This window comes from Folsomia candida, unplaced genomic scaffold (assembly GCF_002217175.1).
Source record: "Folsomia candida strain VU population unplaced genomic scaffold, ASM221717v1 Fcan01_Sc024, whole genome shotgun sequence".
NCBI lineage: Eukaryota > Metazoa > Arthropoda > Collembola > Entomobryomorpha > Isotomidae > Folsomia > Folsomia candida.
In genome coordinates, this window is record NW_019091216.1 from 1,693,684 (window position 1) to 1,765,772 (window position 72,089).

At 33.9% G+C, this 72,089-nt stretch overlaps 2 protein-coding genes, 2 long non-coding RNA genes and 1 other non-coding gene across 7 annotated transcripts; 3 read left to right on the forward strand and 2 right to left on the reverse strand.

Annotated features, from left to right (window-relative positions):
* Positions 1–8,650: 8,650 nt before the first annotated feature.
* LOC110859064 lies at positions 8,651–9,734 on the forward strand. Its single transcript, XR_004837002.1, has 3 exons — positions 8,651–8,867; positions 8,959–9,084; positions 9,463–9,734. It is a non-coding gene; the product is annotated as an uncharacterized LOC110859064 (transcript).
* Positions 9,735–17,273: 7,539 nt separating this feature from the next.
* LOC110859066 lies at positions 17,274–34,050 on the forward strand. Of its 2 annotated transcripts, XM_035859270.1 has the most exons (11): positions 17,274–18,893; positions 21,342–21,483; positions 28,874–29,090; positions 29,275–29,472; positions 30,706–30,792; positions 31,171–31,485; positions 31,915–32,179; positions 32,357–32,491; positions 32,591–32,740; positions 33,299–33,436; positions 33,913–34,050. In XM_035859270.1, exons 4-8 carry the CDS (start codon positions 29,326–29,328, stop codon positions 32,362–32,364), a joined length of 822 nt encoding a protein of 273 aa, XP_035715163.1. In that variant the 5' UTR covers positions 17,274–18,893; positions 21,342–21,483; positions 28,874–29,090; positions 29,275–29,325; the 3' UTR covers positions 32,365–32,491; positions 32,591–32,740; positions 33,299–33,436; positions 33,913–34,050. The 2 variants fall into 2 exon arrangements, with proteins under 2 accessions (XP_035715163.1, XP_035715162.1); XM_035859269.1 differs by having other exon boundaries at positions 31,915–32,491.
* A 174-nt stretch (positions 34,051–34,224) lies between these two features.
* Positions 34,225–36,910, forward strand: LOC118438687. The gene is made up of 4 exons (XR_004836995.1): positions 34,225–34,240; positions 34,821–34,939; positions 36,401–36,489; positions 36,568–36,910. It is a non-coding gene; the product is annotated as an uncharacterized LOC118438687 (long non-coding RNA).
* LOC118438686 lies at positions 35,061–36,487 on the reverse strand. 2 transcript variants are annotated; one of them, XR_004836994.1, is made up of 5 exons: positions 36,353–36,487; positions 35,966–36,275; positions 35,704–35,903; positions 35,278–35,639; positions 35,061–35,220 (listed from the first exon to the last, which is right to left on the reverse strand). It is a non-coding gene; the product is annotated as an uncharacterized LOC118438686 (long non-coding RNA). The 2 variants fall into 2 exon arrangements; XR_004836993.1 differs by having other exon boundaries at positions 35,061–35,639.
* A 210-nt stretch (positions 36,911–37,120) lies between the features above and the next one.
* On the reverse strand, positions 37,121–40,984 carry LOC110859067 (canalicular multispecific organic anion transporter 2). The gene is made up of 10 exons (XM_035859198.1): positions 40,955–40,984; positions 40,350–40,517; positions 40,017–40,201; positions 39,834–39,950; positions 39,543–39,754; positions 39,169–39,458; positions 38,813–39,063; positions 38,693–38,733; positions 38,277–38,362; positions 37,121–38,206 (listed from the first exon to the last, which is right to left on the reverse strand). The coding sequence occupies exons 1-10, from the start codon at positions 40,982–40,984 to the stop codon at positions 37,496–37,498; spliced, it is 2,091 nt and encodes a 696-aa protein (XP_035715091.1). The 3' UTR covers positions 37,121–37,495.
* Between the last annotated feature and the right edge of the window lie 31,105 nt (positions 40,985–72,089).

Sequence of the window (72,089 nt, forward strand, 5' to 3'; positions counted from 1 at the left end):
GTTTTAAATCCATGTTTCGAGTCTATTTAATATGTCACGCAAATATTTATATGAATGCAATATATTTGGAGGATAATATATTTACAAAATATTTGCTAATATAAATATTTACATATAAGATAACGATAAACCCCAAATGCATGATTAAGGCTAAAGGAGGTCCTTACAAGCTTTGAAAGCGCGAGTGGCTTTAGGCGCCTCTAAAATCTTGCCTAGGGCGCACCAGAGCTAGAACGGCGCCTGCGACAGAGTCATAATCGTCGGCCTAATTTTAAAACGACCTATCTACTAATGGAAATGTGGAAATTTTTAACACCGAAGGGATGCATTTTGTGCGTATTAAAAATTGCCATTGTCCCATTAGTAGATAGGTCTTTCTTTAAAATTAAGCCGAGGATATGCATAATTAGCTCGAGAAGAGGTAGATCACGAATCTTAAGTTTTTTACTAATAACTATTTGTAATAATTTTTATAACTGGCGACATAATATTTCAAATAAGAAAACCAGGTTCTGGAGTTTAATCAATTGCAATTTCTTGTTTTTCAATTCAAATTCAATCTTATGTAATTATCATTTTAAAGCATATGATTTCTTTTTGCTGTCAAGAATTAACACTTAAAATAGCCCACCGTGCCATTTAAATTGGACAATAGGATATTGAAATACTTATTTGCTAAAGTATTAAAAATTTTATTTTTACCATTCCAAGTTTTCTGTCTTAACCAATGAGCCACATAACGCAATCTGCATGGCATACTTTTTGGCACAAAATTACAAAACAATTTATAAAAGCTCCAAACATTCAATTATAATACCGGAATGGCACGGAAAATGTTAACGGGACTTTTATAAGTTTTATAAATTTTTAACTTTTATAAATTTTAATATACGTAGATAACGCATTTTTTCATCAAATGGTCGAGCAGCTAATTTTTTAAACCTCGCTGACATAGACAAGCTCATGTCTCCTCTCATCGTCGAAATTTTTGATCTTGGGATTTTTTTTATCCTAAAACTTTTCTTGTCAATACTTCTACACAAAATTTTTACATCTGCAATTAAATAAATTTATCTACTAAAATAAGCGTCATGAAAGGATCTGTTCACGTACCCAATAAATGCAAGATGTGCTCCAATATTTATTACGGCGTTCACCCTACATTACTCCGAAGTTTTGCGAATATTTCAAAATTAATTTTTAATGAAAAAGTTTACTTTTTTTGTCAGAAGGTTTGCTTCTAATGTAGCAATAAATTCATTTCTGATACTTCTGCAATATATGTTAGCTTGTGAAGATTCCGATAATAAAAATGTTTTATATTAAAACAAATACTCATTACGCAATACTTTTGTATTATACATAACTTGTGGCTAATTCTGTATAACAGGTTCTATATTTTATAGTATAACGAGCAAATTGTAAATGTTCATAAATTATGTTTGCTAATCCTTGTTACCGATATTGTGTATTCGATTTACAGACTCGTATACTTCACGATATTTTATTTTTAATTCATCAAGAAAGTGATATATCAGATTTTCAAATATTGTGTGCTGTGTAGAAATCAATTTTGCTTTTCAAAATAATGGCAATTAACATCAACAAAACTGTTTTGCACTACAAAACATATACTGGTATTTACATTAATATATCGTAATATATTACGATATTAGTAAATATATTTACTAAAATTACTGGAAGCAGTATTATTTTAGTTGGAAAATTCAATTAAAATCTTTATTTAACGTTTAACGATCAAAGTTATAAATTTAAATTCTAATTTGTATTAATTTCCTAAAATTTGAGTAATAATATATAGAAAAGATCACTTTTTTAATCAGATCGATCAAATTCAAAAATTTTGCGAATTCTTTTTTAAGGAATTATTCATCAAACTCTTCAGTACGCTATAAAGTAAATTATTTGTCGAATTAAATTATACGCATGAACGAAAAATCTCCATTTGTAAAGTAGTTGATTACTTTCGTACAATAATATTAATACCAAGCTTGCCCACATTAAAAAAATATTACTGCAGATAAGTTATTTTTTTGTAGAAATCAACCAGTGATTTGTTTTGACAAATTATGTCTGCTTGCAAGGAAATCGTGGATTATGGACATTTAGTATTTTTGAATCTTACGCGGCAATTTTATACGCAACGAGTTCTGTAAAATTTTAAACATTCAAAGATTCCTCTGCTTGACCTCTGCTTGACCCTAACGGATACTGACCCCAATCGTGGTATAGAGCGAATGGAAATAATACTAAATAGATTAGATAAGTGGTGCGCTGAGAACGGATTAACAATGAGTTACAGCAAGACAAAGCTAATGGTTATACGTAAAAAATGTAATTATTCTTCTATTGTTAAGACATTAATTTGTAATGGTCATGAGATTGAGAGAGTAACTACGTTTAAGTATTTAGGAGTATGGATAGATTAACTACTTTGACCTATTAGAAAAGTGTAATTTGTTAACCATGTCCGAACGCCTAGAGTATTACTCTTTGTGGAATTTATTCAAAATAAGAAAATTCGGTTCAAAAGTGGTAGCATTAAATCAACTTGTCTCTCCCCGTATTAATGATTGTAATATGCAAACACGTAATAGTAATAATTGTACTGTAATCACTCATAATAGTAAACTTTACGAAAATTCCAATCTTTATTACTCTTCCCTGCTTTGGAATTCCCTTCCCAGCAACATTATTAACTTAAATAATCCAAATCTGTGTTTTAGAGCAAGCCTAAACAAATGGTTATTAGAGAAGAGGAATGATGAATTTGTCACTGCCTAGAAATATGTACGAAAGTAGGTTATTAAACTAGGTTATTATTTTTAAATTATATTTTATTGTTTAAGGATTTTATATGTAGTTCTTGATAGATAAGGTATTGACGGTTTTGTTTGTTTTCGCGTCGTGTCTCCCCCGGGAGTCCAGTCTTAATTGTACTGTGGGTTCTTTGACACTTGAATAAACTGGATAACTAACTAACTAACTCCACAAATATATATCAAGTATACATGATTTCAAAAATGCCCAAATTTAGTTCCAACCACAATATTTATCCCTGTTTAAATTAGATTCTTAAATTAGATTCTGACAAAATAAGGTTGCTGAACTTCTAAGAATCAGGAATGGTATTTATACGAATTTATTACATAAAACTTATTCCACTAATTAAACAATTATGTATAAACAAGTATTAGGTGGTACATAAATCCTAATTCAAATTGTAGTTTTTTACAAGGGAATCGTGGATTATGGGGATCTAAGATTTTCTAATTTTACGCGGCTGGACTCCAAACCCTACTCCAAACCCACTGCTGAATTCTGATTGCCCAATTCAAATTTCAACAGCCAATCAGAATGCCGGAATGCAACTGAAAATTTTAACGGGACCAACTTTTATTAATTATAATATAAATCACATATTTTTCAATCAATTGATCGAACAACAAATTTTTTAAGCGTCGGTAATATAGACAACTTCATTTCTCATCTCACTGACGAAAATTTTTATCCTTCATGAATTTTTTATCGTAAACCTTTTCTTGTGCAAAACCTTTATATCAAATTTATCTACCAAAATAATCCGAAACAGGAAGACATAAAGAATCTGTTTACGTAACCAATAAATGCCAAATGCACTCAAATATTTTTTACAGCGTGAAGTCGATCCTACATAATTCTGAACTTTTGTGAATTAGTTTATTTTTTTCAGTAGGTTTGTTAATAATTTCGCAATAAATTACTTCCGATATTTGTGAAATATGTAAAAGCTTGTAAAGATGCCGTTAATAAAAATGTTTAATATTAAAACAAATACAAATGTGTACAATAATCCTGTATTATACATAACTTGTGGCTAATTCAGTATAATGGATGCTATTTTTTGTAAAGTATATCGAGCAAATTATGTCCATTAATCTTGTCTACAGTTCTGTCTACTTATCCTCATATACTTCACGATTTATTATTCATCAAGAAAGTGATGTATTCAGATTATTAATGGACTTTCTACTTAGAAATCAATTTTGCTTTTAAAAAATGATGACAATAAACAAATCAAGGTCAACACACACACAAGAAATATAGATCTCTATTTCAATTTTTTTATCAAACCATCGCGAACACTCATACTGGCGCTAAATTTTGCATTTTTTTAAAGCAGAAAATATTATTCCATTAATATATCGAAAAGTATACCTTTTTTTTAGTTCCTCACTTGGAAACTTTACACCTTGCAAATTTAATGAACTCCGCATCAATTTATCTTTGTAGGAAGGTTAGTAAATAATATTATTGCCAAACCAGTTCTGAAACATACGCAAAAAAATGAACGACGAACTTTCCTCAAACAATAGAGTCGGACAACGGTTTTACTTCTGCAAATTAAGCAATTTTAACGCAAAAGTATGCACAAAATGTGCACAAAAAATGACAATCGATCTATTCCCATACAATGGAGTTGGAAAATGCAGCGAAATATTTATTATGGAGTGAAATATATACTGTTTCTAACTTTTCCCGAATTATTTTGTTTAATTGTTTTTACTTTTTGAAAGCTTGTTCAACAAAACTGGTTGATAATTTCACTCTAAATTATGTCAGATAATTAATATAGCTTACAAGGACGACGGTAATATTTTAAAATTTGTATAATACTTTTTAATACGGTGTGCGAAGAGAGTCTTTGCGCATTGAATTGATAGACGTATGTATGATCTTCAACGGTAAGTAGGAAGGAAGTGATATTCACTTTTGGCTTTTTATAAACTGTTTGCAATTTCTTCTTTTCAACACACTAATGTTGGTCCGGATCTGCGTTTTAACTTCTTATACTGGATACATGTAGTGCCAAGAATTCGTCAAATCACCAAAACATTTTGGTGGCGGGAACAGATGGGCGCGAAGGGTTTAATTTAATTTCGTTTGGTTGAATTAATTAAACGTATTGTATAACTTTCATTAACATACAGTTTAACAAAATTCACAACATGGTTCAAAAATTAGCTGCTAAACAGCCTCATCAACAGTACGTATTCTGTTACCGAAGACTAACAAATATTATTAGAATGGTAATAAATTTAGTAATAGTCATATTCAACCTATTTACTACTTTGGCCATTGAGAAAAAAATGAAGCGACAATTATACCATTTAATTACTTTCATCGTAATTTAAACACATAATGAAAATTGTTAAACAAACAAGAGGAATCTAATCTAGGAGTTCAACAAGGAAAATCTTTAAAACAAATTTATTTCACAAAATTCCGTGAAATCCGTTTCGGCGTAAAAATTCTGAAATAAAAAAAAACTGTCGGTGATAATTTGGAAGAAAATGTTAATAGGAAATTGTTCTACAATTTGGTAACAAAAACCAAGTCAGAAATTTTAAAAAACTCCAGAGTAAAATTGTGATTCAAATTTTAACATTTTCTGAATGTAACTCTAGTATCCTGGCAAGTTTTATTATAAGGACGGGTTGAATAATTAGATAATTGGTTGAATAACTTCATATTACTTACAACTTAATTATCCAAACTATGCTAACACATATTACCCAATTTTTTTCATCTTTTTCATGCACTAATTAAACAATTATGAATAAACAAGTATCAGGTGGTAAAATCCTAATTCAAATTATAGTTGTTTACAAGGGAATCGTGGATTATGGGGATCTAAGATTTTCTAATTTTACTCGGTTGGACCCATATTCCAAAACCCATTGCTGAATCTTGCTTGGCCAATTCAAATGTCAACAGCCAATCAGAATGCCGGAATGTCACTAAAATTTTTAACGGGACCAATTTTTATTATATTTTTTATCATATTTTTCAATCAATTGATCAAACAGCAAATTTTTTAAACGCCAGTGCCATAGACAACTTCATGTCTCATCTCATTGACGAAAATTTTTATCTTTTATGAATATTTTATCGTGAATCTTTTCTTTTACAATATTTACATCTGTGCAAAATCTTTATATCAAATTTATCTACCACAATAATCCTAAATATGAAGACGCAAAGGATTTGTTCCTTATCTGTCAGATGTTACCAATAAATGCACAATGCCCTCAAATATTTATTATGGCGTCACAGTTGACGCCGTCAACCCTACATCATAAGGAAGTTTTGCTAATTAGTTTATTTTTTTGAGGAGGTTTTTTTAATAATCTCGCAATAAATTACTTCCGATACTTGCTAAATATTTATAAGCTGGTAAAGATGCCGTTAATAAAAATGTTTAAGATTAAAACAAATACGTTTGATACGATAATTGTTTATTACCATTAACTTGTGACTAATTCGGGATAATAGGTATTAATTTTTGTAAAGTATATATAACGAGCAAATTGTGTCGACTGGTCCATAGTTCTGTGTGCTAATCCTTCTTACCAATTTTGTGAATTCGATTGACAGAGTCGTGTATTTCATGATTTTTTATTCTTAAAGTGATATATTCAGATTTTCAAATATAGTGGACTTTCTTTTTAGAAATCAATTTTGCTTTTAAAAATCATGACAATAAACAAATTAATGTCAATACACAAGAAATATATAATTTCTTAATCTTAATTTAAAATTTTTTATCAAACAATTTATGCTAATCACACCGGCACGGCGCTAAACTTTCCAATTTTTAAATCAGAAAATATTATTCCATGAATATATCTAAAAGCATTTTTTTAATTCCTCACTTGGAAACTTTACACGTTGCAAATTTAATTTATCTTAGTTTGTTTAGTAAATTTTGAGAATTTTTACCTCGCAAAATTAAGCAATTTTAATGCAAAAGTAGTTATGAAATATGTATGTACAAACAAATGAAGGATCTTTTCAAATACAATTGAGTGGAACGGGACAGCAAAATATTTATTATGGAGTTAAACATATACTGTTCTGAATTTTTGCGAATCTTGCTGAATTATTTTGTTTAATTTTTTTTGAACCCTTATTGCTGTAAATGAGAGAGGGTACCCGCTTACTTACCATGTACTACCGGATGCCCTCGGCAACCCTAGCTTGTTGATAAGTTCATTCTAAATTACTTCAGATAATTAATATAGCTTGTAAGGACGATCGTAATATTTTAAGATATATAATTTGTATAATACTTTCCAATATATATATTAAAACGGACTTGTTGCACAAAATTGGCCACAAATTATGTCCCATACCTATGGGTCACAATGTCGGTATCAGGCGCCCACTATGCATAGTGGGCGCCTCATAACGTACGAAGACCTAATTAATGGTGTATCCAATAAGTCTGGCTAGAAATTTAGGAACATAAACCAGTTAATTCGTAGTCAAAAATTTATCTTTACAAAGCAAACAGTTTAAATGTTAACAAAATTGCGTGCAAATAAACCCAAAAAACTTGACACAGTTTACAACCATTTATAAATTTATAGCAATTTTCAATATAGTAATGAAAGTCATTTAATTTTGCTTCTAAGGCTGTAGCTTTTCGTGTAATTACATGATGTCGGAATAAGCAGTTTAAACAGTTGTAATAAAAATGAAACAATATTAGTTGGAAGTTTCAAGATTTATTAAAGAAAATTGAAAATTAACCAGTATAATAAAAAAATTGTAAACCATGAAAAATTATTGGGTTAGTTTATAATATTGTCTCAAAAGAAAAAGATCCCAGTTTCCTGGAGTACAAAATTAATTTCATTTAATTGGATCACCTTCTCCACTGACTTTCTAGTATCTCGTAAATATTTTGCCAATCCTCATTTTCAGCAGACATGCAGATTATCGGTTCAAAAACCATGTTATCTAAAAAAAATATGAAGTCAACTTAAAATTTTATACGTAACGAGTTCTGTAAAATTTTAAACATACAAAGATTCCGCAAATATATATGAAGTATATTTAATTTAGAAAATGCCCAAATTTAGTTCCAACTAAATATTTATCCTTCTTTTAATTAGTCTGTTACAAAAAGAAGGTTGTGGAAGCGCTGCTTGAATTCAGGAATTGTTTTTATGCGACCTTATTCCACGAATTAAGGGAATTTTAAATTTAAGGGAATCGTGGCGATCTAAGATTCTTTAATTTTACGCGGTTCGGGGGAAGGTGAGACATATATAATAAATTCTTATTCATACCATAATGCCTCAAGTCTACACAACCGCGTAAAATTAAAAAAATCCCAGATTACCAACTTGCAAATTTCTTAGCAAATGTTATTAATTATGCTGTTTTAACTTATTAACCATAGAAATATATAAATTTTGATTTCTTTACGACAAAATTTATTTATGCTTAACCATTTCGGTGTGTTAACTTGTTGTCGGGAAAATTATGTATAATAATTCAACCGAAAGATGTGTTTTTTAGCAAATGTAGTATCGTGGTTCAACATCATAATTATTCGCATGATAATGATCTCTAAATGCCTGCGTAGTTTATTAGTGTATTTTTCAAAATTTATATAAACTACAATAAATAAACCACAAATATTTACATAATTTTATTCAGCAAATACCTACAATGCACCCTGCGTCATTTCTTATCTTCCGTCATACAAACATTTATTTTTATGCATTTTGTGAAAAGCGCAATGTCGAGTCTGGCAATAAAATTTAACTGTATATTTCGTACGCAGTCACGTAGGCAACAAATTATAAAAGGCAGCATCCAGTCAAAGGTTATACAACAATGGAAATTTCATTTTTTATTTGTCTAACTGCCCGTCGTTATAACTTTAATTTTTGCCAAAACCCATTGTCTTCGTCTTTGACTGAATTGCATAAAACGGATTCCAAACACTTCAGAAATTCACTGGCTTCACACTTACCCTGAACCTCAACCGATACGTTTCGATCTTAATTAAAGTAAGTAATTAAAAAATAATAATTCCTACAAAAATAAAACCGTTTTTTTATCAAACTTCTACAACCCCATATTTCTAAATATTTCTGAAAGATTGGTTTCCCATGTCACCCCTTCCACAATGGACAGGGCTGTTCAGTCTCATCATTTTAATAATGATGGCATCGTCACCAACCCTGGTCTCCTCGTTATCTATTGGAAATGCTGAGTTTTCCTACGGTAATTAGTATAAATGCCAAAGGGGTGTGGCAATAAATTGTTATGGTTGATGTAAACAAAATTAGAGCTTGTTTTCCTTCTTTTTGACAAATATTAAAATTCTCACTGTGCCCTCAATTGTTGTCCGACTTCAAAAATTTAAACTGTTTTGGAAACCTGGGACAATTGAGTAAATCAGATATTCCCAGATTTTCTAAATTTCACCACACCCCCTGGAAATTAGAGTCAGAAAATGCTAAAAAAATTGATAAAAAGCTCTAATTTCTTTACAACGACTATACCTCCAAATTTTTTTGAACGTTCCGAAACGAGATTTCATTTTTTACAAGAAATATCTCAGCCCATACTTATCAAATATTATGGCCATTATTTAACTAGATCAAGGCAGCTCTTCTATGATTGACTCTGGAGCAAATCGGTATCGTCGAAATTTGGGAAATTTAGTAGGTGGTGGGACTGGGGGTGGATCTTCAGGAGGGGGATCCGGAAGTGGGGGTGGATCTTCCGGAGGTAGTTCCGGGGGTGGAGGAGGAAATTTGGGAAGTATGCTGGGTGGTGGTTGTTGAGCCGTTTAATAATGGGCAAATGGAGTAACTAATTAATTTTGGTTACAATACACAAACAATAAATCTTAACAGAATAAAATAAATAGCGAGAACAATAAATCATCTTTCACTTGTAGTCAAATGTTTCTAATTTATTCATTCCCTCGTAGAATTGTTTTTACGATTTAACGAGTATAATATATTTTTTGAATATATTTAGAGCATTTTTACATCTGCAAATTAAATAAAACTTTACTACCAAAATAACTCTGGAACATTGTAAGTCCATTGGAGATATGTTTGAAAATCCAGCATTATCTGTATATCGTGAAACCCACATTATTCTTACTTAATTTTTGCGAATATTTCCAAAATTCTTTATATTAATTTTTCTCTATATTTTCTGGAGGCTTTAAACGTATAATTTTGCAAAGCGGACAGTAATAAAAATACGTTTTAAGAAATTATAGGAAAAACAAGTATTATGCAGTACTTTTGTTATTTAAATCCTTCATTCATTCAAAATTTGTGACTAATTTAATATAATGAGACAATCCAATATTAGGTTTCTAAGAGCGTATTTCTGTTCAAACTGCAATTCCAAATTGCATGAAGAATTCAACTTTGCATAATATTTTAAAATAAATAGAGACAAGCATGACGTTATTCCTGCTTAAAAAATGTAAATAGTTTAACGCCATTGCTACATTTTGTGAAAGATTAAGTCTTGTAGATCGTCGCATCCATCGATGTAACGCTGGCATTTGGATTTAAAAAAATTTAAACCTCACTCCACACATATTGGAATCTAATTTTTGCTAGCTTTGTTTTTAATTAGATCCTTTTTTTTAATTCAAATTACTCGTGCTTGGTCTGTTTTTGAAGGAATTCTAAATTCTAAACCCTTCTGAAAACCTTGCACGACGGGGAAAATTCTGAAATACGACTATACCCGCAAGAAAATGTTTAATGAATTCTGAGAAAAAACCAACCGGTACAGGTATAACGTAAATATGTTGAGAAAAGTTGCCATGCATTGAGGTATGCACCGCTATTCCTACACGATTTAAGTTAAATTAAAATATTTGTGTTTTTATATTTGACACAAAAATCATACAATTTTAATTCTTTTTATTAATTTTTTGAAAATTTAAATTAAATTTGTGACAGATTTAAAAACATAATAATAATGCAAATTTACAGTTTCATAAATGCGTCACAAATTTAACTTAAATTTTCAAAAAATTGATAAAAATTATTAAAATTGTATAATTTTTGTGTCAAATATAAAAATACAAATATTTTATATTAACTTAAATCGTTTAGGAATAGCGGTGCATAACTCCTCCAACCACGACCATGGTGGCTGCGTTCAGTCTTCTATGTATAATACTATTTCTGTGGAAAAAACATTAAAAAGATAATTTAAAGAAAAAATCTGCCATAAGTAAATGTGCAACATCTCCTGATAATAGTATGTAAATTATTAAATTTAAAATGTTGCATGTAACGTAACCCCTTGTTTAAACACTTCTTCAGGTACTTAGAATTCATTCAAACACAAATTTATTTGTTAGTTGGATCGATTCCTGACAAGTAATCAAGTTGACACAGAAGTATTTAAAATTATGTATTTTCGCTTCGTATATAGTGTTCTTTTTTTATTTAGGGAATAAATTTCAACACGTGGAATTTTTGTTAAAAACGATTTGTGTAGACCTTCATGGTATGGTGAATTAAGCAGATATCAATTTTTAAAATTCTAGTCATGATAAAATTGAAGTTGTAAAAATTTCACACATCCAAGTCCTTTCAACTTTATTCATCAGGTTATTTAATATATAAAAATATCAAGGGTTGAATTGTGTAAATTTTTCTTAAAAATACAAACAAGGCATGACGGTGGTTTGAATGAAAATATCAAAAATTTCACATTTTCTTTAATTTTATAAAGCCAATCAATTCGAACTACAACCTTAGTCAAGATCCTACTATTAATATCCTACTATTAATTGTTCAAATGTAATGTACATTAAAGACCCTTCAGAAACGGCAATTATATATCTTCTTCCTTTAACATTTTAAGATATTTCTCCAAAAAATACTTTAAACAGAGGAAATATAATGTGAGAACATAATGCATTGCTTAATATCCAATCGAGATTTTAATCTATGAAAACATGCTTGTCATCATGACACTGACTAAGGATAAATTTCGTTATCTCCACGTATATAGTTTATAACAGACTCCAGAGAGAGTTAGTTTGTTTAAATAAGAAATGCAACGCTGTCCAATCCTTTCATCACTTAATGTGTGCAATCTTCCTTTCATTCTGGAAGGATTGGTCTACCCATGTACATACTTACACGTATTTAATCTCCTACCTGTACTTGTTTATCTAGAAAAGTCGTTGTGTTTTTTACCTGCATTTGTTATCATGAACCATCCATAAGAATGGGAAAGAATTCCCTATTCTGTTCTGCATGTAAATACCAAACATTGAGATAAAGAAAACAGAAACACCTTTACTCAACATTATTTCAGTCATCGCTCAATCAATCCCATTATTTCGTATTAAATCTAATCGAGTATTTAAAGTAATATGTAGTTATCCAAAGAAATCCCACACACTTATTCCTATCACTATGATGAATAATAATTTAAACTCGATGCTTTAAAAGAAATACATGAAACCAGACAGACAGACATCAGCGTTCCATCAGCCCTGGCTCGGATTACATATAATCACTTGACTCAAACTCGTATATAAGTGTGTGTACTCCTACCAGTTGCATCTTACAGGGCAAACATGCCTAACAGATGATTTAAGTTACATAATATTTAATATTTTCTATAATAATACTTTTCCATATTTAAATATTTATATAATATTTAAAACGGACCCTGACAACTTATCCGCATTCGTATTCGGGTATACTGGAGGGGCTGGTCGTGCCATTGTCAACGCTTTAGCAGTTGAACCCCGTTTTAAAAGAGTGGTTCTTTTTGGACGTAGAATTGTTGATTTGGACAAAGAAAAGGAAAGCTCTTCCCAAAAAATTCCTGGAGATTTTACAAAGTTCAGACAGGATGTCGTAGACTTTGACAAGCTTTCAGAGAATTCAGAATACTTTGCAGAGAAATTGAAAGATTTTGATGTCGGGATTTATACATTGGGAGTCAATCCATTCAATTCAGATGAACAGACTTTCAACCGAATCACGAAAGATTGGCTTTTGGCCGTAGGAAAATTAGCGAAGGATGGAGGATGCAAACATTTCCATAAAATGAGTGGAATGTTGGTCAAGCAAAATTCATGGTTGAAGGTAATCTATAATTAATTACTTTGCTAAAAATATGTAGTTTCATAATAATTATTAGTAACGTCTATTATATGACTCTGCAATTGGCAGTAAAATATACATAGCAAGTAAATAAGACGCTCACCACAAGGAAAGGATTTCATAATACGCCTTATCCTACACGGGAATAATTTTAACCAATTTGCATGAAATTCTTTACCATAATTCGAAATTTTTGCAAAATTAGTTACAGTGTTTTTATTTAAAAAATCAAATGTCATTAATAATTAGCTGTGACACTTTTCTGTTCTTTATGTATAATAAATCCTTAAATTATAAATTTTACGTAATTATTCTTTTACTTTCAGATGGCTCGCTTCACCGCGGAGGTAGAAGACCAATTGTGCAAACTAAATTTCCAAAGGGTATCCATTTATAAGCCAGCTACAATTCTGACACCATTTAACGGTGGAGGAATGACTGGACCAACCATGGTTTCTATTACCCGCTTTCTAGACAGATGCCATTGGATATCAATTGAGGCGGATATTATGGGGAAATTTCTGGTGGAAAATTGTTTCACAAAAAATGAAAGTAATCCGATCCAAGTATTTAGCAATGCTGAAATGAACAGGTGGTGGAAACAGTTGAATAAAAAATAGGAGTCTTGCGATATAAACTAAAAATTATTGCAAGCGATGTGTACCATTGGACTATATAATTTTAACCCTTATTTTTCAAAATTAATGTATAATTCAACTTTATAATGCTTCCTGTATCTATGTAGATATATCGATGATAAATAATTGTCATTAACTTTTGTAAGTAAAATAAATAGCATGATCTTTTTAATCACATCAAATTTCATAAGTTATGCGGTAAAACCGCGAAAAAGAATCTATTTTTCCATAATTTTTAAGCCTTTGCTCGAAAAACTCTACAAGTCTTCTGAGAAACCTTTTGTAAATATGTGTAAATTTATTGCCAAACTTAATATTTATTAAGATTTGAAATTATTATTAGGTTTAACAGATACATGATTCGCGGTACGCTTTTTGGGATGTAAAATAATAATAATTTTAAAAGTTTTTGTATAACTGCATGATTTAACAATTTCATCCGTACAGTCCGTTTAAATGGCTATGACACCTCATTTGCATATTTAAGACCGCACAAAACCATAGCACAAAATCATAGCACAATTGGAATATCTTTCATAATAAAATAAATATTTCTGGCCTTACAGATTAACAAAAATGGCTCATTTTCTCACTATCGTGAGAATTTTGTTAGCCCATAACGCCAGAAATATTTATTTTATTACGAAAGATATTCCAATTGTGCTATGATTTTGTGCTATGGTTTTGTGCGGTCTTAAATATGCAAATGAGGTGTCATAGCCATTTAAACGGACTGTAATTAATAAATTAGGACCTTCAATGACCTATTTTATCCACAGTGTGTAAAATTCTGAAATGATTGAGTTTTTTCACACTCAATGAAATCTGTAAATATTTCAAGTAATTACTTTTACTTCAGGTATTGTGAATATTTAAATTGCGAAATATTAAAAAAGTAATAATTACGAGTTAGAAATTGCGTCGAAAATGTCTGTAAATTTTTATTATCAATACAAACCAATACTTTTTTTGCGATGATAAATTTTGGAAAAATTTAGCCAGCAAGCTACATTGCTTTCAAACAGGTATAATACCTAATTTACCGTCCATCCAAACCTATTATTTAAATTTTAATTATTTAACCCCACATAAAACCGTAGCATAGAACACTCATACGTTATACATATCTCTCTTAGAATATAATATATGATTTTGCCATTATACATAGTTTACAAAAAATTGCTCCCTGTTTAACTATTTTGTGAATTTTGTTCAACTATAATACCACAGATATTAATTTTCTTCCGGAGGATATTATGATCGACCTATGATTTTGTGGTACCCCTGGAAATCTTCAACATCTTATTAAGCTACGAAATTATTTAACTTTCAATTAACCTAATATCGGCAATTGAGTGGTTCACGTTTAAAAAATAATAATGAAATATATTTTCGCCAACAAAAATTCAACAGTTTTTGCCAAAATTTGACAACGTGAATCAATTTGCACTTCCAATGTACTCCACAATTTTTGGAGTAAATTAAAAAAATAATGCACAATAAAACCTGGGATTAAATAAATTAAGTTGATCTATTTCTGTTGAACAGATAAGTTAAAAAAATTCGTCAATTTTGCACTATCAATTTGCAATGGGTTTCTCTCCTGCAAAATATTTTATAACCTTGGCAAATTACTAAATAGTCTTACAAAAATATATATATATTGAAAAAAGTTGACATTTTCAATACGTCAAAATAATCTTCCCTAGTATATTGGAAGAAATATGCAACAAGTATCCTAGTCCTCCCATTTTAGCGAACATCTTAATAAGGTGTGTACAAAAAATTCAAGAACAGACAGAAAAAAAACGTAAAAAGAAGACAATTTGCAAACGACTTATTTCGCAGTACTTCTTCTAAACTGGCGTGAATACACCCATTAATCGTTCTTTCAAAAGAAACCAGAATTTATAAATATCCCATGGATAGATCTCTTCCCGTTAAATTGTAATCTTTCAATTACTACATAATCATAATATTGTTTTTAGTTTTGTAATATTACCATTACCAACAAATGACACAATTCTAAACTATTACAAAATCCTGGATGGATATTATTAATCCAATAAATAAAATTTTAGTCACGTATTTGTTAAGTAACAAAAAAATGCATACGACTTTATTTTGTTACCTGAATGTACTCATCTATTTAAATTACTTGATCGCCTTAAAATATTACACAGACGGAATTGAGCAAATTTAACATACGAGGTATTCGTTGCATTGTGGTCGAACAATTTTATGATTTTTTTATCCGGAACTTTTTGAAAGTCGCAAGTCAAAATTTTTGAAAGTCTCTAAAGCACTTCATGGGAATATTTGTTAGTCTTTCTCTTACATAAATTTATCATAAAAATGTGCAAAAAATCCAATCAAATCTTACCTACCAAAGTAGTCACTTTCTCTTCCACAATAACGACATTGACATCCATATTTATCAAAAATCTAGGAAATTATGTTATATAAGTGATTTGAACAGAAACATTTTCTTACAGTCCTTTTAAATGGCTATGACACCTCATTTGCATATTTAAGACCGCACAAAACCATAGCACAAAATCATAGCACACTTGAAATATCTTTCGTAAAAAAATAAACATTTCTGGCGTTACAGATTAACAAAATTCTCAAAATAGTGGGAAAATAAGCTACTTTTGTTAATCTGTAACGCCAGAAATGTTTATTTTTTTACGAAAGATATTTCAAGTGTGCTATGATTTTGTGCTATGGTTTTGTGCGGTCTTAAATATGCAAATGAGGTGTCATAGCCATTTAAAAGAACTGTACGCTCTTTTGTCCCATTGTAAAAATTGTTGCGTGCTAAATAATTTCCGTAATGATTAATTTTAATTTTTACATCCACTTAAATTTTCTTGGTCAAAAGATCGTGCAAAAATTAAAAGATAATAATAATACAGTTTTTACATAATCAGCCCTCTGAAATTCAGAGATTATTGACTAGGAAAGACTCAGAGTCTGAATCCTTCCGAGTCAGTAATCTCTTAAAGTAAATTGTAATTAAAGATAACCTTATACATTCTTATACATAATAAAAATCCATACTTTATTAAGAATTTAAATCAACTTTATTACTTAAATTGATCGATATATTTACTGGAACGCATCTTAAAAAAAGACTTTATCATGATGGGATTAATGCAGAAAATAATATTCGTAATAAAGCACTAAAATTATGTCACATCAATTACGTATGGTTTTAGAAAATCTTAAATAATCTCACCACATTTGTATGATCACTAAAATCCATAAGTTTAACCCCAAACTAAATATTTATCCATACTTGAAATTACAACGAGACTTAACAGATATACCGTTCGACATAATTAATAAAAGTTTTTATATAAATTTATTGATCGATCCATAAACTAATTAATATGATTGAATTATATTATGAAAAATATCTAAAATCTCGAAATGAACAACATCCCTCCCTTTAAAAACCACTTGAATATTTCATTTTCTACAAAAATAATATCAACCGTGCACTGCAAATAAACTGGTGTCAATTCCGCGCGGTGTAGTCACATATAGACACCACGCGGTGTTAATACGGGCAATTAACACCGCGTGGTGTCTATATGTGACTACACCGCGCGGAATTGACACCAGTTTATTTGCAGTGTGTAGTTGTGCACATTATAAAATAATAGTTTATGAAATCACCAATATTACAAACAATTTTATTTCGTAAGTTTTTTCTATAAATTGTTCCTGTGAGTGGACACATTAGATATTATTATTTAAGAAAACTAGCCTTATCTCATACACCTTTACCCCAGAAATTACAACCTTTCAATTACTACGTAATCAATAATCATCACTTCAACACGTATACATACATATTTATTTTGCAAATATTGCCATTCCTAATTAATTAATAAATGACACAATTCTACATATCCATCCTCCCTGTATTACCTTACAAAACAATTAAATAATTTGTGCTTACACAAAAAAATGAGAACGATCATAATAATTGTTCCACATTTGCAAAAACAAACGTGCCTCGTCGTAATACACTTATTTCTAACTTAAGAATAAATACATAAGATCGAATATCATCCAGCGGAAATATGTTACATTTATCTGTAAAAGGGATCTCGCTATTTATCACTGACACATAAGTGTGTTACATATAAGAATAAAAATAATGGCAAAAACTAAAAGTAGCTTTCCACACGGGTATAATAAATCCAATCAAGCCAAGTAACCAGGTAGGTTGCTACAAAATACATATCTTTAAAGGGAACATGGACCGTGGGAATTTTACAATTTTCTCGTTTCCGTCTTTTTATTACCAACACAAATGTACACATGAGACAGGGATTAATTAACCTGCACAGGTACATGACTAGTTAACAATCCTCTACCCACCCGTATAAATATGTCCGTTGCCAACTAATGTATCCGTATCTAGGGGCAAGTTAAAGCATCTTAATTGACGGAATGACGGAATCAAAATTGATCATATCGGAAAGAGAGGAAAGAGAAATGAGGTAAAAATAAGTAAAGTAAACTAGATCACTATTATTGTTATTGTTATTATGAGTCCAAGTATTACATACATGTCATCCATAATGCATCGGGTAGCGTCATATTTACTTCTATACTTACATTGTCCTACTAATTAGAACTCCTTCTTCTTTTTTACAAAATATGGGACACCGACTATTTTTATTGCGATATTGTATTCTTGAATGAAATCTAGAAACCAGTATTCTTTTTCTACCTGTATGGGAATCATTCTAGTCTGCAAAAATTGGTGCAAATTTGTCTTCTATTTTTTTCTAAGAAAATGCATTTTTTCAGAAACATAAGAACATTTCAATTTTTAGGCTTGATTTTATATAGTGCTTTAGAATTAGTGTCCTGTGTTAAAATAAAATCCGGAAAAGTTACCACCGAAACCACCCCTACTGGCGGATCTTGGGGAACTTTAAGTGCAAAATTTATCCCATCTCAGCAAATAGTCACGGAATTATTAACCCCGCAAAAACCCGGGAGAAAATCTAGTCGGGGTAAAAAAGGGAAAAAATGTCCACGCTAATTTTCCCATTGGGGTAACCCCAACAAATTCTGGGTGGACTTTGGAATATCCCTTAATTCCTAGTGACTCCAAGATTAACGAAACTAAAAACTTTGGAGATACATTTTCAACACCGAGTTCCGTACAAGCGGGAAATTTTTATAATTTGAATAATAATAACCCGACTGGAATAGAAGATACGAGTTGGGTTGCGATTCGGGATACGAATGGGGGGTAAGTGAGAAAATTTTTATTTATGTATCCATTTAGATTTGCAATTTCATTTTCACATTTTTGCATTTATATTCTCATACATTGAAGCATCTTATTTTCTTAATTTCTTAAAATTATTACAATTCCGAAAGACTAAGAAAATAGATTTTTTTAAGGGTAGCAACCAAGTCTGAAAATAATTATAATAAAAATACGCTGAGAAATGGCGAAACTTGACACGTTTTGAATTGTTTCTCAGCTTTGGGAAACAATTTAAACATTCTGTCAATAAAAGTTGTAGATATTGGTCTTATAGTTAGATTAAAAATACAAATTCAATTTTTTAAAGGTTTTTGAATGAGGAGATCTTAAAAGAGTGAAAATTAGCACGACATTGAAAAGAATTGAAAATAGTTAAAGGTAATCTATATAAACTGAAAAACCTTAATGCTATTTTATTAATTAGCTATTTTAGCAAAAAAGTGATTAAATAGATTTGCATTTTTTAGTTTCAACAAGCCTCAAATCGCTTAAATGTATTGTTTTATGAAACTTGCACTATTTTCAGATCTCCTCATTCAAAAACCTTGAAAATATCGAATTTGTATTTTTCATCTTTGTATAAGACATATATCTACAACTTTTATTGAACAGAATTTTTAAATTGTTTCCCAAAGCTGAGAAATAATTCAAAACGTGTCAAGTTTCGCCATTTCTCAGCGTATATTTATTATAATTATTTTCAGACTTCGTTGCTACCCTTAAGTACGTTGTAAAAATGCCGTATTTATTTTAATACTTTTATAATTATGCCATCCCAATTTCTCAAATAAAATTACAATAGGCGTAGTCACAATAACGTTTTAGTATCGTAATTCATTTAGCAATTTGTTGTCGAAATAAATTTGGAAATAAGAACACCGCCTTATCTAGGAAAAGTTGCGAATAATTTTTCTTCGCGAAAGTTTTGCAAATTCAGTGAAAATAATGCGTACGTTATTAACGCTTAGAATATCCCTACCAAATGTTAAATTTGGTTTACGGGTTCGATTTATAAATTTTTATAGTTGGTTTTAAGGTCAATTGTCAAAATTTCAAAAACGGGTGGCCAACGAATCCAAATAATGTCTTTATATGGCTAACTTATCATGGGTTTCAAGTTTATTGCGGATTGGACTGTCTCCATACCCCGACCTCTCCTCCTTATGAGTAACATGACTCCAACTCCTTTAGTTATTTAGACAAACTTTTCTAGAATTTTTGCAGATTTAAGATCAGGGTTTCGATTGGTAAAAACCAAATTTCCCAGGGCGGCGGGAAAAAGTGGGAAAAAGGCACTTTTTACCACCCACCTAAAATAAGTGGGAAATGGGAAAATTGGGAAAAACGGGAAAACCCCGCTTTTTAGGATAATTTCAGCGATTTGAAACATCTTTTCTAAAAATTGTGACTGTGCAAATCTAAATTCATATTTATTTTCTATATTAAGCTGTTAAAAAAGTCGATAACACAATTTGATTTAAAGAAATTTTTGAAATTTACATGTATTTATACGAGAAAATCAGAAAAAATTTCAAAACTTTCCAAAAATGTCCGTATTATATATCAAAATTTTCAGAATTTCGTGGAGATGACGAATATGAAGTCCAATTTTCAAAATATTGATTATTAAGAAAGCTAGCTTTCCCCATAACTAAATACATGGGCAGTCATATTTTCCCATTTTGGACGGTAAAAACCACTTTTTCCCACTTCCCATGGGAAAATATAGTTTTGGAAGGGAAAAACGAAACCCTGTTTAAGATGCGACATTTTCACCCTAGGTTATAACCGAGTTTGTTAAAGATTGTAGAATTAATCTGTCACATAGTTTTAATCAGTTCAAAAGTCTCGTGAAGAAGCAATATGTATTTTTTCACGAGACAATACATATCACAAATGTTTTTGCCCTTAGAAGCAATAATACGCTGACGAATTTTATACATTAATTAATTACTAACTACTTTGCAACTAGTACTGCATAGCTTTTGACAATGGAATTAAAACCTAACTTTTAATGAAGAAAAATACGCAGCCTCACTATTTTTGACTTGATGATCATAAAAATTCTCAATATCTCAAAAGCACTTGGAAGATTTGTTACAAAGAAATAATATTTTGCCAATTAATTTGCCCAATATATGGACAAATTATATTTCTAAGATTAGAAAACTTTCAGGATAGAAGCAAATTTAAAAATTATTTTACCTAGTTTAATTCTAGCAATCTATGTAATTTTTCTCCCAATATTGTAAATTCATTATTAGCCTAATCAATAATTATCAATAGACCAAAATTTTACGTCCTATATTCACATTATATAAATCTGCGATTTTTCATCCATGCAAAATTTCTAGATAAAAACCTCCTTTCAAACTGTTGTAATAAATAACGCAAAAATTCTTAAAAAATATATCTTCAAAATTTCAGAACTCGTGCAACCCCATTGCCAAAATTACCTCAGAATTCGCACACGTTGGGAAATCATGGAGACCAAATTTTGCAAGTTCTACCAGAACCACGCCTTCCATCCCCTCCACAAGACCGATACCCGACATCAACCTCGCTTTCAGTAAGTGGAAAATCAAAATTTCTTATATCATTTGCGTTAACAGACATCGTAATAAATTAATATTGGTAAATACACTCTGGAATAATTTGTTAACAAATGGTAAGAATAATTTTAGCGAAATTCAAGTTTGTCTCTGGTCGTATTTCATAGCCATATGACAGACTAGTTTACAATTAAAGAAATAAATACGTAATATTTATTAATCACGCGATACACGATGCGTAACTCACGATATGACTGGAACAATACTAAAAAGCTACCTGTTTCCCATACTTTCTTTAGTTGCCTATATCATTTTTAGCCCGACCCAGGGCTTATGTACCCGTCATGTCTGTCTGTCTGTCCGTCTGTCTGTCTGTCTGTCTAACGATTACTCTCTTCAAACTTATCCGATCGACTTGAAATTTTACACACATGAGTACTATCTAAAAACACAGTTCGAGTTCGAAGATGAGCCAAATCCGTCCAGTGGTTGACCGGTGGGCGTCATTTTAGTGGTATGGGTCAAGGGTGACGAAAATTTGAAGTAGTCGTAGGAAGCTGAAATTTGGTACAGAGGTAGCTAATGGCCTCTGATGAAATAATATGAAGTGAAATTCGAAAATTTTTTATCAGGAGGGACCCTAGTGGGTTACCCATCCCGATTTTTGAAAATCTTCCAATCGAGCTGAAATTTGGCGTGGATGTCACTAATGACAACTGATGGGGGAATATGACTTTAAATTGGAGAAATATTCATTTTGAGAGACCCTGTGGGGTGACCCATACCGATTTTTCAAAGTCATCGGATTTAGACAAAATTTGGTAAATACCATGATAACGGCTTCTAATGAATAAATTTGAACTGCAATTTGAAAAATTATTAAATTGGAGTTTCGGTATGGGGTGACCCATACCGATTTCTCAAAATCCTCCAATCAAACTGAAATTCGTCATGATGGTTCCATAGACAATACAAACTAATCATGAGAACCCGAGTAAAAAAATCGTTGGAATTCCTGAAGAAATTATTGTGTCGAATTCTGCAGAAATCATATGTCCAAAATTGGCCCAATATTCTGAAGAAAAAATTCTGCAGGATTTTATTATGCAGCATTATTTATGCGTAATTCATTATGCAGAGATAATTATGCAGATATGATTATGCATAAAAACTTCGTGCCATAAATTGGCCCAATATCCTGAAGAACAGTTTGTGTAGAATCGATTACGCATAATTCGTAATACATAAGAACATCTTGATTAAATTGTACGTTATATTTCATAGATAAACGATTACAATTTGAAACTTTCTAAATCATAAGAAGACAAGTTTAATGTATCAATTATACAATAGGCTTGCGAGTCTCCTCACGCAAAAAGTCCGACAAAGATTTGGTTATTTCACGTTTAAGTGTCCTTTTTTTCTTCAAAAATAACTTCGCATCTGCAGAGCTAAGATCATTGGCAGGCAAACCATCGACTCCTTCCTCTTTCAAAATGTATCCTGTCAAATATAACAAAAAATATGAGTCACATTGGAAATTAATATTCGCAAAAATAATTATAGCGACCAACCAATAACTGCATTGCAACGATTCGGGTCAATTGCCGGTAATGGAATTGCATTTCTGTTGGCGTTACATCGTTTTCCGAGAAGTGAGTGGGTCCGGAGTTCATCTAACGTAAACAAACGGCGAAACAAATTTCTTGCTCTCACCGTTGGTTGATTCGACATCAGTTTGATTGACGCTAATTCTGCGGCACTTAACGTGACACCCGATGAAGGATACAGCTCAACCTTTAAATTAATTTAAACGATGCATTAAAATCAACCGATAACATTCAAGTTTACTTGTCCTTACCTCATTGGTTTCAGCCACCGAACGGACTAAGGTTTTATGTTTGCGCCGCAATTCTCTATATTTTATTTTAAGAGCCAAGAACTTTTCTGCAAAAATTATAATTACAATAAAGAAAGGGTTAATATTTTGATTATCAATTTAATCCCACAACGTCGTTTGATGTACTTAAGTACCTTTATAGTCGATTTGTGCATCAATATCCGTATCAAGGCTCGGTTCTGCTGGAGCAGATACTGGATTATTTTCATTGTTATCTTCTTCATTGCCTTGTGGTTGATCCAAATTTTGCGATGCTAAAATCTTATCGATTTGGAGAACTTTAGTAGCTTCGGTGTGTTGCTTTTTCCGTTTCTTCGACCTCACTGCAACTATAAAGCGTTATATATCAAATACATACATATATATATGGCATATTACTAGAAATATTTCTTATTTATGACATGTTATTTTACCCTTCAGCGTAAGCTGGTTAGTGGCAGTACTCTCCTCTTCCAATAGAGCCAAAGCGGCCAATTTGTCAGCATTTTGAATTAAAATTCGTTTGTCTTGACCTTGAAAAAAATATCAAAAAATATAATAAATATATTTGGTATGAGAAATCATGTCGGCGACTACCTACCAACTTCATGAACTCTTCCCAAGTAAACCTTCTTCCCCCATGATATTTCCGTTTCCGATCCAATAAGGCCAACGCAATTCAATCTTTTCGTCCCATCCACGATATCTTCACTTCTTACCACTGAATATGTTTTTGGTTCGCTGACCCATTCGACTAAAAGATGGTCCATCCTGAGCTTAGTTGTACTGACGTGCAGATTAAGCTAAAAAATTCAAGTCACCAAACCCTGACTGTCTTACTGATTTCTTAGCTGCGTATTTGGCTTAATTACTTACATGTTACATTATCAAAAAACCAATGTAATTTTAAAATTATTATCACAACTTAGAATGTATTTAACTCCTGAGTATTTAAGTGACTCAACGCAAAACGTGTAACGATTCTAAAGTTCGCGGACTCGCCTTCTGATTGAGAAAGAGTGGTGCAGGAGGGAAAGTGCGAAAAAAACTCACTATTTGGCAGAATTATTTTTGACAGCTTTTTCCAATACTTATTTTTATATCTCTATGTCCTCTCTTTTGGTTTGAATCGATATTGACATGGGAAAAAATAATTACAAGAATTACTTCCGGTCACCTTCAGGGGAGGGGGGATTTAATTTGCCTAGGAGGACAACATATCGACGTATACAAAAGGTGCCATTTCATCCGAATAATTTCTGCTCCATTTTTTTAACAATTTCAAAGTGATGCAGCACTTATAAATTATTTTCCATATTCCATGCAGCGCAAAGAACAATTCCAAACAATTCCTGAAACTATTCAGACCACTAATCCTACAGAGAATAATGGAACGGAAAATATTCATATTCCAGCTGAAGATTTGCATATCGATGTAAATATGATTCAAATTTCTTTTAGTGAGTTTATTATAGTTCAAAAAGATGCAAATTACACAAACTGCTTTTTTAGGACACAATCGACATTCCTCAGGGCCCAGCAGAAAGTGATGACTCTAGTGAAGGTCAAAGTAGTGAAGATGAAGATGCGTTTTCTAATGTGGGCTACTTTTTAATCAAGATAATAAATTTGTAATTTACTTATGGAATAATCATGGAATGGAATATTAAATTGTTTTTAGGAGCTAAATTCAGACCAGAACTCTAAACTGTTCGATGGAGCTAAGATTACTTCTATGGAGAGCTGTCTTTTAATTCTCGGATTTGCTTATAGACACAAATTATCAAATTCATCAACAATAGACTTACTGAGCCTGATTAATTTTCATTTACCACATGGATCGAGTATTCCACCTTCACTCTATTTATTGCAAAAGGCTGTCGGGGTAGATTTCACCGACGCACTTGTGGCATAGTAGTAAAGTGTGATCGTGCCTCTCAGTGTGAAACCTGCAAAGTGCAAATCAATTCCCATGAATTAGTAAAGAACAAAGGAAACTATTTCATCTCTTTTGACCTAAAAACGTCCATGGAATCTATTTTGCAACATGATTCAGTCAAATCGTCGTTGTTCGAAAATCTGCTCAGTAGAAAACAACCTAATACCGAGGTATTACGCGATATTATGGACGGAGAATGTTACAAAAAACTTGGACTTAATGGATTCGAGATATCGTGTTGCATTAACACGGATGGGGTTGCCGCTTTTAACTCGTCTAAATTCGGTTTTTGGCCTTTGCTGATATCATTCAATGAATTGAATTACAAATTGCGTCGAAAGTACACAATTCTGATAGGTTTATGGTTTGGGGAATCAAAACCTAATTTTGATGCGTTTCTACAACCATTCTTAGAAGAGGGCCGCTTATTATCCCATTCTGGAGTAGAGTGGAATTTTAGAGATCAAGTTATTGTCAGCAAAGTCTTCTTCCCAATGTTTGCAGCTGATTCGCCTGCAAGATGTCAAATCCAACGCATCAATCAATATAACGGGGAATATAGCTGCCCTTGGTGCCTAAGTAAAGGCGAAACGTTCTGGATAGATGAACGAAGACATAAATGGATATTTGATCCAAGAATTGAAGGTGAAAGAAGAAATCATGCTCAGTTCATTCAACACCTTACGCAACTCCGTGGGGCGATTTCTAGAAATGAAAATCTTCCATCTATTTTCGGAATAAAGGCAGCATCGAGTCTGATTCTTCTTCCAAAATTCGACATCATAGACGGATTAGTTTTTGACTACATGCATACATGCCTACTAGGAGTTGTAAAAACGCTAACTTGTGCCTGGCTTGATACCAAAAATCGTGATAAACAATTTTACATTGGCAACAAGGAAGCTGAAATTAATCTAAGGCTTAATCGCTGTAAAGTGCCCGTAGAATGTCAGCGTGTTGTACGAGAAGTCAAGGATATCAGTTATTGGAAAGCGCATGAGTGGAAAGTCTGGATGGTGCTTGCAGTAACACTTCTTAAAGGAATACTTCAAGATTGCTACTTGAAACATTTTTCAAAGTTTACGACAGCTATATGTATCTTGTGCCGGGACGCCATCAATATTTCCGATGTAGAGATGGCACAAAAGTTGCTCAAAATGTTTTGTTTTGTTTTGTGCCTGATTTATATGGATTGTCTTATTGCACATTTAATATCCATTTGCTTACGCACGCCGGTGACTGCGTCAAAAACTGGGGCCCCCTCTGGGCATATTCTTTGTTCCAATTTGAGAACTATAATGGTGTATTAAGTAGCAGTTTGTCAGGAAATGCACACATTGGAATGCAGATAGCTAAAAAGATGCTTACAAGCCAAAAAATGTTTGCCCTTGGTCAGGTATCTTTTAACAATGAGCTGGCAGAATTTTTCTTTTTATCGCAAACAGGAAACAAGAGTTTCTACACCAAGTTCTTTAAGTCAGGATCATGCACATTTTTAGGTCCTAAAAAATTGTATGTATTTAGTAGCTACGAGAAAAAACAGCTCAGCAAATTGCAATTGTACGAAAGTGATGGTTTTTGTTTTAGTTCATGTGTAATATTCGGCAAAATATTTAGTTCATGTGACAGAGATACGACTAAACGGGTTAACTCAATAGTCAAAATTAATTCAAATTTATATGTTATTTCACGACTAATTTGTGTAAAGGATGCTCCTCACGGTGTTCTATTTGTGAAAAAGATAAGTTGCATTGACCACAAATTGTCATCCTTATCTTACAAGGTAATAGAAATTTCTGATTGTATTAAGGTTTTTCCGTCAAATATGGTTCAAAACACTAAATATCTGTGCCAGTTTGATGCAAACTCGAAGTTATCTATTGTGACAGCGATGGTTAATACGATTGAACTTGAATAAATTTCTGGCACTATTATTAGCTTCTGATTGTCACAAATGTCATCTTTTCCCCATATAAAATAAAACATTACAACTTCATAATTATGCATAATCCACCCGAGTAAAAGTTTCTGCAGACTTATGTATATTATTTTATTACTTTTGACGACAAAGCCCATCTGCAGAATTATGCAGGCAATTTTCTGCATGGAACTTTCGACATCATTGCCCCAAAATTTTCTGCAGGATTATGCAGACTATTTTATGCAGAGTACAATATGCACAGAGGTTATGTCGAATCCTGCAGAATTCGACATAACGATTTCTACTCGGGAAGTCAATTCACACATATTGTCAACCCTTATGTGGTAATCCCTGGGTCGGGCTCCGCAAAGCTGTACTAGAGGTTTTTTAAATATTGGTTTCACAACGTTACAGAATTATTTCCAGCTTAGTAACTAATTTAGAATTAACATGTAAACAAAACTATTTTCAGTACCACAAATGTCCTAATCGTCTTACCAAATTATTGATCCTATAAAAATATAATACAAATTTTCAAATGGAAAAATTGGGTGAAATTATAACAAAAACTGCGTAAATTGATATAACTTTAGAAAATTTATAAATCTCAATAGCAAACTTTATAAATTACAATTAGTATAAACTCAAAGGATCAAAATTTTTTAACGGTAAATATTTACATAATATCTACTCGTCACAAATTTCTAAACAGGATGTATGCATAAATCACCAAAATATTGGTATCGTCTGATACAATTAGTTACCAAAGTTGCTTAATTACGCCGACAATCATGCCACATTTATAAAAATGTATTGGATTAAGATAATAAATAGATAGATTCCCAGTATATTCTGTACCCGTTCCCGCAAAAATTAGTGCTGTGTGCTATAAAACATTACAATGCCAACTCGAATTACACATCATCCAGCCTAATTTTCTTTATTAATCACAGATTCGGAGATATTCCTTATTCATAACAGGCAGGCAGACCCCTAATTAACATAATTAACACCAGCAGAAAATCGCAAAACGGAATTTAATATTATTCGTCTGATATCATGATTTAACGCTAAAGTCATACTAACTCTTTATAAAATTAGACTCGGAAGATATTGACGGAACTGCCTAAAATTCCAATTGTAGGGATAAAATTTAGGGATAAAATAACTTAATAGGTGATGTTTTAATTGTTCATGTGTGGGAAAGTAAATATTTTATATTCCATGTTTTTAATAGTTTTATATTGAAAACATTTAGCTTGTATTATTTTTATTGGTACATTTTACAGTCTAGTATAATTTTTTAGAATAATATACTTAATACTCTTTGCCCAATTTCGGCTGTGAGATATGCGGGTGTTATTTAATTATGCAAACGATACCGTAATGGACAGAGAATACAGCGAAATAAAGAACATTATTGTTGCTGTGTCTCTTATTTAACTTATTTAATTCTCCCAAATGGTAGTTTCTTCCAATGAGTATGACCATTTCAAAAAAATTACTATACTTAGAACGCGTTTACCACTCGAAAAATTTTACCCATTAAATCATTTCAAAAATTGTAAAATTTCCTACTCCGCCGTAAACAATAATTATCAACGTCCACATTTACACTAATTTTGCTATCACTGCTAATTTCATTAAATTGTTTCCAATTTATCTCAGGTAAATCGAATCGGTCTCTACGTTCCTGACACGGATGACGAAAACGAAGAGGATTCTTCTGAAGAAAAATCTCGGGAAAATCTAAAACGCAAAAACAGACGAAAAAACAACTCCAAAAAACACAAAGGCAAAAATTCCCACAAAAAATCGGAGTGATCATAAAGATGAAAATGATGACGAAATTGATGACGGAGCCCCAGGCACGGTAGATTTAAAGGTAAAATTTGAAAAATGGAAAATAGAAAAATTTGCACGTGCAATTTTATTAGATATAAACTCCATAATTTCCGGATTAATCTTATCCACAAGAATTTTCATTATAATTAATCAACAAAAAATTAGGAAGAGCTTTGATTACAAAAATTTATATAATTTTTAAATCTTTTTACCATTTTTACCAGATCCAAAAGCTCCAAGACCTTGTGACCTCGTTAACCAAAAATGTTGACGTTATGCGTCAAAATACCCAAGTAATTTCTAAAGGGTTCAACATTTTATCGACAAGATTCAACAAACTCTCCTCCGATCAGGACGAACTGAGCTTAAAACTGGACAAAAAGTTTGTCTTGGTTGAAGAAGGAATAATCCGGATGCAAACGGTGAATAAAAATTATGATCTAATAACCTCCTGAGCTACATATTTACTATGTAGATTAACAATGGATTTTTAATACTTTTAAAACTTTCTTGGAAATAGTATTAAACAAAGTCGCTATTAATTCCTGAAAATGAAATTTTAGTGATACATTTTATTGAAAGTATTCAATAAGAATTCGCATTTCAGACTATCTTTTTTTTGTTACAAGCATTTAACAACTTTGGAGATGGATTTTAAATACATTAAAATAAAACAATTATGTGATGTCCGGTTTGGACGGTTTAAAGTATGTTTAGAAATATTTTAATAGTTTTACGTACCACAGATGTCTTAGTTTTTCCATCTCCTAACGTATTTAGTTTTTCACATTTTCACATTAAAACATTTTCAAAATTGGAATTGTTGCCAAAACAAAAAATATTGAAAATATCAAGTTATTTTTTCTAAACCGGACATATTTCCAGATCGCATTTTCACCTCTCAAAATTGAATATGAAATTATTCAACAGATAAGGGCTGAATGCGACAAAAATTTACTCTATATAGGGTTCGGGATAAGAATCAATTTTCAAAGTGTTTACAAACAAATTAATTTTATAGATTAGATAGATTTCATCAATATTACCGGTAGTAATTTTCTTAAGTTTTTTTATAAATCTAAGAAGGCAAAACATTTCGTTTACTTAAAGTTTCCACTTAAACGGTTGGAATTTCAGACACAGTTTTGCAAAGATATTCATACCAAAGAAAAATCCTTACAAAAATTCAAGTTGGATCTTCTGTCATACTAATCATTTCATCTGTCATTGACAATTAGATTAATTGCACAATTAGAAAAATCCGGTAACATTTTTCTTGCATGCGATTTCTTTACTTAAATTGAAACATATTTTTTTCTACAATGCTATGATATGATACCGAAAATGGTGTTTTGATAAAATAGCGATATTTGTTACAACTGTTTAGATTAGTTTGAGCTTGCTTATAATATGAGGTTATCATTTTTCGTTCATCCACACAATCTGTATGAATTTTAATTTCAGCGTTGCATTAAACAATTCATGTCTACCATCGTAGTATTTGTGTTTTTAAAATGCCAATTATTTAGCTTGATGAAAAAATTATTCTTCTAGTATTAGATGTGGACCATTTATTTTTGTAGAACAAAATCATTGAAAAATATATATGAATTGTGTTCCTGCTCAAATTTTACACGTTTTTTTTCATTTTCAAGGAAATTGGAAAGAAACTTAAAGACATCGACACTAAGGGGGAAGCAGGGATTAAAAATTTAAAAAAGACGGACCAGGAATTACTTCAGGTAATTTATTCATGTCATCAATTATTTTGTTTCACGCTTTACTTCTATTTTTACCCCAAAATCTCTAATTTCTTTGCAAACTTCGCAAAAATTGAATTCATGAACATACATGCAACTTTTCCTCGTTTCGGTAAAATCCAATAGAAATTATTTCTCATGCATAATAAATAACGTGGTAATAAATTATTACCACACTGGAGTCGCTTTTTTTTATCCTCTAAATATTTGGGTAAATACTAACGTCCAGAAAACTCTTAAATTATTTTGTAAATGAAATGATAATTGAAGAGATTGTAATAATATTATTTCTCTCCAAATCTCTAAGTAGTAAATGCATTTTCTTATATTTTGAATTAAGAAATTTGAATTTCCCTCCAGGCACAAATCACCGCTGGGCAAGAACACAAACGCTGGATGGAAACCCTTTCCGGCAAATTGGTCGGGTTCAAATCAGATTTCGACAAAGAGTCCAAAGTTTTAGCGGAAATGGTCAAAGCGTTGGCGGAAATACAGAAAAAAGAGAAAGGCAAGTTGGACCAGTTGGGAAAAAATTTGGACGCGGAAATGGACAAATTGCGGGACACTTTAGAAGAACAAAACAATCATGGGGACGGTGAAAAAGATAACAATTTTCAGGAGAGGGCCGGCCAAGATAGTTTACTTTTGGTCAAACGCGTAGAACAGTTGGAACTGGTAAATTATTTAATTTATTCGAATTTCGTTCGTTTTATGACGCAAAAAATAAAATTTAGGAATAGTCTGCCGATTTTTAAGGATGCTTTAGGATACAATTTGTAATATTGTTTTTGTTGTAAAATTTACAACAAACAATTTTCAGTTTTAGCTTTAAAGATTTTTACCAAATTTACAAACTGCACGTAAATTTCCGCAAAATATTACTGTAAAAATTTAATATTGTCCAAAAATATGGCATCCCATCCATCTTTCTTTAACTTGACAAAGTACTTTTAGTTATATGGCATAATCGACGTCAATATCTGACATATCGTCAAATATCGCGAATTTAATTCAAATTGCTAAAAAAAATTATTCGACATTACCAACTTCACAGTACTAATTACAAATTTTATAAAAAACTACAAGTTTTATTCTATTACACAGAATCTCAAGTCTACCCAAACCACTGTGAAAAACGAGTCCGAAATTTTCCAACGCGAACTTGGCGATCTTTCAAAATACGTTGACGACAAATTGAAACGTCTCGATGAATCGTTACAAGATCAAAATATGGCGCACAACTTGGCGCATGAGCACATCGCTGGAAAAATGGATTCCTGGTCGTCCACATCAACGACATCTTTGTTTGAACCTACCGCGCAATCTCTAATGGCGGCAAGAGGAGATGATTTAGACATGATTGAAACAAGTCCGATTTATCCCCTAAAATTTGAAGGAAATTAAAAGATTTTTAAAATAATTGTAATATATAGATGCCAAATCTTAATGTTTTAAAAATCGTTTACTCTAAATTTTGTAGAACAGATGGTTAATTTTGTATCTGTCCATGAAAATATTCAAACCGTTTGGAAACTTTGTTTTTTAGGAACATAAAAAAGACAACGAAACTCTGGCCGAGGGCTTATCATCGTTACGAAATGAAACTGAGGACACATTTTTGGAAGTCGCGCGCTCAGAAGAACGCCTTAACAAGGTTGTTCAACAGTTCGAAATTACCGATGTAAGTTATCCTACCTTTTAATCGTGTTTAAAAAAGAGTCCAAAAATTTTTTACAATTAAAAAATATATTTTTGACAATTAAAATCTTTATTTTTACAGGCGGAACAAGTCAAAATTCGCGAAGAATTATGGAACATCAAAGACAGGTTGAACGGCTTGGAGGAAAATTATGTCAATTTGTGGAAAACAAATAAGAAATTTATCGCCGAATTGGAACAAGTTGTCAACAGCGTGGATAACATCAATTTGGTAAGAAATCCAAAAATTTTTGAAAATCTATCAATATTTTTCAAGTAGGATTTTTTAACGCGGTCATGCAGACTAAACTCTGCCAGAATTTATAGAATTTAAAGATATTCGATGGAGCTTGATTAGAGCTATTAAGCGGTTTTTTTAAAGTTGCAAAAATTTAAGAAAAAAAATTATTTTAATCCAAGACATGTTACGAGGCAATTTTCGTGTAACCATTAGTTAGACGAAGTTCGACACCTTAATTGTTATGAAGTAGCATTTAACTAAATAAAGTCTTATTAGATTTGTCATTCATGTTTGAAGAGCAGTATCGTTGGCATAGAATGGTAAATTTATTACCAAACTTTAACACTATTACCAGTTCTGTGTGGTTAAATAACTACCTAGGACATTGCAACTTAATTTTGGTAAACAAAAGCATTTCATAAAACATAAGGGTGTTGCTCACAAATAAATATTACTGGGCTTTTTCAGTACCAAGCCCTTTAAATCGCAACATTCCTTAAGATGTAATTATCATACGAATAGTATTTACACTCTCAAATATATTTCCAGGTGCATGGAAACGAGCTACAAACCTTGTCCACTGATTTTGCCGCGAGTAAGGATAAAATTGAAAATGTGACGAAAACCTGGAGAAATTTGGACAATCGGTTATCCAACGTGGAACTCTTGATGGACATGGAAGTCTCGGTAGGAGGAAAATCTTCAAAATTAGAGTTTAAAGAATTCTTCTAAATTGTTACCGAATGGGTGATAAATCAGCGTAAACCAGAAATTGCGCGAAATTCAAATTGATTACTTTTCTAATTAAACAAGACACAAATTTGCTAAACTCGTTTTAAATTTCCCGGAAATTTAATTTGCTATATGGTGCTAAGTTTATATTCAGTAATATTTTTTGACATTACGTTTCAAATAATTTTGTACTAAATTGTTATCGAGTGGGATAAATTAGCATGAACAACAATTTGTGCGAGATTCAAATTTATTCCAATTTCTAATTGAGCAAAACCACCAAAAATGCGGAATCGTTGGTTTGAATTTCGCGCAAATTTTATTTACAATATGGTGCTAAATTGTTACCCCGCTATCTCTCTTTAACACACCTACGGTAACAATTTACAAATATTTTAAAATATTATTAACCCTCAAAAAATTCTCTACAGCAAGGCCACGAACCAAACACGAGCGAACTTTCTAAACTGAAAGGTCGTCTTGCCAATGCGGAAAAGGATGTTTCCGAACTGTGGAAAAGTTCGGAAATTTTGTCCTTTCAACAGCAAGTTATGGCGGAGAATTTCAAATTTTTAGAAGCCGTAAGTTTACATTTTATACTTATGTTAATTAGTATGTGTAATAAATTTAAATAAAATTCAGACCCATGAAAATGACACGGCTATCGCATCCGGAGATCGAACGCGTACCAGGGAAGATGCCACAGAGTTGAGATCACTGTACGGAAATGTTACAAAACGCTTAGCATCGGTAGAAAAGGTGTCGTAAAGAAATCTTAATTATTGAAATTTCTAGATATCAATATTGTAAAAAAATAATGAGCAAAGTATTTTAAAAATTAGAGAAAAAGACTCTTAAGGACTATAAAATATATACTAGAAATTGTAAACGTGCTAGACGATTGATAAATTTAGATAAATTGAAAAATCCGAATCCGGAAACTAATAGTATTAGTTTCTGCACTCTTAGAAACTGGGTATTGATTTAATACCGTTGGTATAGATATATGACTCTACCGCGTTGGTATTGAAATGTTTACTGTGTTGGTATAAATTTGGTATTGAAATAATACTCTGCAGAATTAGTTTTAATACTACCTGGTATTGGTTTTTAAACCATGTAGTATTGATCTAATACCATATCAATACCTCCGCGGTAGAGTCATATATCAATACCCAGTTTCTTACAGTGTGGATTTTTAACGTTTAACGTATTAGTCTAATACGTTAAACGTTAAAAATTTGCAAATATCAAATTTACTAAAAAAATATTGGCAAATTAAACTTTTGTAAACCCTTAAAATTTAATTTTCCCACTTAACTCTCCTATTGTTTACCAGTGTACTAATCCCCCGTACGAGACGAAAACCATAAATTTCCTCATCCCGGACTGGGCGGACTTTATATTACTGCATCGCACTAATCCAATACCGCATTTGACAGGAATAATACGGCAGTGGTAAGCTTTTAATACCCATTAGTATTCACTCATTACTAGAATGGTTACGCCACCAGAAACAACCAGCTTGGTATTGATTTTTTAAGAGTGTACATGAAAGTAGTACATATGCAGTAATAAATAAATTTCACTCCTAATTTATTGTTTTCCTCCTTCTTTACTATAAATCTCTTGTAAATAATTCGTCAGATTTTACCATTTCATAAAAATCGGATTTTAAATTTAGCAAGTTACTTATCGTGTCAAACTCTTTAATTCGACCAACATCTAGGACCATAATCCTTTAAAGAAAATATAGATCATTACTTCACATCGTTATATGAAAATGTGCCACAAACCTGTCACAGTCGAGTAAGGTTTTAATACGGTGTGCCACAATTAAGACGGTTGAATCCTTAAACTGTTCACTGACAATTTTTTGGATCAGAACTTCCATATTTTCATCGCAATTTGCCGTTACTTCATCCAAAACAAGGAATTTTGGTTTGGCGGAATTAACGTCATATTTACAACCCTCTCCACAGCTACAATATTCGATTCGAATTCGCTGGTTAATTTTACAAAATAATTTAACAACTGAGTTATCTGCAGAGCAGAAGATAAAGATAATGCGACGACAGCCGGACTTGAAATGATGGCAAAAATACAAGTTCCCAAAACTATTAAGGTCCCCAGAATGTCTAGCCTTGCTTTAATCCACCTGGTCAAAAGTGAACCACATTTAACTACAATATATGTATGTATACAATATTCTTGAAACTTACAATGTCCCAGCCATATATAAAAAGTAAGCCTTATTATTTTCTAATAAAGCTTCCTGAATCTCTCTCATTGTTTCATTTTCAATTCCAAACGCTTTAATGGAACACAATCCCGATAGCGTTCCCAGAACTAGGCTATAAAGTGGGGTTCTAGTCAATGATTCGTTTCTCCTCAAGTTTGTGGATGTGATGACATAAAATCTCTGCAGGGAAAAATACGTACTAAAAATGCATAATCCTTACTAAATTCGTAAATATTTTGTACCTGAAGGAAATAATAATAAGGGCAAGTGGTGCCACAAACACGAGAAATATCGGGGTTGCGTAACAAGTCGTGAAGATTGCGCTTAAAAGGAGAAGAAAGTTAAGCACGGTTCCTTGCAAATTTTGGGGAAAACTTGACTCCAAAATATCGACATCTTTGGTCACCACGTTTAAGAGTGATCCTGCACCAATTTTATTTAGGAAATGTATCCGTCCGTTTAATATTTTTAGGAGGAGGATTTCATGCAAGTTTCGTGATGCATTTAGCGAGAAATTGTACATAAATAGGCATCCCAGAAGTAATAAAATGACTGCAAGATCAAATTTATAAAAACTTGAAAATATTGACTTTTAATCAGGCCAATATTTCTTATCTATAAATGATTACCTTGAACTAATCCTACCGATCCATAAATTGTTATGTTGTTTGTTGCAGATTTTATCTGAGTGTAGTCATCCTGCCCACTCCACATAGATAGCCAGACATTGGAAAATGTATAAGTGGCTAAATTGGGGAATAAATATGTAAGCCAAATTTCAATAAAAAAAATAAAATCCTTTTTTCCGTCTTTATCCCCTGTTCAATTGCTTGATCTTCCACAGGTGACGTCGTCCTAGGCTCTATACTGAGATTTGGACTCATCCCATAGAGACTGGGTGCTCTATGTGGACACTCTATCACTTCTCTGCACAGAGCCCAGAACACAGCTGTTCGAGTAGTGGAGCAGAGTAGTGGAATTTTTTCACGGCTTAGGCCTGTCCCATACAGGCAGCCGTAGAGAGCACCTGCCCCGTACTAACACAGAGCCAAGCAGGCATTAAAGAGGAAAGCTCCAAAAAAACTCCCTCTATCTCACCATGCCTCGCAATATTATTCTTATTCCTTGATTTTTTTCAGGAAATTTCCTATTTCTCAGCCAAAAAATGGAATTTGGTGAATTTTTTTTGCACACAAAAGATTGATTGTATTACCATCCAAAATTATCTAGTAGAGGCCAATAATTTATTTGGGGGGAAAAATTATGAAGCCGGAAATGTGTCAGCAAAACTTGATGATCTTTGAGCTCCATAATATTTCCCTCCAAATAAATTATTGACCTCTACTAGATAATTTTGAATGGTAATACAATCAATCTTTTGTGTGCAAAAAAAAATTTCACCAAATTCCATTTTTTGGCTGAGAAATAGGAAATTTCCTGAAAAAAATCAAGCAATTTTTAACACCATAGGTGACTAAATTATGCCTTGTCGCATTATTCACGCGAAACTCAAAAACATTAGTGTAAGTGAACATCTTGTCTCTGCCTCTGCCAGAATGAGACTAACGAGAGTTCGGGAAGGGAAGGCAGACGACCTCTGTCTCATATTTTATAACCACATTTCCCGTCGTTTCCTTACTAATCCGTAATATGTAGTAAAAATGGAGCCATGGTCCTTAAAGAAGCTTCCCTGGCTAGGATCGAACTGGTAGCTCTGCGTGGCGACAGAAGACTACCATTCTACTCACTAGACCAACAGGGCTTCTCTAAAATTAGACACATACAAACACTAAAGTCTTTAAATATTTAGTAGGATTACCAACTGAACAAATAACCAAAGTTATCCCCATGGTCAACCTTGTTACTCCCCCTTCATACACATAAAGTGATTTCTTAACGGGTGGCCGATCCTCTGTCGGCTTGACAGATTCTGATAACTCACTATTATCGTTACATTGAGGATGTACATCATAACTTGACAAAATATCTGTCTCATCATCTTCACAAAATTTGGATCGAGTCCGCTCCTTATAAATGGTACGATTAGGTCCGAAATACTTTACTTCTCCGTCATCTAATTGTAGTACAATATCTGCATCTGCAATCAATTCGCTATAGTCGGTCGCAACTATGCGCGTTTTCTCCTTTAATAATCCATTCAAACTTAGTAATTTCGTGTAAACTTTATTAGCCGTTTTTCCATCTAAGGCACTCATGGGCTGATCCATGAGGTAGATGTCTGACCCAGAGTAAGCTGCACGACCGAGAGAAATTCTCTGCCGCTGACCACCCGATAGGTTGGACCCGTTATCTAGGATTTGTGTATCGTCACGCATTGGCAAGCAAGATAAGTCAGTGTCAAGTTCGCATGCATTTATTACGTCGAGATACGTCTGCTTATTGAAGGGGTTGTGGAGTAAAATGTTTTCTTTGATGGTGGTCTTCCTGGTCCATGTGGATTCAGGAACGTATGCAATTTTCCCCTAGAAATTGTTAAAAAATATTCTTCAATTTGTATAATGAAAGGCTCATCACTAAATTTTAAATGCACACATTGACATCGATCTTGCCCTTAGTAATGAACATATTTCCTAACATTGCTTGTAACAAGGATGATTTTCCAGATCCAGATTCACCAACTGTATAATTGCCATGATATATAAGTATTTCTTATTATCAATTAAGAAGACAAAAATTTACACCTATCGCGACAAGAGATCCAGGTGGGATGGAAAAATGTAGATTTTTTAACGTGGATTTTTTACTGTCCCAGGAGAGGTATGCATTCTCAAGTTTTATAGATGTGTCATCTACAGAAATGCATGCTTAAGGATACTTTAATTTAAATATGTACCTTAAAATTATCTTTCCTTATATTGTTTCACCATTCGTAATTTTATCGAACTTCACATAACTCTTTTGTGTTTGAAATTCTTCTAAATTTAGAAACTTGTTAATCCTCTTTATACCCACAGAAGTTTGAGACAACAACATGGCAAGAGCTGGTACGCTGTGAGTTTAAAAAGATAGACATTCAGAACACATTCATAAAGTTTCCTAAATATGTCAGATAAAAATCAATATCTTACGTTAATAATGGTACTGTAATAATATTAATGATTGATAACGCCGCAAACATTATCCCTGCATTGATTGACTCCCCATCCAGACTAGATTTCATGACCAGTACGACCAGCAATACGATGACGGGTGCTACGGTGAATGAGGTAACCATGCAGCCTAATCTTGTCAAAGAACGCCATAATGAGTCCACCTCTAATTGTCGGGCTAGTCCTATTTTCTTTAGGAAAGCTTCATTCCACGCATGCAGTTTGATAGTCTACGAGTAAATACGTAATTATGTAGTTTGATTAAAAATTCACGGTGTTGTAAATTTATATAAACACAAACTAGAGGAAATTTATACATGTTACAAAAATTTTACTTTTAGGTTTTGGATCGTTTCTGAAACAATTTTTACTCTGGAATCCTTCCCTTTCATTTGGTCGGTTTGTATCTCTTTGAGTTGTCTCATTAAAAATGTGGTTAATAAAATCAGCATGAGAATTGTGGATAAAGCAGCGAATGCGGGGTATCCAAGCAGGTTGTAGAGCAAATATGTGGCAACAATTGTTTGAATTGGAGCAATCCATAACGTGTGGAGAAGGGGAATTAAGTCACAAATTTTTTGAGAGTCGGCCCCTATTATATTTAATAAAGTGCTTCTGGTCGTGTCTAAAAACAATTTGGAATTTGTCATATTTCACAGCGTATCGAATATGTTGAGTTTAAAAATTTTGTTTTATCTTGCAAGTATACCTATAGATTCTATATTGGAAATTCTTAAAGCTTTCTGAATTATGATAGAATGAAGCATTGACCTGCACTTAATAGATATTGCGGTCACATTTTTCCAGTAAAATAATCCTAAAATGTTCCTCGCTATCAGGGATGTGATTAAGGCGGTGACGTAAAAGTAATCCTTCCACGTAGTTTTGTTCATCGTGTAGGTAAAATGAGTGACCATTATCCTAGTTCGGATAATGGTAATGAAAATATGTAATACTTATTTTTAAGCGTTTTCCTTTTTTAGTAAGTTATTTGGGATACCTTAAAATTTCTGGGGCAGCAAATGCCAATAGTTCTTGACAAATTCTTTGCAGTCCTGATATAGCGAATTGCTTGCCAAACGAGGCAAAAAGTAAATTAATGGCGTTACATGACGTGCTAAAATTGAGTCATATTATGTATTAGGCATTGATGCAATTGCATGTTGATGAATATTTATAGCACCTTTCAGGACCATTAATACTTGTTTGACTCAAATGCCCGTTAGCATAAGAGTAGGCTTCTTTTAAGTCAAATGGTTTCAATTGAAGTGACTTTTTCTGGAAGGATTTCCAAAATATTGTATCCATCCAAAAATTAAATATTGTCGGATCTTGGGCTAAATTGTCCATTGTCTTTTCTTGGCTTAGCTATTAGAAATTTTACAAATTGTACTTCCTACTAAAATTTTAATTTTGTAAGATTCCATACTTTCCTTGACTCCCAGAAGTTGCGTAATCCCATCAATAGCTGTATTGCATTTTCTACCGCTACTAATGGAAATACCATGTACCTAACCAAGTATGCTTTTCTAATAATCGAGTCTTGAACTTCATCCCATTTAATTACGGCACTTCTTAAAAGAATTCCTTCCACGATAAGGGACAGAGTCCAAAATAATATCTGAATCCAGGAGAATTTTATATCTTCCCGTTGTAGGCGTACCATTAAGCAAAATGCCAACGTCTGCAAAGTTTATAGAAAATTATAGTGAAAGACATACATTATTTTAGACACTTTTATCCTACAAAGCTCAAAATCCGGATAGTTGTTGAAACGTATAAGATTCTCATTTCAGAAATTGTTTCCTCCTCCTGAAATACTGAGGATATCGATGTCGTCAAAAGAGCTGTGAATATTCCAATTTGAATACAAGTTGTACAACCGAATCTAATTTTTTTTCTAGCTGCATTTTCATCCTGGCGCGTCTTAATAATTGTAATAAGTCCAAATATTAGTATGCATATTAAAGGAATGGATAAAATGATAGTCTCTTCAAAACAGAACGTGAAGAAGGGTGACGTTGCGTGCCACGTTAGGTTTGTATTCTGTAAAATATTATGTAAATATAACCGCTAATTATTGTGGTAGAAATCAGTCCTAACATTTAAGTATGTTGTTACCCAGAACGTTGATCCGCAAAAGGCATCCATAGTTAATGCAAAGGTGTTATTTTTTAATAGGTACCAAGTTGCCTAATTGTTCGTATTTAACAGGACTTCTGAATCAAAGTCTATGTGGTTCAAAATGTGGTGGAATATTGACCTGTGTATAAAGTAAGGTTGTGCCGTTCGCATCCAGAAAAGTATCTCGTACTGCGATTGAAGCACTGGAGATATTACAATTCCAGATAAATCAACCAAATCAGCATACGTGTGGTTCTAAATTTCATTGAATTTTGACCCACTTGTTGCATTAATCAGCCTTGACTGCTGGTAAAGTTGAAGGATTTTTCCTATACTTGACTTCAACTACGTTCGTATGAGTAAAACTGATGCAGGGTTTATTTAAGATCAGAGATATTATCAAATGCATTACCTGTGCTCAGGTATCGTCATCAATATTACTTGCTCTTGTGCAACATTGGTCATTAAATGGGTTTATTTGTTTAATTACCAAGAAAATACGAGGCTTATACGAAGACTAGAATATCAACGATGTTTCAGTATTTTTAATTTACACAATTTGATGGGTTTTTAATTACAAAAATGAAAATTAGTTAAGGGATTAGCTTCCTTAATCTGTTTAATATGTGATTTAAAATTATTTTTTTGAATTTTTACATCCTTTTTATAAATTGTGAAGTACAGCATGTAAAAAATTAAAAATAATATTTTTATACATTTACTGTACACTTCAAAATTCATTTTTTGCATTATCATTCAAATTTACACACTGCATAGTAAACCACCAGTATTGGCACATTCATCATTTCTACATCATTTCTCCTTCCTGAGTCAATAAAATATAATGTAAATGAAGTAAGTCTAAATGTTTTTAAGAAGCAAGTTATGTCCTTTAATAATAATATTCAAAAATGTGACAGAATGCGACAAATATTTGAATTAATTGATACATATGAATTTAATAATATGCTTGAATATTAGCTTTGTATGATCCTTATGATGTAATAACCCATTTATGGGGTGTCATATTGTAATAAATCTATCTATCTACAGATAGTACTTTTAAATAACAACATCTAGGACCATCGTTTCCACTTTTCAATTATTAATAGCAGGTCAAAAAACCATATTATTATGAAGTAGTCGTGTATATAAAATCGTTAAATTCCACCTGAACTACGTCAACCTTTAACGTATACTTGTCAAAACTTATTGCCCAATCAAACTTCAAATTTCTGTAAAAGCTTAACAATACATTTCAAGCATTTCGCAATACTTTGGCATCGACAATTATTAGGCAACTTGATTTCAAGTTGATAAACAACACAATTAATTGACAACGGTGCCACAAGATTCTCTGATAAACAGAATTCCAAGATTTATGTAGGTGATTACTAATTCATCAGGTCATGATATCTGAAGAGCGTTGTTTTTCTGGATCCATTCAAGTTAAACTTGGCCTACATACAACGTCAACTCAACTTCAACAGTCAAGTTATAAGTGGGTAAAGTACATACATACGTATTTCCACTTGAAATTTTTAACGAATTCTCAGTATCGACCCCCATACGTAACCATCATTTGACTTTCGCAAGAAAATTCAATTAATTTCAATTGGCCACAAATTCAGTGAAAATTGAACAAAAATAAAATTTCACTGAAATTTTTCTTATCTGTTTGGCTGAGTGATTGGAACAATTATTGGAACCGATTAAATCAAAATGATCATCACCTTAACAGAATGTCCAACCTTCGGGTATTTAAGCGAACCAAAATGCATATTATGTTCAGTTCTTAACTTTGCAACCGACAAGACAAACCATACGCAATGAAGAAAAATACTTGGATAGTTCTGCTTCTCCAATGTCATTTGGCATTGTGGTCCATACCATGCGATGCTAAAGGAGAAGATGTGAGTAATATTTTAAACATAAAATTAAGCTGTAACAAATTTGCATCAAATTACTACACATCAATAAATATAACCAAGGGCGCACAAATTCAACGTAAGAGGTTAGCTTACGCACTTGTAAATTCCCCTTCTCATTCCCCTACTCTGTTCAATGGTTTATGTAAAAAATAGACCGTTTTTTCCGTGCATCTTATCGAAAAAACGTTATAATTATAAAGCATAAACCATATAATTATATGAGTGTAATACAAACTTAACGTAGTTAACTGAAATATGGGCCATACTGACTCGCAGGCTTAAAAATCCTTAAAATCGTGGCATACAAACAAACCTAACAACTTTTAGTTTAACAAGGTTTTCAAAAAAACTTTTCTTAGCGCCACCGATAGTTATTTATCACATCCAACTGCAATCCCAAACTTGCTGAAATTTCAAATCCGTTCAAATTTGTTCGAGACATACCCAAATTCAGGAAATCTTTTATATATTTTTTTAATCCGATTAAAAGTGGATTTCTGGTGTAAATTTGGTGCTGCGATTTTAGAAATTTTGGATGGGTAGAACAGGCACCGTGTTTTTGCGTGCGGGGGGCGTTAAGATTCAGAATTTACAAGTGCGATCCCTCTCATCCTCAGCACAAACAACAAAAATTGTAAGTGGCAACTATGTGACTACATTTGGTATCAAAGTGAACTACTTGTAGCTTTTTTTAATTTTTGAAATTCTAGATGTCCCTCGACTCTTACTAGTGAGTCAAACCATATTCGCTAACTTTTTCTCAAACGCTGGCCTAGGTTCAAGCAAATAAGATTTATTTTTAGCACGGATATCTTTTTATTCTAATATTTAAGAACTTGATTATTTTTACGAAAAAGTAGAGTAAGTTATCATAAAAAACGTAGCCCTTACTGCGTTCTACATAGTCTGAGGAGTATGATGTGACGTTAATAAAATAAAATACAACGTAGCCTAACCTACGCACTTTTTGGGTAAAATCATTAAGCACATAATTTGTATAAAATAAGGTGTGTAGAGCGAAACCTTCCGGATCGCGTCCGCTCTCCGCCTTGGCTGTGACATCTGCATTCCCCATAGATGCCCCTGCGGCCAACAAGTCACCGCCAAAGGCTACCACGGCCTGAAATGCCGGAAAAGTGCGGGCCGCCACTCTCGACATGCCGCCGCCAACGACGTGATTGCCCGTGCCCTCAGGTCCGCAGAAGTTCCCTGCATCCTGGAGCCCCCCGGATGTGCAAGTTCCGACGGGAAGCGACCGGATGGACTCACGATGGTCCCATGGGCGCGTGGAAGATCCCTGGTTTGGGACTTCACGTGTGTGGACACTTTTGACCCTTCCTATCTACCCTCAACCTCAACTCGTCCGGGAGCCGCCGCCGAAACCGCGCAGGAACGGAAGAAGAAGTACTACGCCTTCCTCCTCGACCGTTTCCTCTTCATTCCCGTTGCCATAGAGACCACCGGGGTGTGGGCCGGGGAAGGACTTCGCCTCATCGAGGCCATCGGCGAAAGGATCGCCTCAGCTACTGGGGAAGGTCGTGCCAAGGCCTTCCTCATTCAACGTATTAGTGTCGCCGTTCAACGCGGGAATGTGTCCGCGGTCTTGGGAGCATTACCTCCAGGAATGGAACTGGAGGAGGTGTTCAATTTATAACTTTTTTTTCAGGTTAGGGAATTTTTTTTGTGACACCCTTGGGTGGTGAGACTTTTTTAGATATATTTTTTGTGAATTACTACGATTTTTTCTGCGATTTTTGATACGGTTTTAATCGGTTGCCATGGACACGATCTAAATTATTCTATACTCTGCGAATACATTACTTTACTAGAATCAATAAATAAATTTAGCCTTGCTGATCGAAATTACAATGTAATTTTAGTCAGTAATTTTTAGTATCAATAAATAAGTATTAACATAAATTTTTGCCCTTGTCATTCCGTTTCGTTGCTAGCAATTTCGTTAGTTAAACTTTTTAATTTATTTAAATGCAGTATATTAGACATTTATCATAGCATAAAAATTGTCCAATTATTATCTATAATTGGTCCCAGTTTCCGATGAAGCAGGTTTGAAAACCATTGATAAGTATATCGGAGATGCTTCCAATATAAAATTTCACACCAATATGCTTAAAAAAGATAGACCTTCATGTCACAGTTGCAGCTCGCTTCTGAGGGCTGCCATCCCCTATAAATTTGTAACTCTATGTGGTTCCAGGATGAATTGACATTTACTGAATCCTAATTATTAAAGTTGGCCATCTGGCTGGTCCTCCCTCGGTGAAGATGTTATATTTATATAAATCAGCCACCAGTTACTGGTTTTACTCATGCAAAATTAATTTTGTTAGTTTGTCCTAGCCATTGTGTAATATGCATCTTCCCAAGGAAAAGTTGATGTCCCCGAGAAGGAAGGTTTTTGCGGAAAATGTGTTTCAAGTTTCTCCGTTTGGGATAAAATTTTTAAAATCTCTCAGTTCCCCTATCCAAAATATCAATCAGATTTCAATATCATTTTTCTTTAATTCACGACAAATATGAAAATTTACTGAATGTAGCTGGAGGCCTGCAATAAATATATTCATGTTCACCATGCCGTTTATGACTCTAAGTAAAATAATGATTCTGTAGTTGAAATGCTTCCTGGTATTTTAGTGTTTAGTAGTGACCGCTCCGTAAATACAACTTGTTCCTGGGCAAGAACATAACTTCAAAATTGCGTAAAACATTATTAACTAATGTTATTATTAACAATACATCTTTGCCCAATGTGCGATTTTTGAAGTTGCTTGTTTCTGCTAGAAACCGTACTCCTGCACATAAATGATTTCTGTGCATAAACACAGGCATAAGTTTCCAGAGGCAGGATATAGAGAAGGAAGCGAGAAGGATGCATTTTTGAAAATTAGAAAATCAAACATTAAACATCCATTCGATTGTCAAGTTGTTTAGTGTTGGAAAGGGCGTTTGAAAGCCCTTGAAAGTCATCATGCCTTACCGTTTAACAAACTGACTATGTCTTATCGTGTGGCAGGAATAAGAATATAGAATGTTGTTTTTCATCTTCTCTTACCATCTTCTTACTGAGGGCTGCTGGTACCCAAGTCTGGGCTCTTTGGACTACTCTTTTCGCAAGTGCAACCACAACGACACCTGAAGGCAGGTTCAGAATCTTGCGCAAATCCTGCACAGAAAAGAGAGCGGTAAAGAGGACAAAGAAAAAGACATTGGGCAAGCAGGATGAGTAATGAGTAGCTGCGTATTAAGAGGTGGGGAAGAGCTGTCTACTTCAAATTTTCTTATCGGATTGAATCACCTAATTACCCAGGTATGCATAGATCGAAAGTTTTATCTGTCAATTTAAGTTTAATTTGGATCGGAAAGATTCAAATTAGTTGGTTTAGTAAAGACGTGACCTACATTTACAAATCAAAACCGTCTTCCCTGTACACACTGCTGTTCTGAATAATCTTGTGGGCAGCTATTTTAAAAATTAATCTCCTTGTTTATTTTGAAATCTTTTGACCCTTTCAGATGCTATGGGAATAGTCCAACTTGTGCTGCGAATATCCTCCAACATTAGTCGATCTTTCACATCCTGGTTCCAAAGGCTGCAACGCTCGTGGCAATACCTGAAATTTGCGCTTACTGCCCCCATTGAGAACCTACTCCAGGACCGAAATCACTAAAATGGGCAAGCGTAAGCCTATCTTTCACAAATTAAATTACAAATAGGTTTACTACAATAAGGTCTGTTTGTGATTACAGCTTTTAAAAATAATTTTTGATTTTGTAGAGTCGTTGTTGAAGTACTTCAATGATATGCTGAAACTTGTCAAAGAATAGGATAGGAATATATAGATTAGTCAAACTGCTTCATAATTTTATAGCCAATTACTGTGTCATGGTTTTCAAACCAGTTTCTGTAAACTGATATCCATTAACACATGAATAAAGGACGAAAAGAAAAGAAAGAAGTTGAAGACTCGCCGGCATGTCAGGCCTTGTACACAACTGGCTCCGACATCGTTAAATCAATCACCGACGCTTTCTTAAAACATCCTTACGCGTTTATTGGACCAGTCACAATGGCGATTTTGATCATTTACCTCCCCAATATAATAACCAGGACGGCAACTTGGATAAGGGATTTGAGAATCGCAGCGGCCTGGCTTCGACGCAACTGGCTTCAAAATATTGAGGATTTAGAAAACGTGACGGCACTATAGCTTGATTCACGGCAGCCTTCATTGTACAAATTTTTTATAAAATGACCGTAGATTGTCTTAGGACTGATATAACCTAACCTAACCTAACCCAACCTAATCTTTAATAAGTATCTTCTGTAACCTATAACGACGTTCGAAAGTTATGTGAGTTGAAATTGTTCAGGCAAATAACAATTCCGGTGTTTTAGTTCATATTTTTTTCGCAAAACAGTACTTTTTTATAAAAGAAATATCTGCAGAAGCCGACTTCTAAGCCAATGTTTTTGTTATTTAACGAAGTTTCATATTCTTGAAATAAATTTAATGAAAGTGTAATTTGACTTCATTTCCTTGCATATTTTATTATGCCACTACATGCAACTGTACAAAACTAGCGCCAAGGAAAATTAGGCTTCGCTTGTAATGACGGAAACCTCCCTAGGGATTGCTGATCCCTTGGGAGGATAAGATATAAGAATTTGCGAGTGCAAAAAGTAGTAATATTTTAACAAACTGGGAGTTTTGGTGATTGCTGTCATACAGCAGTCCACTTTGTAGCCCAACTCAGGGCTTATGCACACATGATGTCATCCCTGTGGTCCGTCCCTTCGATTTGCTATAACTGTCGTACAACACTCATTTCTTAGAAGTAAGACAAATAAGACATAAAATTCAAAAGTAATTTGTACTAACTGTATATAGGTGTACATAGTAATATCTAATTTAAGGCAGATTCGATACAATTTTTTTCTGAAGATGTCATAGTTTGAAGCGATAATTACGTTTGGGCTAATAAGGATGTTTTCTTGATGTATAACCCAATTGAAAATAATCTAACCACATATTATACACCTTGTTTGTGATAAATGGGAAAATCTACATGTCTTAATTTTAGTAATTTGATCAGTAAGTCACAGCGGACGAATTTTGTGAAAATCATTGACAGGGTATAAATAAGTTATGTGTCCTGTATATGGTGATACGCTGGAATCGTGGTGGAAATATGTAGCACATTGGCACATTATTTTCAGCGTACCTTCATCAGGCCATCCCGCCATGATATTTCGCGACGTGACCTTTCATAAATACAAAATTGAATATATTTTTAGCTTAGTGACAGATTGCAAATTACCGATTCAATAACATGGACTCCTCATGTGTATGTACTCTTGAAATAACTGAATTTGTGTTATTACAGTTAAGTTTAACCATTACAAACGTGATCAAATTTTAGCGTCGCTCATCAGAGCCCCTATATAGGACATGAATTCTAAGTTGTGGTTGTGTTTTCCCATCGAGCCAAAGTAATCATCGATAAGTTTAATTAGAACTATTATCCATGCTCGTTTCTTGAAGAATCTGAAATTGTTATTACCAAGTTTGCAGTATTTGAACGAATGGTTTTATATCAATTTGGGCAACTGTATCACAGCGCTCTAAAATACTAAGTGGAAAGCGCTTGTGGGTGCTGAGAGTAATTGAGAATAATTGTCATTTTCATGATTATTGGGCACAGTAAAAATTAATAATGAATTACTTATTCGATATTTATCCGAAACTACAAATTGAGTAAGTGGCTAACTAGTGAAGCTATTGGAATTTCAATCAAAATTTTATTTTACCCATTAAATTATATCTTAAAAGAAACATATTAGCATATAAAGTATACAATTAGCCAATGAAGTTTTTAATTGAGTCTTGGATTTGGAATAAAACATTTAATCTGACCTCTGGACGGCGTCGTTGAACTTTGCCACGGACTGTTTGAAAGCATCAACTTTGTTTTTCAAAGTGAGCATCTCATTTTCTTGCCTAACGCTGCAATTGATACAAGACAGTGTTTAATAAAGAGTATTTATTTAGTAATTGTGTGACGACGTGTGGCTTACATTTCTTGTTCAACTTGGTCAATCGCACTAGCTAGCAGATCCTCAATCTTTGATAACGGTGAGTTTGAGTCATCCATTTTTCGCCTCTTGTCCGCCTGAGTTGACTGTTGATGGAAACCAAAATATTATATATGTTGACGATAAGATTGGCATGTCAATTAATTAACTAACCATGACCGTATTGTTCCTCACAGCTGCAATTATTATTTCAAAGCCAACGATGTCAGAATGACTGGATATAAGAACGATGGAAATTATCCGTCTTCAGGTTTAGGTGAGCTGTTGTTTGCTTTGAAAAAGGCAGGTGGCCCGGGGTGATGTGAGATAGGTTGCAGCCCAAGTAACTAGACCTCAGATTTATCAATTATGAACAAAGTTATTAATTTAAATAATTCGTATTAATGTGAAAATAAATTATTACAATATAAGAATCAGGAAATAGAGTACTCACTGTTTTGCGCTCTCTAAATAGCATCACTGACTTTACTTTGGGGTTCTAAATCCAGTGACTTGTAAACCGTTACGTATGCTCTGATAATTTGCGCAAATGATATGCACCTCCTGGAACAAAACTTGTGGTATTGTTCATTATTTAATAATGGCTGACGGGCTCAAATTCAAAATTTGGCTAGTGTAAGCTTTAATCACACCCATTGTAGAAAATTGGGAAAAAAATCCAAGAGCGGTGTAACCCCTTATTAAATATTATGCAATAGTGATAAATATCTTTTCACAGTCACACTTATTTAAAATCAATGAAATTCTAACTGAACTTTAATGAAATTAATAAGATTTTATACAGCTGGAAATAATTAAACTGCATAATTCAAATAAATTCATCCATAGGTCAATTTTATTTATTCGTTAGTTGATATTTATTTTCAGCAAATATTATAAATAATACATATACTACTGTTTTGAATATAGCGAAGTCAGCGACAATATATATACCATGCAAAAGTTAGTTTTGCTATCTACGCTAAGAATAGAATTAGTGACAACGTGAGATCAGGTTCAATTTCTGTATGACTTGAGGTGGGTAGTGTAGTTCATGGTTTATGCGGTACTGGCGGTGGTGGTGGGGCAAGGAGCGAATATTCTCTCTCTTGTGAAATGATCAAAATCACATGTTTTTCGAATCATTTTATTTTCTGCTTCGAAAACTGGCCGCGAAGACAAGGATTTTATTTTTTTATTTAACTCGCAACAAAATTGTCTATAACATATAAAAAAATTGGCACTTGTTTCCGATCACCTAAATTTCGAAATTTCCAGAAATTAAAACGAGAAATACATAAATTGTTACTTTTCTTAAAACTCAACCGAGAATACAATTTTTTTTAATTTTTATTATACACATTGGCTTTTCAGCTGTAACATATAAAAAAAATTCTCATAAGTTTCCGATCGAACAAATTTCAAGTAAGATTACCGCATTTTAGATGAAGGAATTATGTTAGCCAGCCTATGATCAATTGCATTGGCATCTACGGACTAAAGGCATCGTAAATTATTTTCGTTAATCAATTTAACTAATTTTGAAGTAAGTCCTACTTTGTTGGCTTAATCTTAAGTTTTTGAATAGGTTGGGAATATTAAATATCTGTAGTCATCGAGGATAAGTTATGTACCAACCTGAAATAAATTGTGCAGTATGCATGATATTTTTGACGTTTGGTTTACTTAGATTTCAAAATAAACTAATAACTGTCCAATGTATGGCATTATTAAAACATCTCCACCGCAGTACATTCATATCGAAATAAACCTGCCCACATGTCGTTCTTTCTTTGGTACCTGATAGTCATTTTAAATTTTATTACCACATACACATATTATCACATACTGTGGGCCTATATTAGTATGTTGGGATGATATGAATCGGCTAGGGAAGCATTGGAAATGCGAATGGGATGGTTAACTTAAGATTAACCAGGATAGAGGAAATGCGTCAGTCTGGGTAACTTAAGATTCTGGTGTCGGAGCCAGGCCTTCCATTCAATTTTTTGGTGTTTCCACCCGATTCCTATTTCCCACAATACACAGTATCGAGATTTTTCTAAATAGCGAATTTTCTAAAAAAAAATGATGCGCTGCTTGGTGGGAAGTCGATTGAAGATTCCAGAGGGACAAGTTAAGGTAAATTCTACTACCGAAAAGGCTCACGATATTTTTGTGCTTGACCATAGTTTGCTTTTTACGGTTGGGTCCAGAACATTTCCTATGGTTCACCGCTAAATAATTTGAATTCTGAAGACAACGTGATTATGGCTCACAATATCGAATTTTGCATTCCGATGTGCAATTCTAACTGTGACCATGTTCTTAACAAATTAATATTATCCCAAATTAAACTGCTCCAACATTACCAAGACTTGTGCGTAATTCGTTAATCTATGTCATTTCTGCCCGGAATATGCATTTCCGACGTATGGGCTTATATATAGATGACTAGGATATAGCCCGTGCAAACCACGGGATCCATTCTATTTTTTGGGATGAATATACTGCGATCGGGTGAGATCAAGATCAGAATGCCAATGGGTGATTGGTTGGGTTAGGTAATGAGTTTGGCCAGGTGGAACGTGGGAGATGTTACTTGCATGTAAATCAGCAACAGGAGACAGTGGGGTTAAAGGATTTTCCTATCTCACCATTTAAAACTTCTCAATTTCCCATAATGCCTTCAAACATACTTTTTGAAGGATTTTGGATAATTGGACACTTGTGACATTGGATAGTTGGGAGATTGGATAATTGGAGATCTGGAGAATTAGAGATTTGAAGATTTAGAAGATTGGAGATTTGGAAGATTGGAGATTTGGAAAATTGGAGATTTGGAAAATTGGAGATTTGAGAATTTAGAAATTTGGAAAATTGAAGAATTGGGCTTTATAGTTAGAAATTATAGATTTTAGGATTTGGGGAATAAGGAAATGGCAATATTGAAATACTGGTATCCTACAATGCTATTGCTGTAGTACATTGAAGGGATGCGTTTACGACAGACAGACGAACAGGTCATATTTGGTCATACTTGGTCATATTTGCACCATGTTTGCACATATTTCGTAATACTTGGTCGCATTTGCACCATATTTGCACATATTTCATAATATTTGGTCATATTTGCACCATATTTGCACATATTTCATAATATTTGGTCATATTTGCACCATATTTACACATATTTGGTAATATTTGCTCCTATTTACATAATATTTACACATTTGCTAACTCTGTTTCTACGCGCATAAGCTTAATAATGTTTGGCACTATTTCCATCGTGCTTCCAACCATATCCTGCTTTTTAATACGTGGTACAGATTTGCATAAAACCAAAATGATGAATTACATTAATAGGAATATAAAAATGCTACTAGCCAGGAGTTCCACCTCATTGTTAAAATCTCAACAGCGACCCCCGTGAGTCTAATTAAGAACACTCTTCCAGCGGAAATATCATATACGATTCGGTCAAGGATGGGCTGAGATTAACTGTAGCCTGCAATGACGACTGCACAGGGATAGATGAAGAAAAGTTGAAAAATAAAACCAATATTTATTTGGCTGAAACACAAATTGGGTCAAATACAGCTGAATTCGCTCGGCCGCCTCAATACCAAGGTGGAAAGCTGTTATTTATTAGTGTACTTGGGTAATAATTAGAATCCATTCCATTATTTTCATGGAATCCAACAACGCCCAATTCACTGCAAGCAAACTTGTTTGCGTATGTGTTATTACAATATTATTACTGAAGTATTATACTTACACAATTCTCACTACTTTGAAATTCATATTGCAGATCTGAGATTTGGTATCGGGGGCACAGACCTACCTTTTACGTCATATCCGTTGGGACATTCGTTACTAACAACATCAGTAAGCAGTTGTCTCCGAAAGCAGATGGCCATTTCGGAGGAATTTAAGCCATCATTCCTAAGAGGATTTGACATGCTGGATGAAGGGCTAATGAGGATGGATTGTGCAGTTCACGCATCCTTTCTAACAAAGATATTTCTGGAAAATCTAATGTAGACATATATAAGACTTAAATTAGATATCCGTTTTTTCTTGTACTTAAATATGTATTAATTTATCGTTCTTATGAATACAGCGTCGCAGTTTTTAACATGTTGAGAAACTGACAACTCTACTGTATTATTACAAATTTATTTCGCTAATCATCCATTCATAAGAAGTTATCAAGATATATTTCAAGCACTTTGGTAAAAGTACATATTAATATTTAAAAAATTAGCTTTTCATTTTATCTCAACAAAGACACCAATATTTTAACCCATCTATTTGACGTACTTGGCGTCAACAAAATTTGGTGCGAAATTCAGCTAGTAGCGTCTTGCCCCAGCGGCACAACCAAATATAACCGACGCGCAACTCAGTCATCATTTTTTTCTCCCTCAACCGAAATAATCGTTCGCTACAGGTATCTCGTTATTCAATTTTTTGTACTATTTTATTATTTCTTAATTCGTCAAATAAGAAGAGTTAACTATATTATTCTACTTCATACGAGATGAATATAGGGTAGAGTTCCCTTGAATAGAATGAAAACAGAATTATCTAATATTTACTTTTTTTCAATTTTCTTCTAATAGGAAGTTCCAAAAGATGGGGCCCAAGAGGAAAAGAATGGAGAAGGAACCTAGTACTGGCGAGCTACCTGCGCCAGTGTATGTCGAATTTTCACCAAGGGGATACACTCGATCATCGGCTGGTATTATTTTTTACTCACTACCAACGGGACAGTGCCCTGAAAAGTTCTTACGGACTTTTTGCATGTTTCAGTAATTATGCGTCCCACAAATAGTTCATCAGATCCTATTTCCAATGCCGGTGTTACATCCGGTGAGAGCAAATCCCAGGAAGGAGCTGAGAATACCAACAATGCAAATTTGCGAGCAGGTTCGAAAAAATAACTATAATAAGATAGTTATACCATGCATTACAAGTTGACATCTCGACTCAGGCTCTGGAAGCTCTCGAGGCCCAATTATGCAATTGCCGAAGAAAACTAAAAACATGGTTCAGAAGCAAGATCGGAACAAAATTATTATAAAGAAAGTGAGTATTTTGCTTTGCCGATTTAGTTCGAGCGCGGAAACGTAAATCGTCATTAATCAAAATACAACTTTTAGGTTGTCAATTTATCCAAAACTGCCGGCAGATCAATTACCACCCAGTTATCAGGAGTTCCAGCTGGGAGTATGGCGACATATCGTTTGCCACGTCAGCGATTTATAAAATGGATTCATTCCTTCCTCTCCAACCGAAAAAACTGCACCGTAACGCAGGAATTTTGTCGTCCTTCCTACAAATGACCCGGGGATTACCTCAAGGAACACTACTAGGGCCTTTGTGTTTTTTAGTGAACTTTGACCCCATTATAAAACGACTTAGTCTAATTGATTTCTTCAGTTGCAGAGTTTACGGCTTCGTCGATGATCTCTCCAACCTAGAAATAGTACGTGGCGACCCACTCACACCCTCAATACTGCAAATAGCCAGCCAAGTGACAAAAGAAATGGACATGAGACTCAACGCCAAAAAAACTCTTGCTTTAGTGTTTGACACCAGGCGGAAGCAGGAAAATTGTGAACTATTGATCGATTCAATCTCTGTCCCCATAATCAACTCTGTGAAATTACTGGGAGTATATATCAACAACAAATTAAACTGGGACGACCATGTCGCTTACATCACGTCCAAGGCTGCCTCAAGACTCAATTACCTTAGAAAGCTCAAATCTCTTGGTTTCCAGAAAGACGAACTGCTTATTTCATATTGCAGCTTTGTGAGATCTATCCTAGAATTTAACTCTACGGTATGGGGACCTGGGCTCACAAAGGACCAGACTGACTCCATTGAGAAAATACAGCGTCGTGCCATGTCTACGATTTTGAACTTGAAAGTTACAGAAAGAAGCTACCACGATCACCTCCTTGTTCTGGGATTAGACACTCTTAAAAAGAGAAGAGAAGCGGCATTGTCACGGATGGGGGCTAGTATACTTCAAAACCCCAGATTGAGAAATATGCTGCCCGATTTCTGCAATGTCACCAGCGCTCGATCTCTCCGTCAAAGCAATCTTCTTATGCCAATTACAACAACAAGGAAACGTTACCAGAACTCTTCAATCCCTGCTATGGTGAATCTGATCAATGCAGAATTCCGACAAACTAAATCATTTCGTGGTATCCAATATGTGTCACATTTTACCGACTAATTACAACATTACTTTTTGCTGAGTTTAAATTTATTAATTCTATATCTCAATTTTAAATATCTTGTTATTCAATTCAATCTTTTTCTAGATTATTTGACGATGTAAGCATTTCAGCTTGTACTGCAGCTTGATCAGATGAAAATAAATCATTCATTATTATTATACGATTAAGCAATAGGATAGTTGGAAAACCTGTCAAAGGTCCAAAAGGGAATCCCGGAATGGTAATTAAGTGTTGGTTTTAGTACAAACCTCATGAATAAATGGTTAAATTAATTAAATATTTCAGATGATGTCCTTCGAGGATAGCGACTAGCACACAGCATTGAATTTAAAAAAATACTACGAAAATTGTGTAATGTTATATAAACACCTTTCCTGAAGGCAAGTTCACCAGCTCACATAATCCTAAAATTCGCCTTTCCATAACTCTTGCTTCACACCAAGGTTTTCCAGTTGCTGACCAGGCCAAAATGGAAAATGCCGTCAGACATACCGAAATTATGGAAAAAAATTGTAAAACTTGTACATACAAAAATTAAAGTTATCGATGTCAGATAATTCTTAGAAATTTCAATTTATATAATATTTAAACGAAATCAAAAATTTGATGGAAAGAAATTAAACGATTCGATGAAGTGAATCTTTGCACAGCTTTGAGATTTTCTTCCAAATTGTGCCGATTGATTTACAGTGGCGGAAAAATCGGGCCCGGCTAGAATGCATGGCAGAGGCAGGTAAATGTATAGGTGAAGTGAATTGATAGAAATTCTAAATATAGAGAAGCTAGCAAGTAAGGAAAAAAGGTTACGTAGTTTTTAGGACTTTTTCCCTTTTCATGTATAGTGGGTTGCAGAAATTAATACACCCAAAAATTTATAAAATTTTTATAAGCTAACAAAACAAGAAATAATAAAATGTTTCAACTGTTATATTCTGTTTGCAGTACTTTATTATATTGTGTGTCCGATAGCATACATACATACTTCATCACTTCTTCCACTCGTACAAGTTTAGCCCAGTTTTCGTAGAAACTCATTAAGCAGGGAACACCACTTCCTTCGGTAACGGGCCTTTAATTCAAGTTCCTGGCTGGCTTCTAGGATGATGAATCAATAAGTATGGATCATAGCCTTTCGTTGGCATGTAATTAACGACCCCCCCATAGTTACGGGTTTTGCCCCCTGTATTTTGGAAATGATCCCCCATTGATATTTGCCCCCAGATAATTATTTTTTTGCCCCCTAAGAATCAAGCGAATCCCCAAATAAAATGACTCGCCACATAGTTAAAATCAAGTATAATTACATATATTTATATCAGATTTGGCAAAAATTATCACAATTAATCACAATTAATCAATGATCAATGCTTTGGAGCACTTTGGTGGACGCCCTGGTTTCCTTCTTTCTCCCAGTGGTACGGTTTTTGCTTCAGGCCGAACATCATACAATTTGTTCTTTATTGCCAATCCGAGAATGTGCTTGCAAATATAGTTTTTCAGAAAAAAGGGGCAGGTACAGGATGACTCCATCCAAGCGGTTAAATGAAATTTTACCATCCAAAGTCGAGTCATGCAGGATTTGTAGGTGTCAAATGTTTTCCACGACTTCCTCTCTGTCAACCGTAGATATTTAACTACGTCGTCTTCTTTCAATTTTGGTTGATTTGTCGCGGATATGAAAAAATTGGTGACGTCCCCTGCTGTGCGGAATTTTACATCCGGTTTACTCTGGACCCAATTAAATGCTGACGTTTCATGTGACAGCGTGATAATTGGATGTGAGGAAAAAATCTTGAAATTGGGAAAGTCTGGCGACCGTTCTGTCGACCAAGTCGCGACCTGTTTCAACATGAATTGCAGGAGCTGGCCCATTGGTAGACACTGTCTAAACGTCCCTTGCTGTTTAATCCAACGGTTTGTTGATTCCAATCCATTATTGGTTGACGGAAATCCAATGGCTCGTCCTTCAAACCACCCCTCACGTTGGTCCAAGTGTTCCTCTTTAAAATATAACGAAAACTCAGGGTTCAGCTTCTCATGTTTCTTAAGCCAAAGCAACTTGGCTGTAGCAAAATCTTCTTCAGACCTAGCAAGTTGGAGCTCTGCAACGTCATCTTTCATGTGCTTCCATAAATTTGCATCTTTCACTAATTTTCTGTTCTTATCAATATTTTTTACAAGATGAAAGTAGCAAAAAACTCGGCTAAACTCCTCCCCAAATGTTGCACGAAATGCATTTGTAATAGATTCTGCGGCATCTGCAATTATTATAGTCGGACAATAATCAGGGGTCCCTTTTTGTAAAGATTTGAACACAAATTCAAAATCCTTCGTTGTCTCTCCTCTTGTTACGGCAAACCCTACAGGGTGAAATGTCTTATCTTTGTCAGATACTCCTATAACTTGAAGAGGAAATCCTTCCCAATTAAGTTTGTACGTGGCATCAGCGTGAAGTGCAGGGGTACGCATAAGTAATTGTAGAAGTCGAGGAGTCGATATAAGAAGTCCGAACCACTTTGAATCGTAGTCAAATTCGCAATTTACAACGTAGCTTTCATCATTATCTACCGGCATCTTGGATAATTTCGAACACTCAGCCTCCAGTGCGCCAAGGGATAAAATAGTCGGGCCTTCCTTTTTTCTATGAGTTGCCAAGAAGTTGGTCAATTTAGTTTTAGTGGGAACATCAACGCCCAAGTCCAAAAGCGATCGAAGAATTAGTTTTGGTTGTGTTACTCCAGATTTGAGTAGTTTTTGTATTTCGATCTTCGTGCCCACATCTATTCCTAAAATATATTTAAAATGAATATAAATATATTTCAGCCAACAGAACAATTTGTAATAAAATTTGCAAAATTACCTGTTTTAGGCCGGTCAACATGGTCATGCTGATCGGTTGTCTTCTCCACAATTACAGACGTATTATTTAGTAACAATATGATACAACATTTTGAGCTGCATGAGTCGCTGCTACGGCACACGAACTTTAAAATTTCAGCGTCTGCAGTTTGATACTTCGATTTATACACCCACTTATTTTCACTTTTAATGAACTTTTCCGCTGCTTGTTTCGTGGAAAATTGTTTAACAAAATTCCAATCCAACAGTTTTCGTCGCTTTGCAGGCTGATTTTCAGTTTCGCCATTGTTGGATTCGTCGTCACTACTTTCGGAATCAAAATTAAGTGTCTGGGAACACTTCCTTGCCATGTTGTGCAGGAGGGGCTCAAAAGCTACTAAAGGTTTGCCTGACAATTTGACGGAGTTGTAATTCATGTGAGACATATGTAGAGTCTCATCCCATTCAAGTGGAAACCCAGTATCGTTCCATTGACGCAGAGTTGTCAACTACACGTGATCCGAGCCAGGTTAAAAATCAGATCTGGAGGATTAAAAAGTATCAAGAATTTCTTGAGCAGAATGAAGGAAAAATTCTGCACAGGAGTCATTCCATCTTATTCAAGGGGAGGAGATGGCTGGGACATTTAATTACGCAGGTTAGTTTAATTTCTGGTGTTTGAATGTAAATTATAATATATTAGCCTACTATAAACCAGTTTTAAAGACGGGCTGAATGTTTCACGTCCTCCTATTTAAAACTTTCGGTAAAATTCCTGCCGTCTTATTGCCTAAAAGGTTAGTGGTATATCCTCGGATTTGAACCATAACAAATAACGCAACTCCTACTGCAAAATCCGAAAATCTAAATCATACAATATCTTTTAGGAAAATTCCGGCGCTGACGTTTTGGAGATATTTTGAAAAATATCAATATTTGAAACATCTCCAAAATATCAGGTTTCCTGACTTTCACAGCCAATTATGACCCACAATATGTTATAAAATATACCAAAATAATCGTATGGTCGAGATCAATCGGCACCATCCCGATTTCATGTGACCACTTCATGAGTAGCGTCCCCAAAACTTACAAGTTTTCCGTATTCATCCTTAACTACGCGTCGCAACAATCCAAAAAAAATGCAACAACATAAGACCACCGTATAGATTTTCTCCATAACTACTTGTATACCGCTTTATGAGATTTCTATATTGAGATTTTTATACTTCATGGGAATTTTGAGGCTTGATAACATATCTTATTTGATTTGTGTTTCATTTATTACCCTTCAGATGATTGGTCGAGATAAAATTTCAAAATGCCAACAGTCAATCAAAATGCTGGAATGTGACGGAAAATTTCAACGGGCGGACTGTTCGAAATTATAAAATAGATGTGAAAATTAAATTTAATTATTAAATTGTCCACAGATAGCACCACATATGGAAGAAATCGACTCAGTTTTAAAAATGGAATGGGAACAGAAACAAGTCGGATATGTGCGGGAGTGTTTGAATTTGGCGGATATATTCTGGCCTGGGTACAGTCGTTGTAGGGGTATTCATTATTAACTGATTTTAATTAATTGTCATAGCTAGTCTTTTACATGATACTTATACATAAATCTATGCTTGTTTGATAGGGCAATTGCTCTATAATTTACAACGTGGGATATTCTGCCTGATTTTTTGCGAAACCGCAAATTTGGCGAGGAGTCGGAGAAATGTGAATTATAACAGGCCGCGTCTCACCGCCCTGTGCAAGGTATTTGAAGAAGTTCTGAAATTTCGGAAGGAGGTGAAAGCGATTCTGGAAATTGAAAACGCTGGGACGCCTGAAAGACAATGGGCGGAAGAGATGGGAGGAGATGGAATTGATTTTGCAGGGCTAAGAGGACTACTTCAAATGTAATCAATTAATTGATGCGTGTTGTAAAATATCATATACCTTTTGTAGTCTGAACTTACGCTTTCCTCTACAAGGATATCTCCAACAATAGTCTCATGACGCGCAAGACTTGGTTCCTTAGTTTGTTAAATGAAAGTAAAGTAAATACATAGTTGAAAATATCCGTATTAATATTTTTATGTTAAGATATACCAAATTTGCAATGAAAAATGTCCATGAAACAAAATATTTCATTATTAATTGACATAACTATGTAAATAGTTAGAGCGCATGTTAATGAGAAAATAAATATGTGTACGGAGAGTCTTAAGTACCTACTTATATACATTAAAATCAATTAGAGCCGTGCAAGCTGTGAAGGAAGGTGGAGACCACCGCCCAGCAGAAGGAGGCGAAGCCTGAGTAAAGGCGCACATATATGTCTCTATTTCGTGTCATAATTCGTGGAAACCCATAAAAAATATCGGGGTTGGGCAAGAAATTAGGGTTTTAGAATTGCACGAATAATGTACCCTAGGTCAGGAAAATAACCCTTGGAAAAAAATTGTTTTCAAACCTTTTTCTAAGGGTATATTCTTTCCCGTACTTTAACCCAAGTTCGTAGCTATGCAAGTTATATTACTGTTTGGTGTTTGATAAGTACTTTAATTATATTAAATTATGAAGGCAGATGCCTGAACAAATTAAGTATTTTGGCTTTCATAGCCTCCTGTAAGGTCATCAAAATAGAAAACTCAAAATATTTGTCTCCTGAAGAATTAGAAAATAAAAATATTACGAAATTGGTAAACTACCCCAATCTATTAAGGAAGATTAAAAAATTATTTGATCTAGAAAGGTAAGGTACGTGTTAGGCTATTTCTGTTCTCTTTCAGGTTTGAAAATTATAAGATAAATTAAGTTAAAGGGTGGTTGGGTAGAGAAGAAGGAAAAATAAGTGAAAGATAAGGTGATTGTAATGAAGTGTTTGATAAAAAGGAAGATTAAGTGTACAGGTAACCTGAATATATTACGTAACAAATTAAAATTGAGTTGAGTAAGGATAGGTTATTATGGGGGGTTATGCATATTTATTTAGATGGAATGAATTTGAAACCAGTTCGGGATCCTGTGACTAGATCCTGTGACTAGATCAATAACAAGGATTGCTTAGCAGCCTTAGAAATTTTGAGGGTGCAGGTCTTCAGAAATGAGATGCAGGTAGGAAATGTTTTCTTCCCGGTGGGAACTGAGGTGGCAGAATCTGTAAAATCAGCTAGCTTTAATGCTTTTAAATATTCATTGGAAGTGGAATTGTTGCGTGTAGTTCGTCTGCATATAAGGATGTGGGAGATGTTTCGGAACGTGAGGGGACCCTTGTTGACCCTTGAAAATTGGGGATATATTTTTAAGCAATAAAAGTGTTTCGGGTATGGAAGGATGGGTGGAAAAATTAGGTTGGATTTTTTTTGTAATATTCTGTTTCGCATTTAAGAAAATATGAAATCATCAAAAATTTGATCAATTATAAATATTTAATTTTAAGGAGTGGTCAAATTTAATTATTTAAAGTACTATATTAGACAATGGTTGATGATTGTTTAGTTTATTTAATTATTCAGTCAACAAACTGTACACATTACCAATAACATAATGAATTCTCTGAATTTAAGGGTTACACAATTGAGGAAACAAATTATTCTAACCCATAAATAAATACTTATTCCTTCATCTTGCCAGTTCACGAAACCTTTGCTTCCTCCTCCAATTCTTCATTGATACCAACCAACCCCATGAAGAATTGAACGTTGGCCGGTCCACATTATTCGAGGTCATGATTGCCAATATTTTATCCGTCGTGCGTTTACAACACTGGTCACAAAAGAGAAATTTAAGTAATTTTTGACTAATATAATTTAACTTAACACATCATAATTAACTTATTAAATATCAGTAAGATTAATTAAACAACTTACATAAATTTCTAAAATCAGCACCCTTTACATCCCTTTCATTGCTTTGACCAAGTCTTCAAATAAATTCAGCTCCTCCTCGGTTAATTTTTGGTTGTACAAAGTTCCGGCATAGGTCGAAATTTGGAACGTTTTAAGGGCTATCATAAAAATTTACATATTTAATCAGTTAAATATTAATTCTTGCACAGATAAAACATAGATAAAATATATTTATCTCACATTTCCACATATTTCCGCATGCTACCAAACCCTGCAAAATTTCTCCAGCCCTTTCCGGATACTTGGGCACCGTTACCTTCAAATGGGTCAGACCTTGCACCCTTGAACAAATTCTGAGCACCACACCCAATTAAAATCTTCGCGCCTCCCCCTCCCACATGATTTCGTTCAACTCCAACCGTTTCAATCTTGGAAACTTTGCCTCCAATCCGTCCAACAGAACGGGATCGTGGACCTCGTGGAGGACGAGATTTCGCACATTTACCAATGCTGCGACTGCTTATAAACTCTGCAAATATTCAACGTTTCCAGGGAAGGTGCCCGTTCGGACGAAATATCTTGGAAGGAGTCTCCACATTGAAAAATTTTGATCGCATCGTTCCTAAAATATTTCAATTTGGGCATCTTTTTCGGCAATTGAAATCCCAAGTTGGCCAATTGTTTGATGTTAACTTTCTGGTTAACGAGTTGTATCCCATGTTTGCCGTTGTAACCAAAAAATAGCTTGACCAGTCGATCACCCAGTGGACCCACCATCTTGCTTAAGTAAGACAGATAAGGGTAAGACGGTCCTAGGTTATCCAGAACCAATCCCTGCAGTCCAATCGTGAGGACGGCAAGATTTCGCAAATTTGTCAAATCAGGATATAATCCGGACGGAAGCGTGACCTCCATCAAGTTTAGCGATGCATCGAAGACAAGTTGCGAAAAATTTTTTTTTTTATCAATCACGGGTGAATTTATTCACATAAAAAAACAATAAATAACAAAATTATTAGTTGACTTGGGGAGCAGAGGGAAAACCCAATGATGTTGAAAAGGGAAACCCGCTGCTTGAACTGGACAATTGACGGTCTAGTTCACCATTCGGCCCCTTATTATTATACACTTCTTTCAAAACATAAAATAGTTCTTCTAAACCTCTTGAATCTTTAATGGTCCCCATGATCGATGCAGCATTGCCGCGTTGTACTGCCATACTTAAACGTTGAATTAAATAAGTTGTTGACATCGGTTGACCAGTGTTCTCTTGAATCCTCCTCCCCACTTCCTTGATGAAATTCAGCCCCTCCGCCCCCCACACTCCAGATGTTTCCACTGCCACGGGGATGAAGATGTATTTCTCCTCCAGTTCGATATATAGTTTGTGTTTGTTTTTTTCAGCGAGTGTTGATGCAGTACCAGAATGTGTTTGTGTGTGTGTAATGTATGAGTGTGCATATGTGTCGTTGCATGTAAAATCCCAAATTAATGATCGCCCTTTCTTATATGGGATAAGTGTTAAACCGTCTGGTCTTTTGCCGTCTTTCCTACAACAACCTACTGGTTCCCTAATCGCTGGAATGTCTGCAGAAATTAAAGCTCTCTTTATGATATCATTTGCCTGTGTATGTCTTGGATGCCGTCCAGCACTATACATACATGAAAGCCCATGCAAACCTAATTCGTCTACATGTGCTCCACATTTGCCGCATTTATGGGGACAACATAATTTAAGGCCTAATCTCAAACCCATTGCAATTCTAAATGTGTTATCGTCTAAAAGTGTGCCTAAATTTCTAGATGGTAAAGCTTGCAACCATGCACCTGATTCTGATGACCGAGATGCCAAAATTCTAGCCGTGTTAATGGGAGAGCTGGATGAATCTAAAATTTGTGAAGAGATATGACTGAAAATTGGGATTTCCCAAGCAGATTGCATTGATGCGATTGTGACTGAAGGAATTTCACTAAGACTGATAGATTTCCACAAATCTTGCGCCTCGGTCACAAATGAATCAGACAAAGCAGTGACATATGAGGGTAAAATTGCAGAAACTAAATCAATAGTAGCAAAAGATGATGCAAGGAAACATGGAGTAGCTAATGTTTTCGATTGCCTAATACCAATGCCTCCTAATTTAACTGGCAATGAAAATTCTTCTAATGAAGGGAAATCAATCTGACAATTTGTAATTTGTTCAAAGCATTATGAAGTAATGAATCAAATTCATCTAACAAATGAGGTGACTTTAAAATTGGTGCTGCTCGTAAAATATAAACTAAACGTGGTATAGCCAATGAATGTTTCAAAAGATAATATGCGATGTGGTTTGGAATGCAATGCAACCGATCTACCATATTGTTAAAAGCCTTTATCTTTTTTTGAAAAACATGTTCAATGGATTCATATGTTAAAGGTGCCCCTAAAAGCTCAGCATTTTCTACTGTCATAATTGAGATACCAGGTGCAATTAATTGGAAGGAATCAAGTATTTCAGAAGTGTTGTTTTGTGGACCTAATACAGACACCTCACATTTGTCAAAATTCAATTCTAAACCTACTTGTTCAGCGCATGAGATAATATGCTTAAAATCTTCTAATACTGTATCGGGGTTACCTCCCAATGTGCCATCATCCAAATACCACATGTTAAATTCTGAAGTTAAATTCGAAATGACTGGATGTAGTTGTATACAGAAGAGTGGTGGACCTAACGGATCTCCTTGTTGAACACCTCTACTCGAGTCAATTAATGAAAAATTCCAAAACAGACTGGATGTATATCTGTAGCACTGATTAATATATGGATATAATGAGGGTACCAGTTCATGAACAGATGAAAGCAATTTACCTCTATCTACCATATTAAATGCATTTTTAAAGTCTATTTTAAGGAAAGCTGTGGGTGTAGGGTGTGGAAAAGTGAAAAACCTACGAGCAGCATGTGCACCAGCCTCAGCGCCATTTTTAACATTAAAACCTACTTGAACCGGACTAAAATAATCTTTGAAAACGTCATTCATGACTTTGACACCAAGCTTGGAAACTAAACGACGATATGTGCAACCTACTGCGATTGGTCTAATTCCGCCAGATTTCTTTTTAAGAGCTGTTAAACTTGCACCATATATGAAAGAACATATTTCTAAAGGTACTTTACCTGCCAACATGAAATTGCATAAATTGGTTAGTGATTTAACTAACTGTGCACCTGCTTCTCCAGTATGTTGTGAAACTAAATCTTTTAAAATCTGAGGACGCAAGCCATCTAATCCACCTGCTGAACCATTAGGAAATGAAAATATCCCAGATAAAACCTGTTCTTTCGTTGCCGAATGTGGTGAAATATTATGCCCCTCTAATTCAGTAAAATGATCTAATGATTGGGATGCTTTTCCAGAAGTATGTCTAAAGTATCTGATGAATTGGGTGCGATGGTATCATCTGATGTCAGCAATCTAATTGCCCCACGAATATTACCTTCAGACATCTTTGAGATTACTTTCGGCCCTATGTTTGTATTAACTTTGGTTTCATTTTTATTTTTATAGAAAGCTTTGGATGACATTGAAAGGAGGAAATCTTGATATGTATTGTTGTTCAGAGATTCAAAGATGGTTAAATTATTTTTGATTTTACTATTTAGGCTTTGCCCAATTTCAGTATGAGATTTTGGTGTGCATTGCAATACAATATATGGAAAAGTTAATAGGAGATGCCATGCGTCTATTGTGTTTTCTGTTATGCACTTATCAATCGCTAATTTAAGTACTTGTGCTACCTGAATTCTACAAGCTTTAGGACATTGTTTAAGGGTTGGAAATTTTTGTTTCAAGGATGAAAGAATGGATTTGAGGTCAAATGATGTGTCTATTATACCTTCCGATTTCAGCTGAATCCCAGCATAATGATTTTTAGGTGCCCCATGTAATTCTGTTCTAAGACTACTAGTTCTAACCATGGGAAATTTATTTTTGATTAATTTTCCTAATTCTGCAACATTCAAATGCTTAAAAATGCCTTGTGAATCCTGCTTGTATGTGTCATGCAATACTTTTTTCCGAATGCTTCCCCCTACTATGATATTATTATGCAGCCAATCTAATGTTAATGCAGTGCATGTTTCTTTGTTTGTGATAATGTTAGAAAGTGGTGTACTTGATATATTGAAAATTGTTTGTGGTGATTGTGTAATTGTGCAGGGCACAGTGGGCCAGATTTAATAAATTTTGGCCAAAAATATATAGAAGCCGAATTTGAAGAAACAAAAATTAGATTTTGTTGTGCAACAAGAACCTAAGGCATATACTATATGAGGAAATTTTTAATAGTCATATGCTACACCCCCAGTGGGTGTGGCCCTCGGCGACTTTTCGGTTTTAACGAAACCATGTCATGTGATACATCATTTTTCTCAGCTCGACGAGGGTACCTCCACAGAATAATTAAAATTTATAAACCACACCCCAGTGGGTGTGGTTCTAAAGCAATTGTCGATTTTAACGAAACCATATCATGTGATACATCATTTTTCTCAGCTCGCCAAGGGGGTATCGACGGAATATCTCAAACTTGGAAACCGCACCCCCAGTGGGTGTGGTTTCCAGAACATTTTCCATTTTAATAAAATCATGGCATGTATTATATCATTTTTCCCAGCTAAACAAGGGGGTTTCGACGAAATCCCAAAAAATCAGTGCTCAACGACTTTTCGATTTTAACTAAACCACGTCATGTAATGTAATACCTCATTTCTCGTAACTAAACTAAAGATTTCGAAAAAATAATTTGAATTACATTATGCAAATTAAGAAAAAGTTACTTTCAGAATTTACGTGACTGGCTATGTGTATGCCACACAACATACTTTCTCAAAATGGCAAAAGCGCTGAAAGCCACGCCCACTGGGGGTGTGTTTTCTTGAGATAGGAGGTGACCATCGGGGTCCCCTTTCCACTACGATAAATGTTTTGTGTCGCACCATGTACTTAAGTTGGTTAACGCGAAAAGTGCACATGATGGTTACACCCATAGTAGGTGGGAATTGAAGATTTTAATCTGTTAATGTAACTATTGTCGGGGGTGTGAACCTGATGGGATGCTGATATTTTTTTGCTCTTAAGTGGTAAAACTCAGTAATTTAAACGTGATTAAATTTTTCTCACGCCCTCTTCCACACCCACTGGGGGCGTGGTTTCAAAATTCTAATAATTCTGTGGATGTCCACTCGTACAGCGGAGAAAATTGATATATCACATGATATTGTTTTCGCTAAAATCGACAATTTCCTTAGAGTCACACCCACTGGGGGTGTGGTTTCAAAACTTTAATGAATCTGTCGAAATCCCCTCGCCGAGATGAGAAAAATGATATATCACATGACATGATTTGGTTAAGGTCGAAAATTCTCCGAGGGCCGCACCCACTGAGGGTGTGACATGCGACCATTTGAAAATTGCATGTAGTGCCCAGGGTGTCGAGGCATTTTTTCGACATACAGTTCGATTTTTAGTCTTTGAAATTGAACAGTATTCATTAATTATATTTTACAATGTCTTTAACCTTGTGACCTTAATTTCGAGGGGGTGTGGTCGAATTAAAAAAATCTGGAAAAGCTTATTTCGTAGGTTCCAGAGATTACGTAAATTGGTAGGCTTTCCGAAATATATTTATTCTTATTTCATTTGACGGAATTATGTATGAGTCAAATTCTAAGTTAATAAAATCTGAATATTCATAAGATCAATATCATTGATGTCCGATAGTTTTAATGGTGATTGCCGGGTTATACACCTCATCTAATAAATATAATAAGCGAATAGAAGGAAGGCCGATAAAAATTAAAATTACGTCAATAATTACCGGTAAATTACCGGTATAATAACTACCAAACGGTTCGCTTGATGTGCTCAAACCAGCACATCAAGATAACTCTGTGCTATTTAGAATCCTAATTTAAATTGCCCAGCCCAAGTAAGAAATTTTTTTAAACTTTTTAATGAGAGTGAAATAGTTGATTATGAATTATCATTCTGGTACGTATTATAGTCGCTGAGTGACTTTTTTTAGTTTTACATTAATTCATGGAATTATCTAGTTTAATCTAATGCATGGGACAATTGTCTCACAATTGTCACACCAAACCCAACCTTATACCACTTCGTACCACTTAATACCATTTTTAGCTCGGTGGTAAATACCGGTAAATACCAGTATTTACCAGTTGTATTTACCACTTGGTATTTACCACTTTAAACCCTGGATATACTATCCTGAATTTTGTTTTAATGTAGATTTTTTTTTAATTTTCGAAAACAAAGTTCATTTTTTAATTTATAAATACTTTTGCCATCACTAATTTTTCAATTGGGCTTCATTTCAGTGAACACCACTAAACCTGTTTTAACTGAAAATGTTTACTGAATACGACTCCAATAGGACAGTAAAATTAACACGTGTTTTCGGAACAAAGTATTAAACGACATCTCATCTGTCTACGGCTGTAGCCTAACATAACCAAACCCAACGCAACCTAAGTTTTTTATGATTACGTATAAGGAATCAAACTGATTTTTCTTATTGTTCACTAATAGGGTTTTACAAATGTCATGTCACCGAAAAAAATGTCAATGTCATGTCAATTTGTCATGACATGTCAAAATGCCAATTTTTTGTCAAAATGTCAAAATTAGAAAATGCTTGACATTATTGACATGTCACGTGACATGTCAAAAACGAAAAAAAATGGTTATTAAATCTATAAATTTGTTTTAACTTCAAGTGCAGACTAAAAATCTATTAATTGTGTGGTAATTCTCGAATTAAAAAGTTCGAAAACCGGTTATTATAAAATCATACTTATCCAGACCGACCTCCAATTTCCTTGGGGTGATATTGATTGGGGAAACTGTAATTTAGCCCTCTTCCACAATTATGTAGATTCATTTTCTTGACCTCGCCTACAAGGTCACTGGAAGGTCAGGAGTCAAAACTTTTGATGGAATTGTATTCTGGTTGAAATTTCCTTCCATCTAGATAACCAATATGACGAACAACCCCCAAAAAAGTTCTTTTTGCGACGTATGACCTCCATATTTGAATTTCATTTGTCGTTTGACCTGTGGAACACGTTGTAAAAATTTCAGGTCGAAATCCGTATCCGTTCGGAAGTTATCGTCCATACAGACGGACAGACAAACAGGTCACTTCCGAACTTCGCTTTGGTCATTTTTTGTCCTTACAAATAAAATGCCAAAATTTTGTCGAGAAATTCAAGAAATGTCAATTTTTCGAGGCTGAAAATTATTGATATTCTCACAAAATTAATATTGACAATATGTCAAAAATGTCAAATTTTCAACGTTCAAATTCTTTGACAATGTCAGTTTTGTCAAAATGTCAAAAATGTCAAAAATTGTCATCAAATTTAATTGCTTGACATTATTGACGTGTCTGACATCTTGACATGTCAAAATGTCATGACAAGATGACATTGTAAATCCCTATTCACTAATAAATATGTAAATTAAACGATGTTAAACTGGAAAATTAATTAAAGAATTTTACATGGAAGTGTTTTAGCATTTTGCCCCATGTTTAGGAAAAGGCATTTACGACAAAGAGAAGCAAAATTTTGTGCTGCATTTACAGGATATACAGAACGTTTAGGGCAAGCATGCCTTTTTCCCAAGAATATAATGAGGGATAAACCCCCATGTTGTGTCATAATTGATGCACATTCCATAATGGAGGAAAGATTCATTTTATATAATATTCCCCTAACCATTTTAAAACTCTGTCCTTGGCGACTTAACACAGGGACGTATTTTTGTTTTACTTATTTTGTTTAATTTTATTTGAAACATCACCTACGCATTCCAAGCACTTGCATAGTTAGAGTCAGAAAAGTCTGCAGTCCTAATAGCCTTAAATGTGTAGCCTAATACGCGGAAGGGATTTATGTAGAAGGACAAAGTGGACATGGGATAAGAAACTAAATAAGTTGTTAGGTAAGATTCAAAAAAAGGTCATTGAAAGGCAGAAACGCAATGGAGAGTTAAGTGATGCAACGCAGAATAAGGTTTGAGTGGGTTGTTTGAAAAATATGACGTATAAAAGAAAGGATAGGTTAGGTTGAAGGTCGGTAACGGAAATATAGTTAACCAACCTAACCCAGAAGTATTTAACATGGAACGATAAATTAAAATTAATGATAATTTAATTCAATCAACCAACCTAACCCATCAGTAAGTGATGGATTGACAGTTGACAGATAAATTGAAATTCATCATAATTAAATCAAATTAGGTTAGGTTAGGTTAGGTTAGGTTAGGTTAGGTTAGGTTAGGTTATGGGACTCTGGTGACTTAACTTAAGCACCCAACCAGACGACAAATCCGCCAGCCCTTACCGATGCGTTTCGACATTTTTGCCGATGAATAACCGTTTTGCACGGGGAATCAGCAACTCTCTAGATGAGTACCAGCAACTCTGCCGATGAGCATAGGCTAGTCTGCCAATAAGTATCAACAAATCTGCCAATAAATATGGACAAATTTGCCTATAGGTATCGGCGAATCTGGCGATGCGTATCGGCATATCTGCCGAGGGCCGAGGGGTATCGGCGAATCTGCCGATGAGTATAGGCGACTCTGCTAATGTGTATCGGCAACTCTTCCGATGGGTATCGGCAACTCTGCTGATTGGTATCGGCAACTCTGCTGATTGGTATCGGCAACTCTGCTGATCGGTATCGGCGACTCTGCCTATGGGTATCGATACATCTGCTGATGGGTATCGATACATCTGCTGATGGGTATCGATACATCTGATGATGGGTATCGATACATCTGCTGATGGGTATCGGCAACTCTGCCGATGGATATCGGCAACTCTGCCGATGGATATCGGCAACTCTGCCGATGGATATCGGCAACTCTGCCGATGGATATCGGCAACTCTGCCGATGGATATCGGCAACTCTGCCGATGGATATCGGCAACTCTGCCGATGGATATCGGCAACTCTGCCGATGGATATCGGCAACTCTGCTGATTGGTATCGGCAACTCTGCTGATTGGTATCGGCGACTCTGCCTATGGGTATCGGAGACTGCCTATGGGTATCGACAAATCTATGAGTAATTTCGCCATGTTGGTCACCCCTACATTTGCCATTAAGTAGAGTGTACTCCGAGCTGTTGAATAATTCTAAAATTAGTTTTCCTCTTCTATCAATAAATTTATCTTTTGAACATCCATGTAATTGAATTGCTTGATTTACATTAATTGGGCTGACCCCCGAGTTTAATTCACCTATCCTTGCATTAAAGTCCCCCATAACTGCTACGCCTGCATCGGTAAATTGTTAATTTATATCTCCCAAAAATTCCTGCAAGTTCTGCAGTTTATTATCAATTTGATCTAATTTAGGGTTTAAATACACTACCACAATTACCCAAATTTTTCCGTTCATTATTTGTCTAACTGCTAAACTCATAAAGTTATCATTGGATATCATCTCTCTAATTAATTGGAACTTGTTATTCAACAAGATGATGAAACAAGAATGAAATAAGAATGAATCCTTCATCTGAGGTCCTAGTAGATTCTAAAAAACATGGTGGGTACTCTGGACTCAAACGACAGGTCGTGAGTGTCCCTTGTGAGTGTGAATGAAAATCTTCAGTCAGAAATCGGGATGAGTAAGCTTTGAATGAAAAAAGTTTTTTTGAACAGGTATGTTTAGAACTCATCATTTTCATGATAAAATAAAAATGTAAGATTTAAAAGCCGTTTACAAAATGTGGAACTTATTTTTAATCGTGAAAGTAATTTCAGATGGCTGGAACTTCCTTAGACCATTGATAAACAAACTATAACACCAATTGTTTTAACGATTAAAATAAAAATTCCTCTCTCCATAAAATCCTCAAATTTTATAATAGTATTTTAAAAATAATTCCAATCTTACATCATAACACGTTCTTTCTAGTAGGCCAATCTTATAATAAGTAGTAGTCCCAGAATCTATTCGATGATCAATGGCGAGGAATTTACACAATTTCGTTCCAGTAAAAATGGTTGATTTGTAAGCCAATCAGAAAATGTGATCTTTTGTTTGAAGCATTTAGCATATTTCAAGATGAATTTAAAGTATAAAAA

Excerpts from the sequence above, each read along its gene's own strand:
- LOC110859066 (XM_035859269.1), top strand. The coding sequence starts at position 29,326 with ATGCGTCAAAATACCCAAGTAATTTCTAAAGGGTTCAACATTTTATCG. Across the intron at positions 30,793-31,170 it reads CGGACCAGGAATTACTTCAG|GCACAAATCACCGCTGGGCA; the intron begins GTAATTTATTCA and ends ATTTCCCTCCAG. Across the intron at positions 31,486-31,914 it reads GCGTAGAACAGTTGGAACTG|AATCTCAAGTCTACCCAAAC; the intron begins GTAAATTATTTA and ends TCTATTACACAG.
- LOC110859067 (XM_035859198.1), bottom strand. The coding sequence starts at position 40,984 with ATGGATGCCTTTTGCGGATCAACGTTCTGG. Across the intron at positions 39,459-39,542 it reads TTCCAATATAGAATCTATAG|ACACGACCAGAAGCACTTTA; the intron begins GTATACTTGCAA and ends AATTGTTTTTAG. Across the intron at positions 38,363-38,692 it reads GTTGTCTCAAACTTCTGTGG|TTGGTGAATCTGGATCTGGA; the intron begins GTATAAAGAGGA and ends GCAATTATACAG.